Source organism: Nipponia nippon, unplaced genomic scaffold (genome assembly GCF_047370975.1).
Source record: "Nipponia nippon isolate SJK-2023a ecotype South Korea unplaced genomic scaffold, ASM4737097v1 scaffold_5, whole genome shotgun sequence".
Classification (NCBI taxonomy): Eukaryota; Metazoa; Chordata; class Aves; order Pelecaniformes; family Threskiornithidae; genus Nipponia; species Nipponia nippon.
This window is the reverse complement of record NW_028262369.1, coordinates 43,272,902-43,344,990: the sequence shown is the minus strand read 5'-3', so window position 1 is coordinate 43,344,990 and position 72,089 is coordinate 43,272,902.

The window sequence follows — 72,089 nt, the reverse complement described above, 5'->3', positions numbered from 1 at the left end:
AATAGCTTTCTATCATATCTAACTTGGGCCATCTCTTTTCCAAACTAAAGTATCCTATTCTGTTTAATCTCTCTTTCCACAGAAGGTGATCCATTAGCTCTAATCATCATTGTCAGTCTTCATGGTATCTGTTTAATTCTGCTGTGTCTTTTTTTAAGGTGGAGACAACAGGCATGTATGCAATTTTCAATGTACAGGTACAGGATTATGCAGTGGCCCTAGTGGCAATTTCTGGCTAGCTCTTTATTTCTTTTTTTAACAGTTCTTAATCATCATCTTCCCTTTTTTGAGCTAACCGTTTCATTGAGTGCCCACAATAACATTAAGATTTCTTTTCTGAGTACTGGCTAATTTAGAAGCCATCAGTGTAACCATGTGGTTAAAATTGTTTTTCCTCTATGTACATTACTCTGAATTTATCAGTGCTGAATTGTGTCTGCTACTTTATCTTTCCTTCACTCTGTATCATAAGATTCTTTTGAGGTCTTTGCAGGTATTCTCTTTAGTGCCTTGAATAATTTTATCCCATCAGCAAACTTTGTCCTGTCATTACTTAGGCCCTTTCTGGATCGTTAATAAGTATTTTGAGGGATACCAGTTCTCTTACGGATACTTGTAGATCTCCGTTGCTAACCCCCTCCCACCCATTATGAAAAGTGAGCTTTTGTTATCAGTCAGATATTAATCTGGGGATTTTTCCTTTTACCATAGGAGAACTTACTTGCTCTTAAGTCTTTAGCGGTCAAAATTGTAAACTACGTTTTCAAAATTCCTGTAGACTAAATCAACAAGCTTGTCCTTCACATGCTTGTGGATTCCCTGAAGAAATTCTGATTGTTTTCTGTGATATAATTTTTCTGTTTAAAAAATATTCTGTCTCTTCTGCATTGCATCATATATATCAAGGTATCTTCTAACTCAACATATTACTAAAATTTCTGCCTGGCATTACACTAAGGGTTCTGGCATTGATTCTACTGAGAGCACAGCTGAGCCATAAATGCATATTTAGGACCCTGCTGTCAGTTCATTCTACACTGCCTCGATGTATGTTGGTGTTCATGTGTTCAGCACCTGGAACTTAGTATGTGATAAATTCAAATATTGACCATAGACTATGGAGAACAGTTCATTACTTATAAAAGATAACACATTTTAATATCTAATTGAGATTAGTAAATTGGAGATTAGAGATTATTTAGAGATGATAAGGATAAACCAAAAAATACAAAAGTCAGAAAATAAAACTCGCTCTTCGCTTTCCAGCATTTTTTGATATTTGATGAAAATGTACTATCTAAATGTAGCATATCCAGTCCAGCTCTCTTGACCCAACCTAGCTGAAAAAGTAAGGAACTCAAACTACCTGTAGCTTTTCCTCAGTTACTTCAGGCACAAAGGTATAATCCCAAAAGGCAGCATTAACCAAGAAACAGAGGACAGCACGGAACTCAGGAAACATACTAATTCATTCTTGTTCCAAAGGCTACACCTAATACTGTCTAAGACTTTTTATAATTATTTTATTTAAAATGACTTCACCTCTTTGTGGTAATTGTTATTTTGAGGTGAATCTCATTCTATAGACATAAAAGGACACAGTTTATAGGAATGCATAGAAGTGATTGAAATTAGGTGTATTTATTCAGAATATACATACTCATGCACACTCAGATACAGAATATGTTTATGCTAGCGAAAATATAATGAACTACAAATGTTTCCAAAGTAGAAATAAAGTTGAAGTGATAAAATGCAATGTGACTGTAATTTGGTGATACATAACTCTAATATCACTGTAAAATATAAGAAGTAAAACTATCAAATAGTCTCTAGACTCCATCTAAAAACCAGAAAGTTGAGTATATTGTCTTATTTATTTTCATCTTCTAACTGTCAGGGTAGCGTGATGGCCTTTCAAAGACATAGTTCTTGAATAAGAGTCAATATAAACCAAACTGTGTGGGATTATATATCTTTAGCTAAATGGATGCAATGTGATACAGATCATTAACTCTAAACACTTCATCCATTCATCTTTACAACATACATATTGAGGTTGCTGAATGAGAAATGTTATTGAGGGTACAGACCATTTTTAATAGTGATAGAAGAGTAAAATAAGTAAAAAAATGAAGTTCCTGTGAATTCTGCGTGAATTATTTTTTAGTTTAAATAACATTTGCTACATATACCCCTTCCTACAAATGGTTAGTATATATCACCCTGAAATATGAAATGGGGGTACTTTTACTTTGAAGTGCTGGAAAAACATTGAGTGCTGTGTTGTTTTATTTTCCTGGTGTGTTATACATTATATTGTTCTTTTTATCTTCCCACAAAGAGGACTCAAGTAATACAAGGAAACAGTTCTCTGGCATATTACTAACTTCACCTAATCATGGTAAATTACAGTATGTCATTGCTGTACCTACAATTCATATTAACATAAATCTCATAACCTTCCAAGGCAAGGAAAGCCCATATTTATAGGCTTCTAAAGCCATATTTCTATTTCACAGATAAAAATTTATTTGGTAACAGAAAACATCCCAGCACTTTAAAATATAGATTTGCAACTGTGGTGTACTGTTAAAATTTAGTACAGCTTTTACGTATAAGTACTTCACAGTTGTATTTTATAATAGAAAGCATAATCTACACTTACAGATTACCCTGTGGACTGTACACTCACTGTACGAATTTATTCAGCTTCTTGTCTGGACTGCAAAAGCATTTGTTCCTCTCTAGCTAAGGTTAAATAAATGCAGTGTTAAATAAATGAAAGGGATAATTCTGCTATTAAGGTCAATGAAATAATACAAAATATTAGACTACATGAAAACTAAAAGGAGGGAAGCTGTAAGATGTGTTCTTGTTAATAATAAAAATGCTGTAAGAAGCAATCACAAAAAGAGATCATGGTCAAAATATGATTCATGGAGAAAAAATAACAGCTACTATGTCAGGAGTTTATTGGAAAACTAACAACTGGATTTGAAATCAATGTTGTTATTGTATCTTTTGATTGAGGTTACATTGTAAGGGTCATTTTCAGCAACGGAACTGACAGTTTCTCAGCAGTACCGGAGACAACAATGATTGATCCAAAATATATACAATTACTGGATTTCCAATTGTTCCCAACAAAAAATTAGCCATAACCATGTGGAGATTTCCTCTGAAACCCTTTGAATGCTAACAGCTATAGCCTACAGTTATTTTTGGGTACTCCATAGTGCAAACATTGGTATAACCATTTCAAATGGCAATGATATTTAAGCTATATGCTTACCTGCTAATGATAGTTGAGTGTTGAGATTTCATAATAAATTAAAGTTTTTACTTTAACTCCATTATATTTGTCCTTATGAACTTATTTTTTTGTCAAGGCAAAGACTGAAAATCTAGCTCCTCTTGGTATGGAATTTAGGTAGCCTGAAAAATCCATCTCCATTTGCCCCATACCATTCACGCCAGCCAAATCTTGACCTGTCAGTATCAGATTTAGATGTTTGGCCTTCCCCTCCTCTTCCCTTGGCATGACACCAGCGTTTTGTATATTTGGTGAGAAGCATTTCAGAGCCTTCTTTTGCTATTATTTCTGCTAAAGACTCACAGGAATGTATTTCCTGTATTTATTCCTTTTATACTTCCTTGCAGGTAACATTGAACTACCTGAATGTTAGGAGAAGGGTTGCTTAATAGACCTGATGGACTTGGCCCATCTCCTGTCTGTAAGTATTGTCAACGGTGTGTTAGAGGGTGGGAAGAAGGTCAGGAGTAAGAGAAGAAGATGGGTGTGAGGAAAAGAATAGGGGAGTGGGAAGATTTATTTTTAATCCATATAATTTTGATGAGGCACAGTGTCTCACAAGCAGCCAGATCAGTTTATCCAAAGGGGCAGTGAATACCGGCACAATGGTGGGAGCAAATATTCCCAATATGCAATACATTTTGAAACTATAGGCCATGTGTCACCCAATGCATCTTGAATCTCTAGCCCATAATGCCATATGGGACAAGGATTCATGAAATTCAGAGTTGCATATGAAGATGGTACAATGCATAGCACCAAGTGAAGTTAGAATCTGTTGTAGAATAATGGATACTTGTCTAAACCCTGTTTATTTCTCTTCAAACTGCATGTAACTGTAGTTTATCTTTTACAGTCTTAAACTTCAATGGAAATGTTCAAACATACCCAAAACGGCCTACGTAGAATTTCTGTTTTTTGTCTAGGTGCTTGGATACCTCTTTTGTCAATCATTTATTGCCCATATTAGACAATGTTAAGTCTTATCAGAACAGCCTTTGCTATGCTTTGCGTAATCACTGTATGGCTGCTTTTAAGCATGTATTCCTGAAACACGCGAGCACTAAGTACATCTCATTTGTACAAAACCTCTAAAAGTTGCTTGCAATTTAAATCCAGGAGAGCAATCATTAAAATAACTGCATGACTTTTTTTCAGTGTTGGTTTGTATTTTATTGTATTGCCTTTTGTCTCCCATGTTTACAGGCTGTATATTTGCAAAGTGAAATCCCTCTTTAATATAGTCTTTGCTTTTCAAAGAACCTATTGGATTTCCCTTGTGCAAGGCTTTAATAATAACAATAAGAGTGATGTTTAGGATTACAAAAATGCCTTTTCTTCCCTCAAAGCATCTCTTCCCAATGGCAGATAACAGGAAATAATCATTACACTTAATGGCAGAGAACAGGTAAATCTTAAAACCTTGTGGCTCTATTGAACTCCCTCATATCATCCCCTACTAATATTTAATTCTTTCAAAAATCTTTTGACTGGCTCTTTTTTCTCCTCTGAGCTTCGTTTTTCTAACTCTTTTCATGCCTTTTGATACAGTTAAGAAGCTTAAACAGACTTAGGAGAAAAATTTCTTTCTTTTTTTTTTTAAACACGGGAGGTCTTCAGGGTGTCTCTTAAGAACAAGCTATTTTCTGAAATTACAGTGATTGTGTCAGCAGTCTGTACAGCCACGTGGCACTTAACTCCTAATGCAAAGTCCATTTTACCTGAAGGAGTCTTTCCCTTGATTTCATTGGGATTGGGAAGAGGCCTGTTCCATCCATCACTCCCCACATTTCAGCATTTCTTAATTAAATGGAAGAGAAGTGGTCCAAGTACCAGTGCCATGAAATACTGACTTTCTAGCAAAGATATTTAAAAAGAGCATCTGTTCAATCCTTCATTACATCTGAGGCTCCAAAAAGTAGTATTTGTACCACATGTGCATATCACAATGATGTGCTGCCTTTTGCACAGAGGGTGACCCTGAGGCTTTTGAGCTGGCCTAGGTGTGTGGCACACAGGAGAACTGCTCCCAAGGGAGCCACTGGCTTCCTCTTCATCATATGCAGAAAATTGCCTGGGCAAGAACTACAAGAAAAAAGAGCAGCTTAAAAAGCTTAATTCCCTTGATTTTGCCTCCAGGCTACAGTAGCTTGGGCAATGAATGCTGCCTTCCTCAATGCCTGCAGCTGGCACAGAGCTGTGCCAGGAGGAGCTGCAGCAGAATCTGTTTAGAAGTCTCTGACTTACGGCTTCTAAAAAGTGCCATTCTCCCATGTCTGCTGCATGTTTTCTTGAGTTATCACATGCTCCATATAGAATCATAGAATCATTTAGGCTGGAAAAGACCTTTAAGATCATCAAGTCCAACTCTTAACCTAGCACTGCCAACTCCACCACTAAACCATGTCCCTAAGCGCCACAGCTACCTGTCTTTTAAATGCCTCCAGGGATGGGGACTCAACCACTTCCCTGGGCAGCCTCTTCCAGGGCCTGACTACCCTTTCAGTGAAGAAGTTTTTCCTAATATGCAACCTAAACCTCCCCCAGAGCAACTTGAGGCTGTTTCCTCTCGTCCTATTGCTTGTTACTTGGGAAAAGAGACCGACCCCCACCTCGCTACAACCTCCTTTCAGGTAGTTGGAGAGAGCAATAAGGTCTCCCCTCAGCTCCTCTTCTGCAGGCTAAACAGCCCCAAGTCCCTCAGCCACTCCTCATAAGACTTGTTCTCTAGACTCTTCACCAACTTTGTTGCCCTTCTCTGGACACGCTCCAGCACCTCGATGTCCTTCCTGTAGTGAGGGGCCCAAAACTGAACACAGTACTCGAGGTGCGGCCTCACCAGTGCCAAGTACAGGGCGACGATCACCTCCCTGGTCCTGCTGGCCACACTATTTCTGATACAAGCCCGGATGCCATTGGCCCTCTTGGCCACCTGGGCACACTGCTGGCTCATATTCAGCTGGCTGTCAACCAGCACCCACAGAGTTTGTCTGACGTTGGCCAAACCGTTCCTTTGCTTTTTGGCTTCAGAGAAGAATAGAAAATCCCAGAGATAATCTGCAGATAAAATCTATTAATGAGGATGAGACATTCTTATTACACAAATAAAACCCCTAAAAGTGTTTAGATAGACAATATGCATCCAATAAATATTAATGGAAATGGTTTCTTTTGGGTTTTGTTATGGTTTACCCATAATCAGACTCCAAAGTGTAGAGAAGGCAGCTGCCTGCCTGCTCACAAAATTTTTGTTCTTGTTATGGTTTCAAATGTTTCACAGAAGGTTTGAGATGTGTAAGTGGTTCTCTAGGATAGTAATGCTTACCAAATTGTCTTGTATGAACAGATTAATCCTGATAATGCAACTGTAAGCCTATTGCCTGAAACTTCTAAGTAGTGCAGGGGGCCTAGCTACCTGAAATTATGTGATTTAAACCATAACTGGGCTCCCTACCAAAAATGGTTGGATTTTCAGTATGTTTAGCACCCACAGCTCCTACTAAGTTAAACTTCATTAACTTATCAAAAGACACAGTGGGAACATCAACACCAATAATAGAACTAAGGGATTCCTGCCAGACAATATAGCATTCACGCCACTGATCTCTACTATAGTGAAGTCTGTATAAGCAGGAAAAGTTCAGCATACACAATGAAGGTCTTAAGCATAAATAATAGAGAGAAAATGAAATTTTGGGTTGACTGAAGTTGGTGGCTGTATTGATGATAATTCAGCTAGGGCTTAATTTAACGCTTTGGGTTTGATTCCCATGTGCAGGAAGCATTTACATGTCCTTGGTAGCAAATAATGATTACAAAGTATGAAAATACTCTTCAAGTTGCTAAAATGATGTGAAGTAACCTTAGAAGAGAATCAGGTCCCTGTAAGGAAGATTGGATAGGATAAAGCAAAGATAGTGTTGTTCCCTGTGGAAAGTCACTGGTTAAAGCAATTATATGCCTACCACAGGAGAGTATTCCTGCACCAGAAGCAAAGATGTAGTAGCAGTAAAATGAAAGAGGGAGGGATACTGAGTAATAATGTACAGTAGTAACTGAAGAAGAAATCTTCACTATCCCATGGGAGGATGGTAATCAAAAACAGTTTTAAAAAAATAAACTTGAAGTATTTTTATTTTCGCAGCATGCAAAAAGTGAGAAGTTAATTTAGGATGACCTGAACACATTTTGCAAAGGGCAGTACTAGTGGAGTGGAATACTGATTGTGCTGGTTTTGGCTGGGGTAGAATTAATTTTCTTCCTAGTAGCTAGTATGGGGCTATGTTTTGGATTTGTGCTAGAAATAGCGTAGACAATACAGGGATGTTTTCGTTACTGCTGAGCAGTGCTTACACAGAGTCAAGGCCTTTTCTGCTTCTCACCCCACCCCACCAGCAAGTAGGCTGGGGGTGCACAAGAAGCTGGGAGGGGACACAGCTGGGACAGCTGACCCCAACTGACCAAAGGGATATTCCATACCATATGATGTCATGCCCAGCTTATAAACCTGTGGGAAGAAGAAGGAAAGCGGGGACATTTGGACTCATGGCGTTTGTCTTCCCAAGTAATCGTTACGCATGATGGAGCCCTGCTTTCCTGGAGATGGCTGAACACCTGCCTGTCGATGGGAAATAGGGAATGAATTCCTTGTTTTGCTTTGCTTGCGTGCACAGCCTTTGCTTTGCCTACTAAACTGTCTTTATCTCAGCCCATGAGTTTTCTCACTTTTACTCTTCTGATTCTCTCCCCCCTCCCACCAGGGAGGAGTCAGTGAGCGGCTGTGTGGTGCTTAGTTGCCAGCTGGGGTTAAACCACGACACCGATGATTCACAAATGCTACTCGTATTATAATATTCAAGCTGATGAGAAATTGTCTACAGTATACACACACTATTGGAATATCATTAGTGTTAGAGGGTACAACATTCTAAGACCAAATTTATAGAATGTTCAGACATTGTGATTTTGTTTTAATATTGCTAATCATAGATCTTTTGAACAAATGTGATTAGTTTGACTATATGTTACATATTTAAATCACCACAAGTCCTCTATTTCACAGTAACTAAGAGCTCTGGGCAATAATGAAATGTGAGTAATGACCCTTTTCATTTCAACACTGTAAGCAATAGGTAGAAATGTTCACTGTTTATGAGAAAATTGTCATTGGTGGAATGAATAAACGGTAATTGTTCTGCATTAAGTAAACAAAGGAAACTATCGTATATTAACACACTCTCCGTTACAGCTCAGTCAGATACTCTAATCAACTGCGACAGGAGCTGAGTGAATTGGCTGCACCCAAAGGTGCTGTTTATTAATTTATCTTAACAAATAATGATGGTGTGTCAAAGTAAATTATGTCGCTTCATATGTTGCATGTCTTTGCATTGAAATACCAGCAGTGAAGATGTTTTTCACTTGCCCTTTGCAAAGTCAGAAGTGTTAAGCTATCCATGTGTCGCTGAATTTTATGTTTCCTTCCCTGTTCCCTATAATTCAGATTAATCATAGGGTAACTGTGTAGGCAGACAAAAATAGACGCCCACGTGTGTGCACATGTTTTCCCAGACACCCTCACAGACTCCCGTTTCCATATCCCTTTGCTTCTGCACTGGGATAGTTAAATTCTGTGGAGATTATTTATTGTCTGTTTTATACAGCATTAGTGCTTGGAATCCACGCAAGAGATTGCTTTTCAAGTGGAGATTACATATATGTGTATGTGTCTGGATTAGCATTTAAATATGTATTATATATACATGTGTGTATGTACACATGCACACATAAATTCATAAACTAAGAAACTGTTCATAAAGCTAAGGGATGGCTATCTATAAGGGTAGAAAGAAAGGATTTTTTTTTTTTCATCCATGAGGACCAAAACATGAAACCTTAAGTGATTTGCCCAGTGCCTGAAAGTAATTTAGTGTCACAGGAATGTAACCTTGATCTCGTTCACTCCAGGCCTCAACCGCTTCAGCCTTTTTTCCCTCTCCAGTAATATTTCTGATTTGTTCCTCCAGCCTCGTGTGCCAATGGTACCTTAACTTTTATAAAAAGTTCTTTTGAAGTCAAATATACAAATTCAGAGGTGATGGAAGGAAAAGCAGTTTTACTGGGTTTGACTGTATTGAACTGATACCGTTTCCCTGATTAAAAGTTACACGATTGAATGACCACTTTGGTGCCTATTCTTTCACATTTTTCAAGTGTAAACTTTGAATCACTGCATTTGTATTAAATGGGAATGAAATTTGATCCTGAATAGATGAGATCTTTCTGACAAATATGAAATAAGGGGAAAAAATGTGCACATGTGTGTAATGTGAATATTATTGCCTTGAATTTTCCAAACAAAATCCAATTTGCTGCCAGATACAAAAATTAGGTTGTAATACTGTCCTTATAGCAAGTCAGAAAAATTGTTGTATTAGCTGGTTTGCTCTTCTCAGAGATTGTTCCAGGATGTTTCTGCAATGCACACAATTTAGAAAGTAGTTGGGAAAAGGTACGTCTGAATATTCACATTTTTCAGTATATAAACGTATTGATGTTATTATATGGCATTAAATGTGCATTGTAACACCAGTTAAGTATTTAAAACTAAGCAGAATACTCAACAATATATACAAACAACACGCACAATCTGCTAATTTGGAAAAGAAAATGCCGGGGAATTGCATGTGTGAGCCTAGTGGATAGGGTCTGCAGAATGTTCACATTGCCACCAAAACCCTGCCACAGATCCTGAATTCCCCCTTGCTTAGCAGTCAGTGCAACTGCTTTTCTCCAAACATGTCTGCAGATCTTGTTTGGAGTCCAGCCCTGTTTCTCAGGGTCACTGCCATCGCGTCCTGGACCTCACTGTTTTCCTAAACTGAGCTTCTGCTTTCTGCTCTGTTAGCGGTAGAAAGCAGTGGTATCCCAAGCAGGTGATGCTTGGTCAGACAACATCTTTTCAACTTCAGTTGAAAATAAATAACATGAATGGAAAATGAACATTTTTCCACTCAAAATATACAAAACAAAGTGACTGTCTATTGCTGAGTTATATGAGCATCAGTATGCCACAATACTAAGTGAATCGGGAAAACAAATCCAGTGAATTTCAAGGAAAAATACATCTCCAGAACACTTGGCTACTTTTGAAAATTCTGTGCTTAATATGCAAACTACTACATGTATATTAGTAGAAAATACCATTGATGTACACTCATAGCAAAATCCTAAAACTAGCATAAACAGACTCATTTTGCAGTTACTTTGCATGTCGTACCTGATTTATATATTCCCTTATTAGAATTTCTATGTTGTCAGTAAAAGAGAACACGATTGCTTCAAAATAAAATGGAACACATTTAGTTACCAAAGCCTTGTTTTGCAGAATTATTTTGATATTTTTTTAAACTCACAATATTGTAGGGAAAACTGTTAGTGCAAAAGTGTTTCATCTGGATAATCCACTGCTGGGTGATTCTGATAATAAGCTTCAAGAACTTTGTCGGAAAGGCATCCTTTATGAAATATATCTAAGAAATCTTAGGAGAGTCTAATCAGAACATGTTAATACTTTATAAAAGCTGATAAAAACTTCCTTGTCTTGACTGTGAAAGTGCCACAACAAGCAGAAAGAAATGTGGCTATATTTTTTTCTTTCAACCAATATGTGTATAATTTATAATGCTTAGAAAATTACCCTGCTTAGAATTACACTTCTCAGAAAAAGAAGAGTTTCAACTTTCACTGAATTGCAAAGTGTCTAGAAAATCATGATGATGACATTTTCACTACACAGAGAGGAAAGCAGTGGAGAACAACAGTGCCAATTGTTTGAAAGGCCTAATAGGTTTGGATTATTACTTCTGCCTGTTTAATATTTCAGATATATTAATCTTTCAGTTGGTGGACATAATAACAGAATTTCCCTAAAGAATTAATAGGAACTCCATATATGAGGCCAAGTCTCAGTGAAATTATTTTTGGTTTAGATGTCTAAGTGAAATGTAGCTGTAGGATTGGGCTTGAAAGCAGGTGATTGCAACCACTAGGCAAATCAGCAGTGCTGATGAAAAGCGACTCAAATGTGCCTGTTTACTGTGCTCTGAAGTCCACTTCTTTATTGACTCATTTAAAAGGATAGCAGGTCCAAATAGCACTTTGTGTCCAAAGCTACCCAGTTTGAAAGTTCCTGTTCTTTTCTTTACATTTTAGGGTCAGGGATATGAACAAAATCTGTCTGAGGTGAGCTAATCTGGTGTGATGAGAGAGAACATTCTTTAATTGCAATTTAATTAATTGCATTTATGCTTTTAGATGTGGAAATTATTGATGCTTAAGATGTGTCCTGGTTTTGGCTGGGATAGAGTTAATTTTCTTCCTTGTAGCTGGTATAGTGCTGTGTTTTGGATTTAGGATGAGAATAATGTTGCTAACACACTGATGTTTTAGTTGTTGCTGAGTAGAGCTTGCACTAAGTCAAGAACTTTTCAGCTTCTCTACCGACTGAGAAGGCTGGAGATGCACAAGAAGCTGGGAGGGGGCACAGCCAGGACAGCTGACCCAAACTGGCCAAAAGGCTATTCCATACCATATGCCATCATGCCCAGTATATAAACTAGGGGAAAAGCTGGCTGGGGGGCCACTGCTCGGGGACTGGCTGGGCATCGGTCAGCAGGTGGTGAGCAGTTGTTTTTCATTTGCATCACTTGTCTGTCTTGGGTTTTATTTCTCTCTCTCTTTTTGTTATTTTCCTCTTCGTTACAATTTATTAATATTGTTACTATCATATTATTTTATTTCAATTATTAAACTGTTCTTATCTTAACCCATGAGTTTTCTCACTTTTACTCTTCCAATTCTCTCCCCCATCCCAAGATGGGTGGGGGGAGTGAGCGAGCGGCTGTGTGGTGCTTAGTTGCCATCTGGGGTTAAACTACAACAAGATGAAATCTGAGAATTAATAGGACCTGAATTATTTTGCTGTATCTATTATTTCTGAGAATTCATCACTTTTTCAACTGTGACAATTCACGTTTACTGCCATGAATCCTCATCTATCTGACTAGATCATAAATCTTTCAGGGGGTATAAACTTGAGCTGTAGATCTTGGTCACCATGACAATATATTTTATTTCTGTGGATATTTTATATTAATAAAATTTCACTGTGTTTTATATGATTTTACAAAAATTAAGTTGAGGCTTTTGCATCTAGGGTGGTGCATCACAAAGGGTGATTTTGGTTGGGGTTTTTACAGCGCTAAATATGATATTCGTAGCTCATGCTATAGAACACTGTTTCCCTGTGATACTTTGATTACACAGCTGTTATTAATGTGGGGTAGGTTTAAACTGGATGTCCTACTAAATTAAGGTTTAAGATTGAATTAAACCTTAAATTAAATTCTTCTTTTACCATAGAATATCCAGTATCTGAATGTGAGTAGAAATTAGCTTCAATTTATAATCGAAGTTGTCTGATATTTAAATGTAATCAAGGCCTCAAGTGATTTGCCATATTGGCTCCATTAACATCTGTTATTTATATTAAAATATATGTGTATGGATGTGTTTAGACTTTTTTTGTATTGTTTCAATCTTCGTCAAAGTACTTAGCGCAATTTTTCCAAGAAACCTTGATTAGGGTCCTCAAGTATTGCAGGAAAGATTGGGGTAAACAAAACAGGAAAAAAAAAAAAAAGAGGTAAACAAAACTATCTACAGCTACTAGTGTTTGTTCCTTTTACTGGCATGTTTTGAATTGCCTGCATATTTATTTTGTATATGCTCACATACATACGCACGCACAGAGGTTTGCAGCTTTTACAAAAGTAAGATTGTTAGTACAGCGGGTGTTCAGAATTGTAACAAACAGTGGGCAACTGAATTGGGAATTAGGCCAAAGAGAAAGAAAGTTTAAGAATGAGGTGAATTGTTCAGTGTCAGCATCTGATGTGAGCGCTGTTACGTTTTACTGTCATGAGACAGCACGACTGCATTAAGAGACTGATTTCGTATTTCAGTTTTAACTGAGCTTTCCATATATGAACTCTGTGGACATGTGTCTGATTTTAATAACCTTCACATGCATGTTCAGATTGAATGACCAAGTCAATCATTTCCTCAAAAGTACTTATTAGGATTGTGTTGGAGGCATACAAATAGCAAAGGAAACATACTCATGAATATGCCACTTGTTTCCAAATTAATTTCTCTCAACCTTGGCAGCATGCTTTTAGTTAAATAATTATTCCTATATTTGAGGCATTCTTGTAGTACTACAGCAAATGAAAGTTGCCGCACTGTACATATTCACCGAATAAAGGAGCTTACAATTACAATCCCATCTGTGTTGGTGCTGTATTCTCAAACATGGTGAACATGGCTTAATTGGGTAGTGAACAATGGAACCTTCCTGTAATTGTGGTGTTCAGTGACTCAGTATGTTGTGTTTTCTCCCAGACAGTATTTACCAGTATTAGTTATGTAATCCTGGTATATATTAATTGTGGATGGGAAAAGTGTGTGTGGGGGGGGTGACAGAGGCAGCATTTATATATCGCTGGACAACCACTGTCACAAGACTAAGGCTTTTTTTCTGGAACATCTTGCAAAAGCAAGCAGCATATTTATAATTTTTTTTTTTTTCAAAAGTGTTGAGCAGCCATTGTTCCTTTTGCACTGAACTTTGAAATGCACTACTGCTTAAATGATTTACTTTATTATCACTCACCTTTTTAATGAGCAACAAGGTAAGGCACTTTATGGAAAGAAAAAAAAAAAAACGTTTTCCTTATTAGTGCATGTTCCTTTGTCAATTACGTGAACGCAAACTATGCTATGTTCAGAAGCACTTTTCTTGCACTGGGTAATTTAGCAAATTTTGTCATTGAGAAAGGCATATTTTGATCATAATGTGTTTCCCTGTTGCACTTAATCTGCGTGTCATGAGAACCCTTGGCCTTCGCCCCTTCCTTCGACTCTATTAATCTTCTAGCCTTTTTATCTCAGCCCTCACGCTGAATAATGCCATAAACTAGAAAAGCAAAGGATGACACCAAAGAGAAACAAAGAACTATTACTGAATAAGATAAATGTAGTGCCACTTCTGCTAATTCTAATTTACTTAGAATTTAGTGAGGATTATTCTGTCCCATCATCCATCACAAGGAGACAATTAGGGTGGGAGAGAAGTAAGCAATTAAAAACATGTTCTTCATTTCAGGTATTTTGTGATTTCTTATTCACTTAGGTTCAATTGGCTGTTTCACTCTTCCTGCCAAGTATAAAATCATTTGTCAGTTTTTGAGGTTAAAATTAGTGTCCATGAAATGACTTGCATTGACAGCTACTGAGGATGGAGTATAAATATATTTTACTTCTAGAACAAGTACTGAATTAACAATGACAGTTGAAGCTTCCCCAGGCTGTCCCATTATCATCTGCTTCCACCTTGGCCTGTGGTATACACTCTTAGTGATGATATCTAATATTTTGACATTTGGGTTGGTGGACTTTCACATAGCACAGTCCACCTGTAGCATTCCCTGCCTGAGGAAGCTATCAAGTCAAGTGCTGTGCAGGCTCTCTAACAGGAACGAAGTATTTTATATGCAGTAAGGACAGTCAGAGCTATGCAAGCTAAGATAATAAGTGTAATCAAATTTCATACTCCAAGGAATACGCTGATTGCCTCAGGGATCAGGAAAAATTTAACTCTATATCCTCACCTTTCGTGCTGCTTCATGGAAGCAGAGCAGATGTAACGGGGCAGAAAGTCGTCTAAGGCATCAGTTGTTGTCCACTTTTTCTGGCAGGGTACCAAATTGTTATAGACCAGTAGTTCAGCAAACTAGAACCTACAGAAGAGAGAAAATCTTTGGTACTATTCAAAAAATGACAATTTGGGGTGGGAGAGAGATTTTCTACACTGGAGCAGCTTAAATTAGAAAATGGTTTACTTTAGACTCCTGTTTGTCTTTGATTTGTCTCACATCACAATCCTAAATATTGCAATTCCAATCTTCTAGTTAATATTTTTGCATGTAAATGTGTGTGTAAAGCTGTTGTCATCAACCAAGTATTCCCTGAGCCAAATCCGTCTCATGCAAACCCTCGTTACACCAGTTAAATCGGGGAGCTAAAGCACTTCACACCAGCTTAATATCTTGCCCTTAATTATCAAATTCCTTTTTTTCTTGATTTGTGTGACAGAAAAACCCCACAGGTACTTTTGAGCAGGTTGTTGCCTCATTTGTGAGACACAGATAAAGCCACCCACACATTTTTCTGTTCCTGTAAAGGTGGTGGGGAAGCCTGCTTACCTTACCCCAGCAAGGCTGCTTCAGCCCTCCTCATGTATAAGCTCAGTTTCGAAGGTGCATGTGTAACGGATGTCTTTGGCATGCATTTTGGACTAAGATTGGGGTTTAGTTTAGGGGTACCCAATTTCTGACATTCCTTTTAGCCATAAATAAAAACAAAATTGTAAGATAAAGGCAAGCTCCTTGGTTAAAAGCACTAGGGGGGGATTTAATGCAGAATTTTGTGTTTCAAAATGTTATTGCTGAAATCAACCTGCTCATTTGTAACAGGTGAAATAAGCACATTCTGTGAGGGTGCTGTGGGCCCCAGCAAGTGTTAACAACCCTGACCAGCCCCACCTGGGCCCAGGCCCTATTTAAGCTCAGGCCAGGGCCTTCTATTCTCTCCTAGCAGGGCTGTGGGTAGCCTCTCTCCAGATCTCCTGGACTTTCCTCTGGATTTCTGAGGTTGTCTTTTGACTCAAATGGAGCTCAATGGCCCTTGAGCCTCAAGGGAACCTGTCACCACTGCCAGCCCCTGCAGGTATGTGAGTTGGGGAGGTCCCTTCCCCGCCAGCATTGCCCAGAGTCCCTGCTTGCCCTCCCTTGTGCTGCAGCCCCACTCCTGGACCCCTCTCACTCAGTGACCCAAAGGTGGTGGGATGAAGCCCTTGAATAAGCAGGTATCTGCCTGGTTTCATAACTTGGTTTTGAAAGTCTGGGGTTTTTGATGTTCCTTTCTGCCTCATTTACCTCATCAAAAGGTGACCTGAGGCCTCTTGAAACAATGAGGGGGCAATAATCTCCATGGGGGGGCGGGGGCAGGGAGGTCGAGGTCTGTGTTTGTCCGGTTTGGTTTTGCGGGGCTTTGCTGGTGTGTTTTAAGTTGATGTCCTGAGGCATTAAATTTTCTGAAGGACTTCGTGGTTTCTTCCTAGTTTACTCTTTTACTGAAAAACCCTAGCCTAGCTGTTTTTTCATTTGCTGGTCTACGAAAGTATGGGGCTTTAGGTGGTATGACCTAGAGAAGAGGTGAAATGTTAGCAAAATTTTTTTAGTCTTCCTTACATGTTATGAAATCAAGGATAACTTGCTTAGGTTGGTGATGTTGTACCAATATAAAAATAGTTTTTAGTCAAGAAACTGTCTGATAACTGTCTATTACATTTTTACACATGCACCCTCTTGGATTATCTTTGATAAGTCGTCTTTTAAATTTTGGTCTTTGCTTTGTTAATTCTAAAAGAAGACACATGTACTAGCGAGAGCATTTGTGGAGGTGCAGGTAAAGTCCTTGAAAGACAAGGTGGTGGAAAGCTCTGGAGATGATACTCAGCATTTGGAGAAAACTGGGGCAATCTGTGGGTAGAGGAGGGAAAGGGGCTGAGGCTGGGAGGATGGCCATTACTGCCTGATGGATGCCAGAAGGGGGGAGGACAGGAGGAGAAGTGCTGTAACTGTGTACTTGGTATGAATGCCACAGTAGCTTAAGTCAAGGAAGGTGTCTTGGTAATGGAAATAAATTGTGTGCTGTGGATTTGCAGAGGAAAACATGGTGATGGAAAGATGGAGAACAAGATGTTAACTGCACTGGACTTGGAACTGTAACTTGGATATTGAGCTGAAGTGAAAAAGGCAGAAGTAAAATTAGCTGGCTTAAGAAGGTGGACGTGTAATGCTGCAAGTAAAAAGCAAGGAGACTACCTGTCTATAGAATATGGTAGCTCAAATGAAATGCATCTTTCCTGGCCGTGGCCCTGTAGCTACCCATCTGCATTTCTAAAGAGCAATACATCGTGAGTAAAAGGCAGCTCTTCCCTGGTCTTTGCTAGGAGAGGTATATACTGCAGGTATGAAAGAACTATCCAAAAGATAAATAAGACTGAACCAATTTTAAGTATTAATATTCATAATGCTGTCGTGTACTTCAAGGGTAGCTCTGTCACCGGTTTTATCGTAGTACAAAATGGCAGTATGCTGAACACTTGCTCCCAGTGTTTTTTCTTAGGGCTCCCTGTGTCTCTCATGAGTCACCTGGCAGGTCTGGGATGTTAGCTGCCACAATTACATTCGTTGCTTAGATTATTCAGGTGTGACTGGGGAAACAGAAAGAGGAGTTTGCTGGTGCAGCTTCTTTCAGAGTGGTTGCAGCTTGTGCTGGCTGAGCTGCCTTAGATCTGCTATTAAAATCAGCATCTTATTCTTTATACTGCACAGCTTCTGTACAGACAATCAAATCACCTGGGTGGCTGCTGCTGGTTTAATAGTATAATTGAGTAGTCTAAGCAGCATCTTAGCAGCTGCTCCAAGAGGCTTTAACCTCAATGTATACACATTTCCTAGGATTTTGTTTTACAAAGAGAGGGATTATTGTCATATTCATTGTAATCACTCTAAGTACTCTAGGCCTGATTCCTGACTGCCTTGTACCTTCTGCACTCATTTACAACTGTCTAAAAGGACTATAAAATGTGATGACATGGCTGCAATCTTATTACGTATACAGAGAGATAAAGATTGTACGTTGTATATGGCAGTGGAGAACCAGGCTATGAGTAGAAAGTCAGTACAAGTATTAAGTCATTGCTGAGGTGTGAGTACATGGTAGAAAAAGGCAGTGGAAGGAAAAAAAGGCAGTGGAGACTTTATACTGTAATTTTAATTGAGTTTTCTGTTCAAATCTATCTTCATGTCTGCTGTGGTGCTTGGGCTTGCTGGGAGTTGTATTGATCCTCAAGGCAATCCTTACTTTAGATAGTGGTCTGTGCTAGGTTGTTTGTGTTTTGTTTGTTGTTTTTGTTTTTTTCCCAGACCTTTTTCATCAGGCATCTTCAGTTGCTTCAGTCTGTCATACCAGGAGTGGGCCAGGTGCTAGGAACTGGTTGTAGGCAGTAATGATTTTAGGTAAACATAAAGGATAATCTGAAGCTGGAGTTTGCAACTAAAATGCATCTTAAGTGTGCTTAAAAGAAGAAAGTGAACAGTAGACAGACTTTTGGTAGCTGCATTAAAGCTTGGATTAAGCTTGCGGAACCCCAAAGTTTGAGCTAGTCATGGCTGTGCTGCTTCAGAGGCAAAGCTTGAATGGCAGAATTTCTCCACCCTGAGAGTCAGCTCTCTCCAGACAGAGTACAAAGAGCACAGACGCCTGGAGTTCAGGCTGGCAACTGAATCTGAGCTGACAAGACAGCCCTGGGCTTGTGATTAAGACAAATGTCCCTTTGCCCATGTATATCTGGGTCAACCTGAATGTTCTAGTTGTATTTCCACTCAAACTGTAAATAGCTAGATATCCTTACAAGTGCCAGGGTAAAAAAAATTTGGGACAGCTTATATGTCACTGTCCATGACTCCACCAGTACAAAATGTCTCAGTCATAAAATGCCAAATCTTAGGTATGACAAATAATCCTAAATTATATTAACATTTATTAAGGGGAAGGTGGAGAATGCATTTCAGAGATTTAGTAGGAGCTTTAGTAAATTTCCATATGAAGAAATCACTCCATTATTATTATTGTTTGGAAGTGCCATATTTCCAAGGTTATGCTGTTGTCAAGGTAAAAGGTTCCATATTGCATTTCCAACCAAGCCTGACTGATTAAGGGTGTTGGGAGGAATATGTTTTCCTTCCAGAATCTTAATTAGGTTGACTTTAACTCATGACAGGAGATTCTGCCAGCTGTCAGCTACTGCTTGGATCTCTTACTAATTAAAACTCTGAGGAAGCCTATTAAAGGTGTTCAAAAAGCCAAACCTCCCTTTAAAACATCTCTGGCACTGCAACAAAGAGTGTATGACAGTGATATTGCAGCATAGATAACTTGTCTTCTGCTTTTCATCTTGGCAATATGCCAGTTATGTTACCTGGCTCTATAGGCTCTTCATTCAAAGCCCTTACCTGTCACCTTCATGTGAATGGACTAAAAGGAATTTGAGGTGAAATTTTGCTGGTGTTCAGTTTCGATATATCTGACATTCAGATTTTCTAAAGTGATGAGTATAGCTGATACTGAAATACTTCTCTTGAGGTTTAATTTCTGTGACAGCAATATCCTGTAGTTTGTAAATATTTTGAGCATTCAAACAGATGATGATACAACTTTTATAATTAACAGCATTGTTGTGCCACACTTCATGTTGTTAATTAGATGCTGCAACTGTGGGTATATCTTTACTTTTTTGTTTTGGAGTCAGATTTAAAAACAAAAAAAAAAATTCTCCTTACATACCCAGTCAATTTTCTAGGCCAATAAAAATCCTAAGCAAGGTACAGATATACTGCCAAAAAATGCTTTTTGGCACTCTCTCCACTGGGGACCTAGCAAAATAACTCTAGCTTTTGTAGGCTGTCTGCAAAGGCAAAAATTTGCTGTATTTTATCTTCTCAGGTGTAGACAGATAAAAATCTAAGAAGATTTTGCGGAAAGAGTTACTGGAACAGCAAGAGATTTCAGATGGCAGGGACATTGAATGGATGGGAAACAATGTTTAGTTTTCCAGAAGATCACTGAGTTTAGAACTTCGCTCAAATTGTTGTAATTCAGTTCAGACATGGGTGTCTAAGCAGGTTGCTGGCTTCTTGGTAAGGAAGTTAGGGACTATGAGAAACACTTTTGTGACAGATGAGAAAGCCTTTAGGTGAAGTGATTCTCAGTAGATGTCTGCTAAGAAAATTAACTAGCCATAATAAGTTCTCCCCACATGTTCTGGAAGATGGCATGTGGCAAGATTTCTGATTTGTGGAAGAAAAAGCTTAGAGCTGCTGCCAAGCTTTAAGGTAACCTGGGATTACTTAGAAGTGAGATGTGGGATTTCTCCAGAAGAGAAGTTGCAGTCCCTCTGACTTCACATATGACCTTTCTCTGCTCCCTCAGTCACTCATGATGGCAGGTGCTGCTGCTGCTTCTGCTGTCCTGGCACCTCACAAAAGTTCCCTATGTTCCTTCTAAGCATTTAGTCCTATGCCAGGTGTAATTTTATTGATGCTCAGGCCCTGATTATGAACCTTTCTGGTGCTGCTTTTTTCCAGCCAGGGGAGTGTCTAGCAGCACCTGTCCGGACTGATGGATGTATGGTGGGTGTGTCTGGCTCAACAGTGCAATAGTTAAAGCCCTAGTCATACACTGATTTCTTTCTTCTTGCAGGCTATCTATTCCTGTTCTTATATCTCCCTTAAAATACATGTCTTTTTGCAAATAGTTGACTAATGCTCATGCTGTGATCCTCTATAATCTCTAGATACTTATTTGTAGAATAAGAGTTGTTTTTCCCAGTGTTGCATTTGTTCATTTACTTATTCCTATGTAGTGATAGACTCCTTTGAGTATTGCATTGATCTTATCTTTCCCACCGTTTCTTCAATTAAGCATGATGTCATGTCAATGGTATGTTTTTTGTATTACATAGCTGTAGTTTTTACAAGGTGCTAAAGCAATTCTTCAAGCATTTAACAACTTGATAGGTTAATTAAAGGGTAGGGTTTTATTAATTGAATTTCAGACAGTGAGTTCCTTCAAATACTTCGGGGAAAAAGATAGCATGATTATTGAAACCCCAATACCTAATTTGCTTGGGTGTACCCATCACTGAAGAGAAGAATGGGAGTTTTGGAAAAAAAAAGTGCCACAACAGGCTTATTTCAGCACTTCCAAAGGGATAAATTAATGTCATGCCTTTCTAGGCAATACTTCAGGTTTATTCTGTTTGAGTTAATAACAGAAACAAATTTAAGAATGAAATTCTAGATTTCCCTCCCCCCCCCCAGTAATACTGTTTTGGAAAAAAAATGCTTGGTGTGTTTTGTGTTTCTGTGTGTTTACACAACAAAACATTTTTATTTTGAAACTCTTCCTTTCCTCCTCTAAAGGAAAGATCATAGCTTCTGTCCTTGCTATTATAATGGATTGTCTAGTTTTTCTGGAATAAAGATGCACAATAATTTCATAGGCAGTTAGTTCATCTAGGCACATCTGTATCTCAGTTGTTTTTGTGTTAGTTGATTTGAAAACCATCTCTTTCTTAATTAAACTGCACAGAAAGGAAGAATGAAATTTTTTTTTAATTGGTAGAAGCTTCACCTGAAAGGCACTAAATACTCATCCGTATATTAATTGACTTTTGTCATCTGGGGATGCTAAACTATTTTAACACTGTAATATAGCTCTGTCAGTGTCTTAATTTAGTGGTGTAGAGTTATTTTTAGATATTATCATGTGGGATTCTGGTAACATTTCATTGTGTGAAAAGCAAAATAGATCATAAAATTATCAGTGTATCCATACAAAGTTCATGTGGCAAGTGCTGACATTTGGAGTACTGAATGGTACAGTTGGTGGCTCTAGAAATGTATGCTTACTTTGCATTGTTTTGATCTAATTAAAACTGTGGCTAGAACCTCAAAATGACCATTGTGTTATCATCAGTGAATGTTGCAGCTTTCCTATATCTGCCAGGAAAAAGACTGTAATCATGTTTATGCATGTTTCTACATACACACATGTAAAATTTGTGGTTTTATATGGGTTGGTGTGAAATCTGAAGTTGTTAACAGATCTCCTTCCCACATCAGCTAGAGCTATGCACTGCTCCAGTCCGTTTTGGCAGCATATTTCCCAGTTTTCATATCAGCATAGGTACTGATTTATCTCATGAAAAGATAAGTTGCAGCAAGGAGGCTTTACCTTTCGACCTGTGATAGTAATACAAGGTGTTATTAAAAAAAACCAAAAACCACAAGTTGTAAAGTTCTCCAGGGTGCTCTGGTAAGATATAAATTTTTTTTTTCCAAGTAATGTGAAGACAAACAAATAAAATCAAAATACAGAAGGTATTGATCTCTTTTATAGCTAAACTGCTTTAAGTGATTTAAGCTCTAGACTTTAATCACTATGTTTTACATAAGTTTGATCTGAGGTGTTACCACTTTGAACTAACTGCAGGCTGAGAATGTTAACAGGGTGTCAGCTCAAAGCTCTAATGTACACAATCTGTATTTTGAATTGGAGATTTGCTGTCCAGCAGAAGGGTAGCTCTAGCAGTTTTCTGCCTCTGTGAAAGCCCTGGCAACTCGGGCTAGTGGCTGCTCCTGGGAACAGGCCAGCAGTGTGTGGGTCAGGAACTACAGCAGGAGGGAGACTCTCCCTATCCCAAGACTGACTCTCCTGGCCACCCACCCTCCTGTTTGTTCCTGGCCTGTCTTGTGGCACTATCATCTTGGCCCCCATTGTCTCTGTGATGCCCTCCCTTTGCCCACTGCCAACTGAGGGTACCTGCTGATCTTCTTGTCAAGCGTTTTCTTCCCAGTATCCCTGGGAAGGAAATTTTTGTTAACATCAAGTATAGAGGCACAAGTTGGCAGGATGTGGGGTTTAGTTCCTTGCTCCGCTTATCACAGACAATGAGTAAAGAACAGCTGAAGTTCTCGCTTCCAAGATCTGAATGCATACTCAGACACAAGACCACCTTTCCTCTGGGCTGGACTGAAAACTCACTGCTCTTATCTTGAGGGTAGCACTTCAAAACTCACTTAAGGCAGTACTGATAGGCAGCCTTTTCTAGCTTCCAACTTCAGGTACATTAAGTAAAAGAAATCAACAGCAAGAAAACCTTTGTGAGAGTAACACCTGGCTCAAGAACAAACAATGTCATCTGTATGTTGAATTACATCCACTTGGACTTACATTTCCTTTTTCTGTTTATGATCTCTTATGAGAAATGATTATTTGTCCTATTTTGCGCCGTTTGGCAGGTGAGTGTTTATAGATTCTGTGCAAGAATGATTTTCTGGCCGCTAAACTCATTTGCTTTATTGTGCATGTAAGGCACGCTAACATGTCAGCAAAGGGGACCATGGTAACATTTAGACAAAGATTAATTTGTTAAACAACAATTTAATACTTCAAATATAGAACTGTTAAGTGTATAATTCATCTTGATTCAACTCTTCTGGTACAACTCAGCCCTTCAGGTAGTTCACCTTGTTGCATCAGAAAAATAAACTCAATGCTGTTGTCTTGCTTTCTTGAAAAAATCTACTTATAGGAGTAAGGAAAATCAGAAAGTATCATACGGTGTTTGTGTATTGGATAGTCTTGTATTCTAGTAATGTGTGCCATAAGAACATTGTGTGCCAGTTTTATAGGAATGTCTGTGGAGAGTTTACCACGTAGACATTTTCATAACATTTTAGCGAAACTGTGGAAAAAGAAATTGCAGAGGCCTTTTGTTCTCTTCATAATGCCTTCCTTGGCTTTTTCCTGCTCTTGACCCCCCAGTTTAAATTAGTGCTCAAATGCCTTAAAAAATGTTAAGGGATGCAAAGTGTGAATAGTTTGATATTTCCCCCCCCCATCTCTTTCCACTAGGTTGCGTGTCCAACAGCAAGACAGAATGGCTCTTCTCTGAAGCTTGCAGCCTTTTCGGAATATTCTAGAGCTAAAACCAGTTGCCATAAGCATCTCTAAGAACTGGGCTACTGTAAGGCTAGTAGAATATATAAACAAGTTTGTGGAGCCCAAAAGATGTGCATATTTATTTTAGGAGAAAATTCTCTGTTCAAGGAGACATTTCAGGAAAAGTCTTCACAGACTACAACAGGAAAACAAATTGCACAAATTGTGTATACAGTATTTGAAGGCACACTTCTAATTAACCTCCGCAGTTAATATGCTATTCTGTTAGTGTAATTATTGATGCTGTTGAAGAGATAAGTCCTTTGATTTTATAGAAGCTGTAATAAACACTGTTCTTCTATTGAATTATTGCCCAGATACATCATCTTACTGCTTTCATTTTTGAAGAACTGTGCTAAACGAAGAAAGAAAAGAAGGTTAATATACACTAAAATCTTCAAGTGTAAATTTATCTTACCTTTTGTTTATTATGTGACTACAAAAAAATTCCTGGCTATTGTTGTAGCATTTGCTCATATTTAGTAGAACTGATTTTTTTTTTTTTCCTGCAAGAAATTCTAAGAGAATTAGCTTCTTTCTTGGCAGCTAAGATGCGAAATGGGAAATGTTGGTGTTACTGACTATAAATGGATTGACGAAGGGTAGGTTGCTGCTTTAACCTTGCTGCCTAGAGAAGCAAGATACCTATTTGTTACCATCAGTTCTCATTGTAAGGCCATATTTAAGTTGCAAAGTGTGAAAAAGACAAAGTAGTTTATGGTCTGTTTGGGTGTTACATAAGTTTTCAGATGCTACTTCCCATCCTGCTCCCATTTTGGTAAATCTCCCATGCTAATGTACATAGGAACCTGCTGCTTTTTAAATTATGGAGGTCGTAATATAAATGTCAAAATCTTGCATGTTTTCCCTATTTCAGTCCTCTGCCCTCTACTTTTGTTCAGTCAAGGCCCTATTAAGCTCTTCTATTAAGATAGAAAAGGAGTAGCTTTTTTGCTTAAATTAATTTTCACTGTTTTAACCTGTTAAAAACAAAGGATCAAAAATACTTGTAAGAAAATCCTCAATTGTGATAAAATTGTATGCAGTTGCCAAGTTCACCGTAGAGTTTTATTTTGGGGTGAACATAGAAAATCAGGCATGAATAAAACACGGGTTTCTCTCACTTGTACTTTGAGAAGCTATGTGGTAGTTTTCACAAGAGGTGTGTTTAGTTTTGCAGATATCTGGAGTTACATTAAAGTGTTATGGGACACATATAGAACCGTTTGTTTTCTGCCATGTCCTTTCTTCCTGATCCTCCTTGTTAGCGTTTTAGGTCTCTAGCACCTGTGAATTTAGACAAGCATCCCTGCTGGCAATTTTAGCCTCTCTGCAGAGATTTCCACCTATACTTGCTAAGTCTCTTCTATCCCCTGTTCTTTCTCTGCTTTTGCTAAGAGCAGGATGTATTGAACATGATACTAAGTGCAGAATCACTTTCAAAATTGGGAGTCAATGCAATAACCCCAGGTATGTTGTCTGGTGGAGGGATCATGCCTACAAGTCCTGGTTCTTGGAAGGTTAAGCCACTTCTGCCAAAGGAAGAAGATACCAGATTCCTGGTTTAAAGGCTTGTAAATTCTTCTGTGGATCAACAAAGGGGACAGAGAACCTCAATGTACCAGTCTCTTACCTACACCTTGTATAAGATATTAATACTAGTGTCATAAACCTGATAGACTTTGAGAGGTCAGAAATCCAGAAAGATAGATGTCATAGGGTCATTAAAAGTTCATCTGCAATTTTTTCCTGGTCAGATTTAGTCTAGAGGAATGGGAAGAGACTAAGTTTAAGAGCCTCTTCTTCTTCCTCCAAACCAAGTCAAACCTAAGCTTCAAAAAAATCATTCAAGGGAAAACATTTTGAACAGTCATTAAGATATTAGGTTGCTGTTGTATTCTCATGTTGGAATCCTCTATGCCATTAAAATGGTGAACAGCGGAAAGACGGTGTGATTCCATGTTGACACAGGATTTCCTGTTAGTACTAATTTGACCTAAAGTGGGTATGTGCACATGATGATACTTCTGTTAAAGTAGCCAGAGCTAGGCCAGTTGATGCTTTTGAAACAGATTTATGCTGACACAGAGAAGTTGATACGTAGCACATGATAAGATTCAGAGTGGCATAGATGATACAGGACTCATTCTAAAATTTTGAGACAAAAGTTCCTGTCCGAAATGGGAGCTCTTCCAGCAGTAGTTTTACTTGTATTTATCAACTATAAACACAGGCTTCATCTACATTGGCATGAGCAGTATTCTGAGACGAGAACATGAATATTGCATTCTGGCATGTATCCGTAGTTCTGGGGCTAATATATGCACTAAAGAAAAAAGTAGTATAGAAAACTCAACAGCACAAACCATTATTTTCAAGGGGAAAGATCAATGCGTTGCTCCTCTTTTTAAAGAGAAAACTACAAAACAGTTGAGCATTCCTGTATGTATACAGACATAGCTTATCAGTGTTTACACACGAAGTCCCAGGTATTAGTCACAATGTTATTCAGCACCTGCAATCTGAAGTCATAATATAACGTGTGATCAAATGTGTGTAGAAGGACCTTAAGGCTATTGATTTCTCCAGTCGCACCTCCATCTGCTATCCTATTGTTACTTCACACCCTCCGTTGCATTTTTGTATTCTGCATGGCATCTTCTGGAGTGCAGTGTTTGAGGGATGTTTGTTAATTATTCAAAAAGAAGTATCCTAATCAAGATCCTTGATTACTGCCACAATAGAAATAAAATGAAAATAACGGTAAATTAACTTCTGCTGGCCTAAGATGTTGTATTAAATAACACATGGTTAGAAGTTTTTGAGATAGCAGTCTGATGAAATGGATTTCTCTCTTGATTTGGAACTAGAAAAACAAATGGTTTCATATAGGAATACTTTTGAATTAAAAACATGGTTTAAACTGTTCTATTTGTTATCTAACTGGTACGTGTCTAATATTGCAGATATGGTTTTGAGGGAACAAATGATAGCATAAATGAAACGTCCATAAATAATATGGTCAACAGTACATATTCTGAGCATAATGCAGTGTACTCTTCAGATATGCCTAAGAGATGAGAGGAATTGAATGTGTTTTTGTATTACAAATGCTATAAGGTAAGATCTTACTTAATGCAGTATGAACTCAGTATCACATTAGAACCTCTCAATGGGAAATCAAAATCACATCCTATTAGTGTGAAATTTGTTCTGGGTGGTGGGTTTTTTGTTTTGGGGAGTTTTTTGTTTGGTTTTGGGTTTGTTTTGTCCCTCTCACCCCCACCCAGCTGGTTAAACCTTCTCTTTACACAGAATCTGTTGCACTAATGTAAACCTTGTGTTCCCCCCCGCAATTCCTGAACGTTATGCAGCATTAAGGTCTAATAGCATACACTGCTTCTTTGCTCTTGCTGAGCACAAGGCAATGTTTTCATTATGTTAACACCTATTTGACTTGCAGAGATTTTTTTTCCAGTAAAAAGTTCACTTGGTGCAAGTGAACAATGATGATATTCTCAATGTAACATACATTACTGGGTTCCTGTGATTGGATGTAGGTCACATTAACCTTTAGTGCAAATCTGCAGGTATATCTGGGATGAATTTGGACCTTAATGAGCATGTGGAAAGATGTTGCTAGCCTTCACAAGGCATTTAGGACTCAGAAATGTTCCATGTTATTCCAAGCTGCTAAAAACTAATGGGGGGCTGCGGGGGGAGAGTGTTCAGATTGTTGTTCAACAAAATGTAGCTTGGGTTATTTTTCCTAAACTTTTCTTCTTTGCCCACCAACAGTTAACATGAAACAGTAATCATGATTTGTAAATTGCTGACCAAAGTTAAAGCTTCTAAAATGTCTACTGTAAACTCCAGCTGCTTCTCCAAAAGTTAATACTGCATAGATTTTCCTTTTAAAGAATCCTTTCCTGATAGCTTTTATTTTTGTTTAGGTAATGATGAAGCTGGAAAATGACACTTTCTCTACCAAACTCCTTTACTTTTATGCTAACATTTTTTGCTCTGTGTTCTGAATAAAGGCAAACACAATCTGGCTATTCTATTTTCTTGTGCTTGCCTGTGTCACTGGTGAAATGCACACAGAATGAGAAGTATGCTTAAATGATTCAACAGAGCCACCGTGTTTGCTAGTGTTCTAAAAGCACATTGCAACATCTTTCTCTGGGGTAAATGACTGTGCTGTGATCTGACGAAATTGACTGTCCATGATGCTTTGCATTTTAAGCCAGCAACCTGAATGTTTGTTTTCTGGTGAATGAATTTAAGATCATTTTTTATGACCCTATTTTTCTGTGGATTAAAAGTGTAAACCTGAATAGGTAGCCCAGCTCAGCTGATGTCTTGTATTCTATAAAGCTGTAAGTAAAGTAATAGTGTATTTAAGCCTGTTAGAGGCAGGGTAATTTAAATTATGTCTATATAATATACACTTTCGCTGAAATTCTTTTTGTGCAGAGACTGAATACTTAAGTTTCATATTAGTAGCAGCTGAACAAGCCTTATGTTGACCCTTTGCACAGGAATGAACTTTGCCTAAGGAAAAAAGGGTAGTAAAATGTCACAGAAGTGTCACATATTCTGCCTACATTAACTTCACATAGAATGTAGAATCAGAATATATTCAGTCTGTCCTCTGAGGAGGAGGAAAGGAAAAGGTGCTGAAAGAGTGAAATAAGATTATAAAACAGATATCAGTGCTAAAATGGGAATATGACCCTTATTCTTTTTGCTAAAGATGTGTGTAAATGTTAAGCAGCAAACAGGTTTAAAGTGCTTATTTCTGTCATGTGCAAGCACAATATTTGATAATTAAAGTGCAATGAAAGCAAAATGGGTGGTGGACATCAGACACTCTTCATAAAACCCAGTGCTCATTCCCAGTGACATGAGACTGAGACATGCAATCACTTAAGCCAGACAATAAATAGACCTTATGGCTATCTTCTATACATGACACTTGCTATTGTCCTGAATAGTCTGTAGCGGGCTTGGTACTTGCAAATTGATTTGTCTTAACTTACCTTTGTTTCCCCACAACTTCTGTCTTGTCCTTACTATCCATATAAAACACATCCATATCTAGATAAATTAATACCAAAGTCAGTCTCTTGATTATTTTCTATGTATTACCATAATTTGTTTTAATTGTGGTCTTGCCATGAAAAGAATATCCATTCAACTAGGAATACCCAACTTGACATAAAAGCTACAAAAACTCATTAATCCTTTCAGTTATTTTTAAAGCAAGTGCCAGAAGGAACTGCAATCAATACCAAAGGTCACTTCACATTAAAAATATTCCAATGAGCTTAAAAATTCAGGCATTTATCTATTATGCAGTTACTGCTGATGAAACATAGGGCAGAAGTCCATACGTAAGTTTGCATGAGCAGCTTGCAGTGCTCTGATATTGATAGGATGTTCAAGATGCACAAATTATTAGACAGATACCAACGGAATGTAAGAAATAGGGAGACAGCAGTGCTCATTAATACACTTCTAATGTATAGTACTATTGAAATAAAACTTTGCAGATCAATACTGTTACGGTTCAGTAGAGACATCTTTGTGAAACAAGTAATTAAGCAATGTCACTGGCATAAATAATAATAAAGATGTTGTGAACAGATAGAAAGATTAGGCAAGCGGAAGGTGCTGTCAGGTGCTATTGGGCTGCAGCATCATGAAAGTTCTGTTTTCTCTTAAGAAACTTAAGCTAAGAGCATCCTGTAACATCCTGGCACTTTTTCTTTTTTTAACTTCCCTCCTTTCCCCAAATGTGCAATACAAATGAAATGTTTTTACAGCTATGGCTAAAAGCAGGAGCTTTCAGGAAGGGGGAGAGAGCAAATTAAAAACATGATTTAATCATCTATTTAAAAAACTGGGCCTGATCTTGCACTTTGTTTCATGTTGCACTTGTGCTGAGCTCCATTTTAGTTATGCACTGCAGGTGCAGATCCCAGGCTTATCCATTGCCATGCATACAGGCAGCAGCATCAGACCTCAAACTCATAAATTTTGGGTAGAAGTAGTATAAGCTTCTATCACTCATTCTTAAAAGTGGGGGTTTTTACCAGTAGCAATCCCAATGGTAGCATGACTTAGTTTTCCAAGCCTTTGGGGGAAGAATAACTAGTAATTGAACACTGGATTGGTATAAAATAAAATTCCATCAGAGATGAGTTTCTCTAGTTAATGGCTGTATTAATTTTTCAAAATGTTCATGACCGTGTAACCTATGCCTTCTTCTCTTGGAGGTATGTTTCATAAAATGATTGACTAAACCAGCTAGGATCTTGAGTTGTTAAGCTTCAAGAGTTGTGGGAGTATTAGCATTTTTCCCTTGTACAAATATAAATTAGACGTTGAATGCAGTTTTCTCCAGAATAATTAGGTTTTTGCTATCAAAACTTCAGTGTGATCAGGAATGTCCAATAACTGGGGGCTAGGTTCCTTTAAAATAACTTAAAGGTAAAGATGGAAATGCTAGGTATGCTTTCAGGAGAGCTGCCTGTAGTAGTAGGCTTTGCCCTTTTCTGTTTTATCTGTGGTTAAGAGGTGAAAAGAATTTAGTATCTGTTATTGTATGCATTTGGGCACTTGAATTGATTTTTGGTGCTGATGTTTGAGCTACCATTCAATTTTTACTTGATATTGTTGGATAACATGTTTAAAACAAATTTTCCTCGTGTCAAGCGATAACATCTTGGTTACACAACTGGTTCACTGCTAGGAAAGGTGTGGGGTTTTTTGCCTCGGGGTAGCTAGCACGCATTAGTTATTCTGAGTCAAAGCTCAGACAGGATATGGCCTGTTACTTGCACCACAACATAAATAGATAAGGTCATCTACAGGTGTGGAGCAGAGTGAAGATGACCTATAACAAGTTTCATTGACCAGAGGGCAGTGAGACATGCACAGTGAAGACAATACACCAAAATGCAGGGAACAAAAGAAGGAGAAACAAAGCAAGGGAGATGGGTACTAATACACTTCTGGGGGTCAGATGATAGTGAGAATGTTGAAAGTGATGACTGCGATTTCGATTTGTATTAATTAGCTATGCATGTGGGAAAAAAACCACTAAGCAATCAACATCTTTCAAAAGATATGTTAAGATATAGGGCACCAGAATAGGGGAAATTCTACTCTGTCTTAGGAATAACATGAACAACACTTTCCTAAGAAAGTTCCTAAGACTCCTGACAGCAGAGTAGAGCTTGAAAGTAGGACCTGAATACATTCAAAAAGTGGAACCTTATCAACTGACATATGGTAGGAATTGAAGGTATCTTTTAGAAAAAAAATCTTCACAAACTTTAAATTGATTACAAGACTGTAGGGACTGTGGATAGTGATTCATGATTTTGATGTACCTGCCATTGATGGTTGCATTCTCGTACAAAAGAAGATGCTAATAATTTTTATTAAAGTTTCTGCCGGTAGTTCAATTTGGAGATGTCAAGCTGAGACTGTATGCTTGAGCATGTTATCTTTCTGGTCTTAGTATCTGCAAGCAAATAGCAAGAAACATAGAGTAAAGCAGCAGTGTGAGAGCGTTGTACTATATGGCAGCATCAGACTTTTTAAACTCAGCCCCTTCAGCTCTTCTTGTGTCCCTGCTGTGTCCTGGATCTTACATTATCTTGAGAGAAAACCAACCATACATTAACCTCAGCAGCAGCCTTGACAAATTCTGCTTTTCCTATTTGGCAGAAGTTTTCAAACAAAGCTCACAGCTTCACCTAAATCTCTCTGCTAGGTTATCTTCCATCTTCCAAGAAGCAGGGTATTTTAACTTGGAAATAGGGTGAGCGAGACAGCATTCTAACACAGTTGTATTTTTTTCTGGTATTAAAGCTGTTTTGTAGTACCTTTTCATGGCAGTGTGTCTACAGCATTGTATCTGTTTGATCAAATAGAAGCTGCGTTACTTTCAAGCCTGTTCTTCTGTCCGAGACAATGTGAGATTCATATATAGCTCTTCCATTTTAGCCTATGTTACTGCATGTTCAATACAGGTGAATGACTGGATTTGCCAGTCTCAATGGTACTTGTTTCTTCTCTACCCTAAAAATAGACTGCAGACCAAAAGACACATACTCAGTTCTGCCAGATCTTCAGGGCAGCTTCTGTGGTGTTTAATAGTAGAAAATGAAAATGCTTGACCTAACTTGGATGGGCACACAGTATGGGGATTAGAGAGAAATCAGTGTCTGAAGAAATTTATTCATTCTTCCTATCAGAGACAATGATTTTGAACCAGAATTGCCTTTCTTTGACAACAGAGAAATTCTCAAAAACTGGGTTAGGTTAGACATCTTGCTTTTAAATGGCTGAAGTTAAATGAGCTGTGTCATGCCCCAGGTGTCCAACTTATTGCAGCTCTGAGTAAACACTTTCTTTTAAATGCCAGATTTGGAAATGAAGACTCAAGCTTCCATGAGGTACTTTTGAAAGCATTTTTCTCTGTTGTTAATATTAAACACAGATAATCCTAAATTAGCCTTCTGAGCCTGTTCCCACAGAGCACTTCAGACCTACTTCTAATTTTTTGTTCCTACAGCATGTTGTTATTTCTTCTCTCACAGGAAATACAATATGTAAGTTTTTGTTGCGTATTATACTGGCTTTAGAAAGAAACAGGATTTGCACAGATGTTACTGCCTGGTAGAGCGCGTGCGCACACACACATATATATATTTGAAAACTGATAGTCAAAGTTTCTGTGCTGAGGTGCACGTGATTTTAAAATTTTTAGCAAATTAGCTACATCGAATTGTGTAAAACACAGTTGGATTTCTTCTTTCACGAACCCTTTTCTGTGTTGCATATCTTACTTAACTGGTAAGCATTTAACCAGGATGGCTGCTTTATTGGGACATCTCCCAGGAAACCAATTTAGCCTAATGATAGTGAATGACAATGACTGCTGTTTAATTGAGATATTATTAGCCAAAATTCAGCTTATATCAAAAGTAGTTGGCCAGTGCAGTGAGGTTAAGTAGTGTTTAACCAGGTGTTAAATAGATCTACAGGCCTAAGCTCTCCTCTCTGAAGAGGAAGTAGCTGGATTTATTTAATACATTAAAAAATTTGAAGTGGATATTATCTCAACTTGTTCTGCTGTTAATATATAACAGCATAATGCACATGTTCATTTTCTAGGAAGCAGATTTTAAGTGGGGCAGCTGTACATCTACAGGACAACCTGCAGCCTGAAAATGGCCTGCACTGCACAGTGGCTTTGCTTGTTGCTTTTTGACTCTCCCTTGGTGGCTCTTGGCATTGTGTTAGGGAGGACAAATTTTAACGTGTTCTTTGCACCCTAGGGAAGATACAGATGAGAACTGGTAGCAAATGGTATTATCCCAGCATGGCTGGATAGAGATCCAGGCTGGTTCTGTACTTGAAGGAGGAATACACAGATTGAGAGTTGCAGACTGCAATTGGATGATTCAGCTAGTGGCACTGCCTTAAACAGGTGCCTGTGAGGTTGCTAGCAGCATGACATGGACAGGGTGCAGTCCATGAGACAGTACAAACTTAGTCTGGGACTTTAGTAGTTATTAATCATAAGTGCAGAAGATCTAGATTAATTATATTGTTTTCTGGTTGAATATATTCCATGTTATTTTGACCCTGTAAAATAGATGGGAGTCCTCTACCTTGCCTCCAGTGGCTGTATCATACAAAAGATTAGGCCTGTGCTTGAAGAGCCTTGATGCCTACCTCCATTAATGTCAGCTGAATTATTCTTTGTTCTAGTTTTCCAACGATAATTTTCTAACACCACAGTTCTCATCTTTCATTTTCTTTTGCACTTGAACTCCTATGCTATCCCCACAATGGAGCAATAAAGGCACATTCCTTTTGGTTCATTTATGTTCTTGAATTCGGTTTCTGAAGCGGTTGTTATTTAAGCATTCACATTGGATCATGCTAACATTTCTGCCCCATTAAATCAAGCACTCTTATTAATAAAATAGTGTCATTAGTTAGTGGAGCATTTGTTTCATCCCTTCTTCCTCTGCTGGTGCCTGGGATATGGGGACCTTTTCCCAGCGCAATGTTGCTGTGGTTTAGGTGTGCAAGCCCACTTGCAACCCTTGAATCTGTTCCCCTGGGAAAGGGTGCCTGGCCTCCTTCCAGCCCTCCCTGCTAAAGGAGGGCTTCACAGAGCAAGAAACAGCCCTCCGCATTGGAAAAACACATTGGGGAGCTGCTCATCATGGCAGTCACCTAACAGGATGCGTCTGTGATGTGCTGTTACCAGAGTGTGAGGTGTCCCATGTGCCCAGGTGTTCTGCAGAGCCCTCTGAAGTGGGCATCTGTTTTGGGATTATCCGCAGCTCCTATCCTACAGGACTAGGCTGTAATGCAGCAGGTCGTTTCCAGTCCCATGTTTCTATGAAAATTCAGCCAAGTTATACAGTAGCTGAGAAAAATGTGGGGATCCCATGGTCTGAACTCACCTTGTTTCCCCTCTGGAGGAACTTCGGTGCAGCTTTTCCCAATCAGTGAGTCACCTACTTTTGCCAGAAACTGGTGAGTCTGTTATTTCTGACACTTTCAGAAACTGAATCTTGGAGACAGGCTGATTACAATTAACTTCATGCATGCAATTTTAAAAAAATATATGATAGGGTATAATTAACAGTGAAAGGTATTCCAATATCCAGTTCTGTTGTTCCAGAAAAATTTCCTGTTGTACAACTTATTTTCAAGGTCTGTCTCCCTAAAAACTGTGAAAAGATGGCACAGAATTTTTTTTTGGCAAAAATGCAAACTTAAAGTTTCAAGCTAAAAATGTTTTTCTAGTGTTTGTCTAAAAAACAAAATACAACACCTATACAAAGCTAACTTAGAAAGTCTAGAAGTTACAAAAACTGAATCTGTGAACTTTCACACCGACTGCTTAATTTTAACAAAAAACCAGATGAAGCTCCATTTTCAGTTCTTCTAGAAAGCAACCCTAATTACAGGGCTCCTACAAGATGTTTTAGTTAATACAGAGCTGAGTTTGCAAGCTTTGGTGCTTTCTGATTTGTACTATGTTCTAGTGGCAAGCCTAATTTGGTCCTGCTTTGTTCCATTGCACTGGTCTGTCAGAACAGTCTTTTCCTGTTTAATTGATAGATGCAATAAATATAATTAAGGTGCATTTTGTTTTTTGCTATTTACTTTCTGGAATAACGGCATTACCATTGGAACAAAATAATACTCAAGAAGTGTAAGTGGATAAGGATCTGGTCCTAAAGCACTTGTCGTAACACAAGATCATATCTGAGTAAGGAGTGCATAAATGTAAAGCTCCATCTGCAATGGTTAGATAAAGAGTGCTTCAATGTAAAAGCAAGTCTCAGGATCACTTAATTATTTTTTTGTATAAGACTTTGGTATTTGAGTTGTGTGTGTTTGCACACAGAAATGGCTATCCAAGTCCTACAGTTCTGATTGTGCCTCTCTACTGTTGCAATTCTTCCATTTTTACAGGTGAATTAAAGATTTATTGGACTAGCAGCAGACTGAAAGATTTAGTTATTCAGGGCCTTTCTCTGAGCAGTAAGGGAGAGGAGTATTGGTTATGTGGATGTGTCCCAGTGCAAAGGTGGATGAAAATACAATAAAGGAAGAACTAGATGAACTTGAGGGCTGTAATAATGGCAATGAAATTGTAATTCAGTTGAATAAAATGCAAATTCATGCCCTTTGGAAGTAACAATAGGGACTTCTGTTCTAAGTATGAAGCTCGTCAGCTGGAAGTGACTGAGGGAGGGGAGGACTGTGTGTACTCTTTCACGGAATGACTATCAGGCACTAATGAGACAGAGCCATAAGAAAGATAAATGTGATCCTTCAGGATGCATCAAAAGATGTTTTTTTCCCAACTGAGAATAGGAAATATTAATGCTATTGTGCAAAGTACTGTAGTGACACTCCTCAGAAAAGCTGACTGCAGTTCTGGTTACTGAGAATTGTTTCAGAAGATGGGTTCAAATGGGAACAGATAAAAGGTCTAGTAGTGTGAATGGGGGGCTTGTCATGGAACAGAGAATAAAAATGTGCAAGTGTTAGACCTCTGATGCACTTGTAGAAAGTGATTGCTTTTTCAGCTTTTGTTTTGCTCTGCTGGGAGGAAAAAGAGCTATTTAAATTCAGAACAAATGGGTGTTCTGGTAAAGGACAGATGTTTGGCTGACAAGTAACTTTTAATTAAGAGATTCTCCAGCAGCTTTCCAGTAAGTGCAATGGGGGTCTACAAGCTCTAATTCGTTTTAAAAATAGAGTTAAATCGGTTTGTGTAATAAGGTGAGGTGGCTGTGGTCATGAAGACAAGGTGATACGAGAGCCATGGGGTGCTTCAGCAGGAATGAGTGTTTGGCAAGTCCCAATGTCCTCACAGGTGGTAACTCCACAAGGCAAGGGACCTGACTGTCCACACACCCTTGTTCTCTTCCAGCTGGGCCTCTCAGCACAGCAGAGGCATCCTGAGAGCCACCAGTCACTGAAAAAAGCAATCCCACTCCTGTCCTCCTGCTGTTTCCTTTGTGCTGGTCTAGATGCTTGTGTAGTCCCACAATAAGTTCCATTTAAGGTGCTAAACTGGAAAACAGTTAAGCCTGTAAAAAAAAAATGTGTTTGGGGGAGAGTATCTTCTGCATGGATGATTCACATCTGTGAATCCTCTCATAATGGAAAAAAAGTGTTGTTGATGCGAAGGGTGCATATCAGAGTACGTAGTAAAGAAGGAGACAGGCCTGAGCCATTAGGCCACCTTACTTCAGCATTTTCAGTTTAAAAGATACTCTTAATTCCATTTGTATGAGCTTCCTAGGAAAATAGTGAGCTGAAGAACCTCTACCTCTTTCCACCCCCCTTTCCCCATTCACACATTTTTCTTCTAATAGTAGCTTAAAATTCAGGGATAGATCTCAAAGCTGTTAACGCTGGCCCAGGAGAGGGACAGGGTGTAACACATGCTCCTGCCATTAGTGTTTCTTGGTGGCCATCACACTTGCAGCAGGTGGCCGTGGTGAACGTGACTGCAGTATTCTTTGCAAAGATTAATTTTTAACCAATCCTGATTCTTTGTAAAGTATTGTAGGGTGATAGTTTTGGTATCTTAACTATTACAATAAAATTTAGGTTGTTTATCTGTAACTATGATCACACAAGTGAGGTATTAGATTAGATTTTATGGATTCTGATACACAACTCTTACTGGTTGAGCAGAAGTGCCAGTAATGTAACTTGCAAGAACAGCAATAAAGAAATCTTTCAAAATATCCTCATATATTAGGAAATGTGTGCCAGGTTCTGAGCACAAGAGAGAATAAATGCAAGCTGTGGAGTTGACCACAAAAGGTACTGAATTCCTCCTGAGAGGCAATCATTTAGCAGTCCTCAGGAGAATATTAGCAACTTGTGGGAGTGCAGTTAGAGAAAAGGAGAGAAATAGAAACGTCATTTGGTGGTCCATAATTATAGTGTGTTTATTCATAATTACAGGAAGATCTAGAAAAGGGCTAAATAAGAAAACACATGATCAAGCAGGCTAAATGGAAGGAACTAATCCACTAACTATTGAGCTATGAGCGTGAAAGATCAAGGGCTTAGAAAAGCTCAAATTAGTTTGGTTTCAGGGTAGTTTTAGACAATGTTTCAGGTTTAACTTAACAACAAAAAAATCGCCCTCAAAAAACAAAGTATTTGAGAATAGATTTTATGTTGCTTATCTCTTGGAAAGTCCTTTTTATCCCAAGTATGTTTAGATGCATAATAAATATGTATATTCTATTTATATAATTATATGTATGCATAAAGTTATATACAGAACATATATGTGTATGTTTATAAATTATGTAATAACAAGAGAACTGCATACTTATAGGCATTGTTGTACATGCTGGTGCCTGCTTCAGACCAGAGTGCATTTACAACAATCTCCTTAGAGCTATTCCCCCACCCAAGATTGCCTGTGCTCAGGTAACACACACATACTACTTTCTTGCTATGCCTCCATATTTTCACTGTTGTGGGACCCATAGTAATGTGTCTGTAGCTAGTACAGGGTCCACTGATGCCTTTTCCCCAATTTTCGTCTATCTTCTAGCAAGGCCTCCTATTGCAAACCTGAAACATGAATAGTGAAAGGTGTTGAGGAGCGTGGATGTGGATCTGCAGACAGCTCTTGCTTGAGAAGGAGGCTGGTGGCACTGTGAGCAGCTCTATGGCAAAGGGCCTCCATTTCCCGTGCTCTTGCCTCTGTTCCCTGGACAGCAGTGCCTCGGGAGGAGGAAATAGTGGAGGTTTGCAGTATCAAAGTAAACACCTGTATCGCTTCACATTGAGCCCTTTTGGAGAAAAGTTGTGAACTGGGACCAACCACTAGATGGAGACGTGTACATGTAGACTGTACAGGAATATTCCTATACAGGAATAGTATTAATTTTTCCAAACTGTTCCAGTAAGACTGATATATAATGTTGTCCTGGTTATAGCAAAGAGCAAGAGAAAAATCCATAAAATTATATGCTTAGATGCACTTGTTCTTTCCTATTGAATGATAAAGTTCAGTAACTTAGTGATGTGTATTGCGCAGTACAGGAGTTGGCGCAGTGATAAGTACTCTATTTTATTAAGTCAAATATAATGAAAAGCCTAAGGCAGATAACTAATGCAGTGTCATTTTGGTAAATGTTCTTATATCCTTTTAGTAACAGAAGTGCTGGGTGTGGGTGTTTATTCGGAGGTGGGAACATGGTCAGCTTTATTTACAATACAATTAACTATGGTATATCATTGTAACATAACACTTTACAGACTTTGTAAATAAAATGGTTACAGGAACACTTAAGGTAGCAAAGTCAAGCACCGAAAAGTTAGGAAATAGAAGAATTAAGGCTTGCATATTAAGAATAAGGAACAAGTTGCAGTCTCATTTGTTGTAGCAGTATGGTGAGGTCTCTAACCGCAGTGTCGCCATTAATCTGTGGTGTCTGCCTTATTCAGTGTGCTACTGGGAAATGCTCACGGAGTGAGCAGTCTTGAATTTTTTTCTTGCCCTAATTGTACACAGTGTGTCCCCAGTCAACACTACTGAAGAACAGTCACGTGAAAGCTTCAGAAATCCTTTTGCCTTTATGCATCCTCTGTGAAATGAATGGATGGCATTATCCCCATGGTATAGAGGGAAGGGAGAAACACAAGGAGAGAAGTATCTGCTGAACACAGATACGCAATATGTCTTTATTTTTCAGACAAATAAGAACACTCCCAAAGCCATGGAGATACTTTTATTGATGACTACATTCACACACTTCAATTGCAACTCATCCCTTCAACATCCCTTCAATACCCTGGCTCCTTATATCAAGTATTTTAAGCACTATATCAGATAAGGCAGAAGTTCTGTGAAATACATCTTCTTGCATTGTGTGATGCTGACTTATCCTACCTACTGGTCAAGTTAATTTCCTATTTTTCTCCTTGCCATTGTCAGCCTCAGTTTTGTGAAAACTGTGACACCTTATCATTCAAAGGATTTTGTTGCAAGCTGATTAACTCAGTATAGCAGTCATCTTTTCCTAGAGAACAAGTCACTATTGAAATGAGTTACATCTGCTTGCCAACTACCTCATATGTCCCAAAATGGATATTACTTGCTGTGCTGGTTCCTGCTGGGACAGAGTTAATTTTCTTCCTAGTAGCTAGTATGGGGCTATGTTTTGGATTTGTGCTAGAAACAGTGTAGATAAGAGATGTGTTTGCTACTGCTGAGCAGTGCTTACACAGAGTCAAGGCCTTTTCTGCTTCTCACCCCACCCCACCAGCAAGTAGGCTGGGGGTGCACAAGAAGCTGGGAGGGGACACAGTGGGACAGCTGACCCCAACTGACCAAAGGGATATTCCATACCATATGATGTCATGCCCAGCTTATAAACCTGTGGGAAGAAGAAGGAAAGCGGGGACATTTGGACTCATGGCGTTTGTCTTCCCAAGTAATCGTTACGTGTGAGGGAGCCCTGCTTTCCTGGAGATGGCTGAAACCTGCCTGTCGATGGGAAATAGGGAATGAATTCCTTGTTTTGCTTTGCTCGTGTGCACAGCCTTTGCTTTACCTATTAAACCGTCTTTATCTCAGACCATGAGTTTTCTCACTTTTACTCTTCTGATTCTCTCCCCCTTCCCATCGCAGGGGCGGGGGGGGGGGGCGGGGAGTGAGTGGCTGTGGTGCTTAGTTGCCAGCTGGGGTTAAACCATGACACTTAGTTTGAAGTAAGAAAGGTTATAATATCTGGTGTTGCTCTCTAAAATGCAAATATGGGCAGCTCTAGAGGGAGGCACATTGGAGGCTATAGCTGCCTGCACTAAAGGAGAAATTAGGGGAGAGCAAAAGAAATTTCTCAAATATATCCATCATCTACTAGCAATAAGTGTTACCTGAAAAAATGAAAATTGCTAAGGGAGAGTAATTTGGCTGAATATATTGATTAGGTAGCTTGGAAAGTAATAGTGGAAAGAGGTAAAAGAAAAATCCTGAATTACCTTTAAAAAGAAAGTAAACTGGCTAATTTAAGGTTTTGAGTTGAAAGTGAAGAATTCAAAGTGAGCTACTGAATGTAACATGGCTTAGTGTCTCATCTTATAAAAATAATGGAAACAGAATTACGAAGACAGTGCAAACTCTGATAACAGGCATATGTTTCTGTCTCCTTCAAAAGAGTACATTTTGTGTAATGCAATCACCTGTTTTAGAGAGCTTGCTGAGCCACCCTACCTCTTTATTTTCTTTTCTGAACTCTAATTTTGTGGTGAAATAATAAGACTGATTCTTCTATGAGCTTTTCTCATTAGGGATTGCTCAGATGTTCCTTCATTGTGCGAATGGTGCCAAATTGGAGGTGTTTCTGGTGAAAGGAGGTGTAAAGTTTTGATAAGTAGCTTTTGTGTGTGCCTGCCTGGCTTTCTCTTTATGAAGATTTCTGTATCACCAAGGTTACTTTTAACATACGTTTTCTTTCTGTTGCTGTGACAAATGTATTTTAATAGTTCTTGATTTCTCTGTTTTGTATAGCTATCATTTTCCACTTATTTGAGGGAGGAGCTTCTCTCTTGAAGAGATAATACTTTTTGAAAGAGGTGTTTCTTATCATGGTTCAGTTAATTGACTTTTCTCATATTGCTTGCAGTTCAGCTGATTGCAGTATTTTGCAATTACCAACTGATTTATATGGCTTTTTCTGTATAGTAGTTTGAAAAATGTTTTATCATTTATACAAAAACATATTATGAATTCAAAGGCAGGTGCACAGTTTATGCAAAGCAATTACATACTTTTTGAAACAGAGCACCTGAACACAGCAAATTGAATGAGGTTGACAGTTTGTGGTAGACTGAGTTTGAAGGAGTTCGTAGTGTTTTGGAGAGAAGTTTAAAGTTCACGACAAACTGAAGCTTATTATATGCTTAATTATGGAAATAATAATGAGATTATATATAAAGCTAAGATTTCTGATCTTAGCAACTGCAATAAAAATTGGAGATGTTAGCAAAAAGAAAGTATATTTTTGTATACTGTGCAATGTGTGGACCTTACATCTATGAATCTCGACCCACGTGTAAAGGGGATTGAGGTAAAGTGTACTGCTCTCCAGCTGTATGAAAAGCATGTGTGCACTCAGCATGTGCTAGTATGAATCTCTGCCTTCTAGGAAATAGCTTAGCTATTGTCCCAAAAAAATATTGGGACATTTTCCAAGGAAAACCAAGTATATAGTAAAATTGGTAGTGCTGACAAATAGATTTGCTCATGATGCTTACTGTTGTCCAGGTGTGGTGCCCCTGTTGCAGAAAGGGGTAATAAGATCAATAAACCATCTAATGGCATAGAAATGCAGTAGGAAAAAAACCTGTGGATTCTACTGGTAATGAACAAACTTCGAAAGACCCTGAGTTTTGGCTTGCCTGTGTCATAATTGTGGCTTCTGGCTTTACCCCTCCCATCTCTTCAATATCAATAAAAACCTAGGGAATTACTTTCCCATCGGTACAACATGATAAGATACTGCCATCTGGCAGTGGTGATGCACCTCCTCTTGAACTTGTACTGTGCACAAAAATACTTTTGGAATTGCTGCTGTGTATAACCCCAGTATTTCAGATTCTTTCTTTTGAACTCTCAGAAAGTATACTTGTTAAAGAGAGTCCCTGGGGAATGCATGTAGTTGCAGGGTATATAGCAAAATTCCTGTTCTGTTTGCATGGTGTCTGGGTACAGGTATTTTGGAAGGCACTGAGAATTTAAGCTCATGTCTGAAAACATTTATGCATGTGAAAATCTTTGTGCCCTGAAAAGTCCCTCTTAAGTCCGGAGGGCTGGTCATGAGCAGAAAAGCTAATTGTGTATTCAGTGTCTATTCATCGAGGCCTGAGGTTGTCATGGACTTCTCTGATCTGCTACTCCCCCCCCCCCCCCCCCAATGTTAGGATCATATGACAAGAAACCAGAATTCTGATGCATTATTTGACATTATTATTAGCTTTGAATATGATCAACGTGTTTTAATAATAGCTTAAAGCTAACAATCATATTGAATGCTTCTATGATTTTATCAATTCATTGGATGAACAAATAATCAGGATGCTAGAAGAGCAGTATTGTTTAAGTTAGCATTAGCCTAAAGATTTTTAAACCATTTTAATATTACCATTTCTATGGCATTTCAAATGTCCTCAGTTTTAAGGTAAGTTGTTCATGCAAAGGATTTGAAGGAAGATTTGAAGCCATTAACTGCATATTGGACTTTGTTTCAGGCTTAATTGATTGTTAAGGGATGTTACAGAATAATCATGCTCTAGGAAGTAATGCGCTAGAAATAATCCTCTCTGAAGAATTGTATGGTTTGATGTACACTGCTGAAGCAGGAAATGGTGACCTTTTATTAATCAGATAAAAAGCCTGAATAAGTTTAACTTGTATAGATTTATTTTGGAAGCAGGATCAAGTATCAGCACCAACTGCTTTCAGAGTTGTATCTCCAGTGCAGAACAACTCCTTGATTAGCTATTGTTGATATTGTTACAATAAAACAGAAGAGGAGATCTGAACACTATCTGAGTAGTGAAGGAGATGAGATATTGAGGGTATTGGTGTACCAAGACCAAGAAAGCATTTAAATTCTTCCTGTCAAGTAGGTCCTTAGGTCTGACTTTAGCAAAATGTTTTTCTGAATCGTGGCATGCATGGAAAATACTTTTCACTGCATAGGTAAAGCTACCAGAGTAGTATGCAGATCATTGTAAACCTATGGCATTTAAAGTCTTATTGAAGTATACTATCATGCCTTCCATGAACACTGCATTTCACAGAAATGCCACTGGTAAAAAATAATAATAATAAAATAAACAGTTTTTTAGCTCTGATTTTCACATATCTTTATCTGCAAGGCTATGCTACCTTGTGCCTTTGAATACAGCTTTTCAGGGAAAGGTAGCTAAAATATGCAGGTAAAAACACTTTAAGATGCAAGGAATCATCGTGTGTGTCTTTGCATGTTGGGCACTTCTAAATTTTTGTTACCTTGTAATCTGTCTTGAAGAGACTTCCTTGGTTTTAGTGGTATCAAACACCTGTTTTTAGCCTTAGTTGCTCATGATACGTTATTTTGAAACACTCACTACACAAAGGGGTCCTCCCACTCCTGATAAAGGCTATTCTAGTAAAATTGCACAGTTGAGAAGAAGGATGGAGGGGGCATTTTTCTTTTCAGTGATTTTTAAAATAAGTTGTATGTTTGTTGGGAGCTGATCAGGGACTGTTAATATGTTGGAGAAAGCAGCAGCAAAATTCAAATGCTGATCAGGGAGCTGATACTTGGTCTATCCAGTCTTCCCTATGGCTCTTCACTTGGTTTTCTCCCCTAACTACACTTGTATCTCTGGAAGCTTTTTCCTTCTCTTCTATAATGCTCATGTTTCTTCCCATTTTCCACTATACTTAGCCACCTCTTTTCTCTCTCTCATCCTCTCTTTTTCTCTTTCTCTGTTTTTCTTCATTATAATGGTCAGTAGCCACCTCTTTTCTCTCTCTCATCCTCTCTTTTTCTCTCTCTGTTTTTCTTCATTATAATGGTCAGTCTTTCCCTGCCTTTTCATTCTGAATTTCATTCAGAAGTCCTGACTTCATAAGTCAGAAGAATGAAAGTCAGGACTTCTTGGAAAAGTTAACTTGATATCAGGGGGTTTCTTTATCAGACAGCTTGACTAGAAATTCTGTTGTCTTCTGCCTCATTAGATTTTTATATTGTTTCATCACCAGTTACTTGAATCCTGGACCTGGCCAGACACAGCACTGTTGGAAGAAGCTCATTGTTCATGATTTCAGCATTCTTCATGTCCAGTGGAAATACAGAATTTCTCTAGGGTAACTCCAGTTTACATTCAGCCAATGACTTTCATCTTCTGGAATTTTTATGCTCTTTCAGATCTACTAAATGAACTGAATTAATTGCTGAGACAAGTCCATAGCACACAGTTCAATGCTTCTCATCAGAGTTTGAAACTGGCAAAATCCTAAGCGCCTGAACTCTGTTAAAGCACACTTATCCCCAAGCAGTGATAAGCACATGGCTAACAAGGTGCACCAAAGCCAGCCCAAGAGGAGGCAGGGAATGAGGAGGCCTTATAAAGGTACAGGAGAGAGAGGCAGAGCTGTGTATGGTGGAAGGAGAGACCAGAAGGAGCAGAAAGATTACCTGATATGTTGGCAAGCAGAGAAGGGAGAGACAGTCTGGAAAGGTGGAGAAGGAAGCTGAAGAAATGAGGACTTGGGAAGGGGTACAAGGAGAGGGGGTGGTAGACATGTCCAAGGGAGGAGGAGGTATCTCCTGGGAGGACATCCCAGTAAAATGGATTGCCAAGTGCTGATCCAGCATGTTATACATGCTCTTAACTTCAAACATATGAAGTCAATGCACTTAGAGTAAATGCATTCTAAGTACCTTATTGAATCAGAGGCAACGTGCGCAACTCCATGTTTAATTTAGCCCTTACATATATTTAACTCTTCAGTGGGACTTCTGTGAGCTGTATCTTTTAAAAAGTTTGTGGAATCATGCATGTTTTTGTATGAGAGAAAATTCATCTATAGTAATTTCATCAGCAGCACAAATGTATAGCATATTTGTTTATAGAATTGTGCTTTTATCTTTTGGTTATTTGGCTTAGCTTAATCACTCAGTTGTTACTTTGTCTGGAATACTGGCTCCATTTTGCTTTGTGCAGTGATACTATATGGTCTGACCCAAAATTTACTGAAGCTAGTGGAAAGACTCATTAGTGCTGTAGCTTTTAGATCCAACCTGTAATACACACAGAGGCTCAGATGAAAAAGGATAGCTTTAGAATATCTGCAGCAAGAGAAGCACATTATGCGGCTTTAATACTGGAGTGTCATAAAACTTCAAGAACCCACTTTTTCCCTTTTTTGTAAATTAGAGCTATTTTTATTGCACCTATAGGTTTGTAAAAACGCAATTTTTCTTTCCACTCTTAAAGGAAGAGGTTAGCACTCTTTGAAGTTAACAAGATCACTATGCTAATTATTCCTTCTGTTATTTCCATTTATAAAGGTCTACATCTTTTTATTGCTACTGCTACTGTTGCCTCCAGGGTCATTTTCAGGAACTTATTCTGATTCAGTCTACAGATGTGTTATTGAAATGCATATGAAATGGGTCTGCTCTGACAATAAGTGTCATGCCAGGATGACAGAATTGAATCTGGTTAAGTTTGCTCCCCAAACTTAACACTTTGTAAATGACGTTTCCAGATCATTACTCTTTATCAAATATGATAGGAAACTTTCCAAGACAGAAATTGGAATTAAATACCCAAACCCAAGAACTTTCAAGTATTTACATCCTTTAGGCTTACTTGCATGATCCTACCCTTCATTGCTGGGATGAGCAGTAGTGGACACAGAGCTAGGAGTTAGGAACTGTCAGTACGGGTCAGGGAATTCTGTAAGCCCAACACAGACAAACCGAGAGGCTTGCAACTGCACTTCCACATCGGTATGCAGCTGCAGAAATCATAGGTTGATTTCCAGAGATGCTGAGCATGGTACATTTTCCATCTTCATCATGGAAGAAAAAATATCTTGTGAACAAAGCACTCAAGATTTGGAGCAGGGCTCTGGAAGAGGTAAACCCAAAGATGCAGCAGGAAAATACAGTGAGCCGTACTGGACCCTTCCAATGCTACTGTGAGGAGTAGCCCTGTCATACCTTGACATCAAACGTGAATTATGCTTAATATTTTTAACAGTAAAGACAGGTTTTTCTAATGTTTTTTGACCTGGGACACCTCAACCCAGTGGGAAGTATAAGGGGTAAAAACCAGCAGAAAACTTGATTTTGATATGACTTAGTGGAAAAAAAGAAGAACTTGTACTGGCCTTTGGGATGGGCATGAAGTTTTCAGGCCAGTTTCTAAGGGTTATCAGAAGATCTGCGATCTGAGGTCACTAGAGAAGCTTTGCTGTGATTAAAAGGCGGTTTGGAAAAAAAGCTTTTGGGGGTCAAACTCTTTTGAATCCTGCATGCCAGTTTGACCCCATACAAGCTTTCAATTACTTGGATGCGTATAGGCCTCAAGAACTGGTGTTAAGTCTATTTCCCTTCAGCCTATTCTTTTATACAGCTTCAGCAAATGTAAAGAAGCTTTTTTCAAGAGCCTAGTGTTACTCATTTCTCTTTTCAGGTGATAATTACTAGAGTTGTTAAGAGTTAGCATGACCTGTGTGCTCTGATGTGATTCTATTAGTGAGATGAGGAATGGACATTGCAGCAGGAACTCCAGTTATTTGGTTGCCTACTTAATCATGGCGACTTCCCAGCTCAAGCACCAGCTGACTTATTTGCTCCTCACCCCAATTTGAGCTGCTTCAGCAGTTTCAGTTTATATTCCAGAAGTATTACTTCCACCTCTGTATGCCAAGGTCTGTAGGTGACTGCTGCAGGAATTTGGAGACGTTTCAGCCATTCTTAGCCAGTTATTTTGCTTATTTCCAGTTCTTGCAGAATAATTTTTGAAGTGTATCAGCCAAATGCAGAGTATTTTAGTGTCTGGAGTGCTGCACTGGAAGGGCTAGGTTCATGCTTGATCCTTGACGCCAGTCAGATTGTGTAGATATTTGTCCGTTATCTGCATGTTTGAGGTATGGTTTCTCTTTATCATATTCAGGAAATGCATCTCTGAAGTCGATAGCTGCCACTTTTTCTTTCATTCCTGGTTTCTCTGTTTTCCTCTTCTGTTGTAAACATTACAGTATATCCTGTCAAAATAACAATTTAGTTTGAGACAGGCTGTGTTCTCACAAAAATTTCCATCCTAGAGAGTTGGTGGCTGCTGTGTGCTGACTGTTCAGTATTACCAAGTAACAGAGCTAACCTTTACTGTAGAGTCAGGATACCTATATTTGTAAACCATCTACAACAGGTAGCCCTGATATACTTTCTTTAATAGGATTTCATCATATTTCTATGAGCAGCTGAAATAAATCGCTTTCAAAAAAGTGCCATATCACATTAAATGGGGTTATGTGCAGTTATCCTCTGTCATGTGAAATAATTCACAGTCTCACAAAACGCAGGCTGGGAAGCCACCCCCAGGCATTCTAAGATTCTTTCTTTTTTTTTTCTTCCTAGCCTTGGAAATACTGGAAATAGCAATTTAAACAGAATCCATAGCCCTGTACAACAGTAGTCTGGTACAGACTTTTTTCTTCTTTAAGTCTGATCCTGCCATCTTTATTAATATCAGAAAAATATGTTAACTTGGAGGAAGCTTAGTGAATTCTTTTCAAGCTGTTTTTTATGAGGATACCTTAACATTTCTTGGCTTATAACAGATTTTGTGTGCGTGTGGTATAAAATATATTTTGGATAAGAAGTTTAACTGAATCCTTTAGCAAATATCAGGACTGAACAGCTGAATTAATGTTATTGATAAGACTATTTTATGGGCACACAAAATTAGCATAATAAGTCTCAATTTATTATGGACTGTTAGGTATTCTCTTATAACTGTCTCATTGAATTGCCAATATTGTGTTCAACAGAGGATTAAATATAAATGTTTTATACCTGGGAAAACTTAAAGTAGGCAAAAATGTGTGCAACTGAATCTCTCTTTGCGTTCTTGACCTCTGAAAGCACAGAAAATATTCCAGGACGAAGGGCACACAGTCCTTTTTTCTTTTTTCCTGTCATCCCCAAAACTGGAAAGTTTTGGACTTAGTGATTTGGCACTTGGTTTTGAAGGAAGAGCAGTCAGGTTTTAATTTTTATTCCAAAGAGGTAAGCCATTGCTAGCTTTGCAGGCTGTTGTCTTGTAATATTTTAAAAATAATTTGTTTGTAAATAAAATAGCTGATACAAGAGCATTTTTTTTTTTATAAATGTAAGCCTGGAGTGCATTTTAACAGGCACCATGACTATGTACTGTCTGTTACTGGTCTCTGACAAAAAGGCTAGGTCAGAATTGTCACTATCGATATACAAAGATACTTCTGTCTAGAAAGACATTCTAGAAGAGTTTTTCACTAGTACCGGCTGCTTATGCTAGAGGTACCGTCACCCTTCCTCTCCCTCCCCCGAGTCCTGCAGAAGCCGGAGAGGCACCGTAGGCTTTCGGCAGACCCTAGCGCTGCTAGCGCTGGCAGTACCACTGCCATCATTCCCATAGCCTGGGCCCTGTAGCCCAGTCTGCGGCATCCCATCTTGTAAACAGCAAAATGAATATAGTTCCTTTCCAACTGTCTGAAACTGGTTTTCCTAAATTATTCTGCAGGTACTTAAGATGCTTCGAGAAATCTAATTGGGCTTGTGAACTACTCACAAATCATAAAATAGAGTATATTGCAATGAATATTCTGATTAGTTCTATGCAGCAGTTTTTGACAAGATCAATAGTTCAGAACATTGCTAAAATGGGCTCTGGCTAATCTGAGCATAAACTGCTTGTATGTTCTGTAAAACATGGGTTTTATGCTTCTATAGTTGTTACTAAGTATGACTATCACTAGAGGAGGCAGGAAACTCCAGTATGTGAAAGTAAGGGTGCATGCAAACATATACTTTGTTACACACAAATATAGTCTTGTCTTAGTATTATGTGATTATGTGAGTGAAATGTGATTTCAAATAAATCTTTCAAATGAAGATAAACCACTCTGAATACATATGGCTTAATAGAATACAATTGTTTTAATCAGTGTTTCACATACACTGTCACTAACTATACAGTTAACTTCTACCTTGTTTAATTGGATCTTAATCCCACGGCTCTGCAGCAGTATGTGGAAACTGTGGTATCCAAAGGGTAGCATCAGTTTTCTTTTTCCCCAAAGCCTTATTATGGAGAGAGAATACTTGGATAGTTACTGGTTTAAGAAGTTTCTTTGATTTTATGTGTAGGAGTTTAAGCTGGTGTATCACAGTACTTCAGCAGTGCTCACATTCACAAAAACACACTGTCCTTCAGACATCTGAGGCCCATTTCAGAAGCATTTTGCTTTGCCGTTTCACCAGCAGAAATTACTGAAGGACACAAATCTATCTACTTTCCCCTGTACACAGAAAAAGCCTCCCAGGCAGAGGTTTCAGTTCAGCACATTCATTACCTTTTAATTGCTTCTAAATTGCATTGTGACCTGCCGCATCAATAGCCGAATCTTAACAGAAACTAGCACAATCTGAGCATATGTGTTGTTAAAAGCTTAACTGGCAGTTGTTTTGCTACTGGACTGAATAAAGGACACTGCATGAAGGACAATGTCATTTTGGGATGTTTTTCAATAACGTGTCATTAACGTTGTTTGGAAGTGGCTTTAAATATCAGCTTGTTTATATGCCAGAAACGTTTCTTTTGGGCAATGAGCAGCATAGAACCTTGTTATATTGCTCTCAGATGTGAGTATATGTATTTTAAGTTTTACTTCTCACTGACTAAATGTAAAAGTTTCAATGTCAGCTGTGGCATGTAAGAGCTTCCATGGAAAATGTACTTGCATGCAAAGTCACAACTGAATAAAGCATTTTATTTTAGATTCTAAGCCATAGTATAAAAATCACCCTTGGAGAAAAGATAAGTTTGAATATGTTTTAGGCTAAGCCACAGCAGGCACAGTGCCATAAAAGGTAAGCTGTCATACCAACCACTGTGGAAGCTAAGGTATAAAAATCATTGCTCCCCTGGAAGACTTATTCAAAGCTATTTTGCAATCACTTATAGAATGTAACCACACCATCCTACCTGCTAATAATTTAAGCCAGCAAGCATGTGTTTGTTATTCCTTTGTTTTACTCCTCCACACCACCAAAAAAAAGTATAATTACCCTGAGCCGAAGTGTGACGTTGACTCTGTATTGCAAGTGCACATTTCTTCTTCTTCACCCTTTATATTTAGTAATGCATGTGTATAGGGGAAGTGCAGCTCTTGCTCCTTTGCAATCTTTCGGAGAATGCTCTTTGTATCTTTTTTTGCTGGAAGAGTGTTTGGTTAACAGTGAAGAACACCACTATTTTTACATGGCATCTTCCTTTGAAATTGCCCTACTTTAGGGATTGTATCTGTTATAATAGCTTAACACCAATGACTTTTGTCCACTACGAAGACTTCTGTGGCTTCATTCCGTAAGACGTTTTCCCCTTTAGAGCCAGGAATTATTTGGATTGCTCCACAGGCTGCACCAGTCTCTGTAATGTGGGACACTGGAGGGAGATGCAAAGGAAGGTGGTTTGACTCTGTTCCTAGATGGTTTGTCTATTGGCTAAAATACACTACTATATACAAATGTTTAGATCATTGTTGTGCTGTTTTCAAGTTTTGAGGCCGCTGTTTATTGGACTCTTTCACCAGAATAGGCTTTTCCTAAGCATGCTGGGAATATTAGAAATCCTAGATGTCCTTGAACTGCAACAGCATCACCCAGCTCCTCCCAGGTAAGAGCTGTTATCCCTTCTACTGTGGTACAAGAGAGACATCTGGAGGCAACAAAGTGCTGGAAGTGGCACATGGAGTAAAGTGGCAATGCTAAAACTGAGGAGATACAGCAACAGGTTTCTGTGCAGGGATTCTTGGTGGATGGAACCACCAGAGACCATAGACAGGCACATCATTACATGTTTACTGCAGGACAGATGGTGACCACATCCAGATAGAGGTCAAGTCCTCCGGTCATATTCCAGTTTAGCAGCACGACCTTTGAGGTGGTATTCTTAATTTCACATACTCATTTGAATGTAGATGCCTGTTAGGGTACTGAGAGTGTGAAGGATATTGCAGCTGCAAATGATTTTTGCATTCTTTTGAATTACATCCACCTCAGCTACTACTGAACCCCAAATGTCTGCAAAGCATTCAGGAAATGTTACAGACTGAAATGGAATGTTTGGCTGGAAATCATATAGGAGACTTATTGCCTTTTGTCTAGTTAGAAGCATTAACAAAATTATTAAGCTAATTAGATTTCCATTACCTATAAGTAAAAACGCTGACTGAAAATCTGTAGCCAGTTATGTAAGTAATCAGACTATGTGGTTATACTCTTCAATTCTGCATAACAGAGGCGTAACATCTAGCACATATGAAGCATTGCTTCAAAGCTACTTTCAAATTTATCGTAAGGTTGAGTAAATAGATTATTCACAAGCACTAGCCTGGTTAAAGCAAAGTATTAGAAATATTAACTATATCTGTATTTATCAACTACTTCTCTTTCAAAAGCATTTCGCTTTTTGCTGCATTAAAAAAGAAGCCCACATTTCCGCTTTGTGCCCCAGAAAGCTCTTCTAGTACAAAAGATCTCTTAGACTAATGCATTTCAATAGAGTTCAATGGAGTATTTCAATGAAAGGTCTATCCCTATTTTTCTCCCCATATGGTAGCTTTCAAATGTTGACAGATGTGATCTACTGCAATGCTCCAAAACTGTCTGATCTAAATCAAAGATAAGTTTTTGCTCTCCTTGAGCTGAGCAAAAGTTGACTGACCTTGCTAAATAAAAAGCTAAATTCAGAAGTGTTTTTTAAAAAAAAAACAAAACAACAAAAAAAAACCACCTAATACCAATGTCTTAATTTCAAAAGCAGGTTGAGTCACTCCAGGCTCAGGCTTTCACAGGGATTAGTCATTGCGCTGTGGGTCTCCACTGTTCTCAACAACCACCGTATGATGTTTGAAGCAAGGACTCAGTTTAGCTCACTGTCATACTCCGTCTCTGCCTGCAGGAAGCCAGCTGAATGCAAACAAGCTCGGACTTGAAGCCACATGTCTGACTGCCCTTCATGAGCAGAAGGAATATCTGATTGTCTCTGCCTCTTCATTTATGGATGCTCTTAGGCCTATTGATTTTTCCAATGAGGCGTGGGTCACTAAAAGCAAAGCTTACAAAGCAGAGTTTATGCACAACACTTGTGCCTAAACACTGGATAGCTATTGAATGTGATAAGCACAGCGTAGCTTATAGTTCACAACTGTGGTATCAAAGCACTCCAGGAAAAAAAGTGCTCAGACCTTCTGCTGAGGGTCATTTGCATATGATATTTGTCATATGCAGAAGAGACCACTTACTTGAAGCTTCTAAGTGTCATTTCTGCTATAGATCTATTCTGTCTTCCATATAATCAAAACTGTTCTCAGTCACCACACTCAGTCGCCTAAGGCTCTCTGGCTTCTTTCATGATTGTCACCACATGAACTGAACAAGCATCTCAGTATGTGTTAGGCATAGGTTAGCATTGCAGCTCATGTGCTAACCCCTCTGTACCACTCTTGCAGTGTAAAAAGTGTAAACTTGCCCAGCAGACAATGCCACTGAGGGGATTTCCTTGCTGGTGTGCATCTGACTTGTAGCTAATGCAAGTCTGTTTTGTCCCACTTCTTGGCAAAGGGGCAGGAAAGAGCGAAGCTGCCTTGCAGGAAGAGGATGTAAAGTGGTGTCAGGTCCCTCAGGCAAGGACAGGCCTCTAAGCTCTTTGGTAACAGCTTTAAGTTGCACCAGGACCAGTATAATAGAGCTACCTTGCTGATACTTCAAGTTTCTTCAGACTGAGGCTCAGAGGTGCTTCCACTTAATATGAGTTAGGCTTGTTTTTTAACTTCTGACAATTAGAGAGGTGACATCTTTTTTTCATGGTCACACAAGAAGATAAAGGGATCCTGGGAAGAGAACCCAGATGTCCTGGCTCTCATATACTATACATTAGTCTCAAAACATCTTTTCCTTTGTTGTGGTTACACATTTCTCTCTTTTGCTTTCATGCTGCTGGTGGGTTTTTTTGCTGTACTGTACAAACTGCTAAGCTTTGAAAACAGAGTGTTGTAGGTAATGAATGGTATCAATTTTCTTGCAAGTACTGTGTATATGTAGCATAACCATATTAACACTGACAAGCTAGCTTTTATGATTGGTGCATAAATCTTGAAGACTAGGTCCTAAGTAAAGTTAATATCTGCCACATAGATATTAACCAAGGGAGTAAACTAGTCTTCTTTGAAATAGTTTTGATCTTTGTAGGACTGTAAATGTTTAATTTACTCCATAACCTGTTATCAGAAAATATTCATGGAAAAGTTCAAGATGTTAAAACAGACTAAAACCTCCTATATTTTTCTTCCCAAGTAAGATACTGAAATTTTGGTGTCTTTTTAAAATCTGAAATGGAAATGAGACAATATGTAGACAAGTATTGCATAATGAAATAAGTACACACCAATAAAATAAAAACTTCACTATGGGATCTTTCCATCCTCAAATTTACATGAAATAATTCTGTTTAGAACTTTAGCTGAAATGCTATTTAATGAAAATCTCATGCAGTTTGAGAACTAAGTTCTGTGGTGTCAATGGCATTTAGTGGGAAAAGTATAAGAAATTACTCTGCATATGAAGTAAACAAAAAACAATGTCAAAACACAACAGGAAGAAAATTCTGAATTATGGCCATCACTGAATCAACTCTGCTTCATAAGGTTTATGTGTTACAGTAGGTAATAAGTATTGCACAGCATTCTGAGCCTACCTAAAAGTGCTCTATAAAACCACCTCAGATAGCCTTCTGTCCTAGCTGTGGCGAAGTGAGGTTGAATATAGGCTGGTAGCTGAAGTAAGCTCCTATAATTCTGGGGATAGCAGGAATCAAGATGGATCCCTTATCCTAATTAGAGTAGCCTCTAGGCTGCTCAATTTTATGCTCGGCTGCCTGTGTTCTCAAGAGTCCACTTGGAAAGGGAGGTTTTCTAGGGCATAGCAAAGTATAATTACACCTGTGAAGGAAGTAGGGGTAACATATGCAGCAGTATGATGTTATTTGGGGACCATCTCATCCTGGGGAAATTCTTGGAGTATTACTAGATTTTTGGTGGAATTGGAAGATGAGATTCATCGTTCTATATTAACTTTGAGAGTTAAAATATCCATTAAAACCACCTTTCCCTATGCAACCTCAAGACCCCACACAACCATGTAAGAAACAAAAAGGGAAGCTCAAATGACTTGTCACTGTTGAGGAGCATTTTAGTCTGTTCTAATCCAATACCTGAATGAGGATATAAAAGTAAACCGATTTACGCTTACACATTTAGGGGTGAACCAGGGGATTTTCAATAATAAATATTCCTTGGTCTGTATCAATAAGGGATTCACAGAACTGAACAAGATTTCCTGAAGCACTCTGTAGACTGTTGTCTATCAAGTTACTCTGTCTCTTTGGAGTTGTCTCCCAGCTCCAAACATTTATTTGCTCTTTTTTTCCAAGTCTGCATTGCTCCTAACCCCTCTAGTCTTTGGAACCATTAGTCATGTTTCCTTTATTCTAGAAACATAGTAAGCAAACCATTGCAGCTGAGAGGCCACAGCTAATAACACCATAATACGGTTGGATATAGCTGTATAGGTCCAGCAGCTTGAGTCTAAGTACAGTCAGTTTTGCCTGCCCTCTTATACAACATGCATCCTAATGCATCGTAACACACATTTGCTAATTGGTTTCATAGCTTATTCACTTACTGCCTATACCAATCATTTTTCTTACTGTGCTCCAGGCTGTATTCCCTGATTTCATGTGTCTTGCTGTGTAACCTTGGAAAGGGCATGAACATTGTAAATTTTGAAATTAGATTTGAAATTAGCTTTCTTTTGTGGGCTTTTTTCCCCTCACTATAGTCTTGCAAGGGAATCACCTTTAGGCTTTTACTAAAATAGTTTGGCTTCTAAAGTATTGGGTAATAAATTGTACATTCTAATGTTATGTCTTTACGGTTGCAACAAAGTTGTTTGTGAGTATAAGAACAATTTGCTTGTGACCTCTTTAGAGTTAAAAGGATGAAGAACAATTTGGCTGGCACACCAGCACAGTTTGATTCTCTCATCTGTTAAAAATCCTTATGTTCCACTTGAATACATATTTCCAGGAAACTAAGAGGTGGTGGGAGAGTTAGAAATGACCCCATGGGCTGTGGGGAAAGTGCAGCTGGGGCAGAGTCCTGGGCACTAAGGTCTACTCTCTAAGCCTTTCTGTTGATTTTTTGTTTTTTGGGTTTTTTTTGTTGGTTTTTTTTGTTGGTTTTTTTTTTTTTTTTTAGATTATTACATTTATTTAGTCTGAGAGCTGTCCAGGTTCTTTCTGTGGGCAATTGACATCCAACATGTTATCAGTTAAAACAAGTGAGATTATTGTTTGAGGATGTGCTTTCTTCTCTCTACGTAGTATTGTGAGAGCATAAATAGCTAGTGTATACTGCATGCTTATGCTTAAGTAGCTACAGGTAGGTGAGGTGAGACAAACAAACAAATTCCGTGTCTGAGGAGGAACTTCTAAATGCATTTGAGAGAACTACTGATGGAATAACAATATGTTAACAGGTTACTCTCCTCCCCCCGCCTTCAATATAAAGTGCTCTACTTTAAGAAAAGTAGCTAAGAAAATCCTGTTTGGGAGATTACTGAAAACAAGTCCTTGAAACAAGTAGTGAAATAATTACTGAAAATTAATCTCCAAGTAGAATATGTGGAGATTTAATTGCCTGGATGCTCACAGTGATGTTGGACAAAGTGTTCACTGACTTCAGTGGATTTGCAAAGACTTGTACTGTCAACTGGGCTGGAGCTGTAGCTTCAAATCCTTATCAGCCAATCAGAAGGTGCTTCTTTTACCTAAATTAATGTCTCAAATCGAACAGTCCTATATGTACAGAGAAATGAAGGACAGAGAATATATTAGTTGGTCCTCATATTGTTTTATTAATATTGTAGCTATTAAATTTTTACACAGACAAGAGTGCTTTATATTTTAGGCAGTTAAGCTTTTTAATTCTAGAATTGATAGGGAATTTTATTGTGTAATAAAATTTTGTCTAGCTCCATATTTGCTGAGAGTTGGGATCCAAATAGAAAAAGGTCATCAAAACTGAAGTAATTCAAGCCTATCGTCTTGTGCTTATAACCCCATAACATCTCGGAAAAGAAACTCATTATTGATTGCGCCTAAGGCTTAGGATAAAGTATGTCTCTATATAGCTAATTGTACCCCATGGTACTGCATCATTTCTGCTGTGGCAAGCTCAATTTAGCTTTGTGAAAGTATTACCCAGTAAGATTTGCAGATGGGTCTAATAGACACCCATTAATTAGGTGACCACAGGAAAAGTGAAGCTGTCCAGTTGGGAAATGGGGCTTTGTAATGAATAATGTTTAGATGTGCCAGTATTAACGGCATCTCAGCATTTGTTGATATGTACTAGGGAAAGCAAATCAAAACCATTTAAATAGGTTCAGATGAACTTGTGTTTTGCATTGCAGATAGGTTAAAAGTGGCTAGTTCAGGATCAGATCCTAATCTGTTTCAAGTCATCGCAACATTAAGCTCACAGGAAGTTTGAGACTGAACCTTATTTATGTCTAGTCATGTACTGGTAGTAGAATGGAAAATATAAACAGTGGCTGAAAATAGCAAAGACTTGTCAGCCTGTATCTTTCTCGTTGCAACAGTGAACTTGGTTACATAGTAGTACCCAGTTGTCTGGATGAGCTCAGCTGGTACGCTCTTGTAAAGAGGCAGGAACCACAGCGTTTTGTAGGAGCATCTGATCTTCCGCTCTGACAGCGCTTACTTATCATGGGAATTGTTGCATTTAAGAACCATTTTAGCAACAAATCCATATTTCTACTGTTCTTCCTGGACAGTGGCTTGAAACCAAATGCAGTGTGTCACATGTCAGAGCTGTGTTAAAGTTGTGCCTTGACTTCTGAAGTATATGGCCTCCAAGGAGATGCCAAAAATCTCCTTATTCTTTAGAGTAAGTCCCCTAAAACCATAGTGTTCCGATTGATTGCACCGTCCCTGTATTGCACGGCACTCTTACAAAGCGCCATTAATGTGACTTTGCTCTTCTAGAAATGTCTCTCTTCTCCTAGCTACTCCTTGCCTGTGAGCTCTCTCTTTCTGTAGGGCAGAGATCACTTAGGACTTGCAGTCTAATAGTAAAAACTAACATCAGTTTCTATAGTTGTATTTTTCTTGATGTATGCTGTGCTGTGGTACTGTGGAAATAGAGTGGAAAGCAGTTCAAACTTAAAAGGCTCATGCCCCTTAGGACAGTTTCTGCAGTAGCTATTTGACCTTCTGTGATTAAAACTTCTTTTTAAAAATGACCGTGGAAAAACAAGGACTACCTTGAGCAAAGGACTTCATTGTTATGAAGATTATTTTTTAAGCGTAATTAGAATTAGCAAAATTGCAACAGAATAAATGTCTGTGGTAAGCATTCAAATTGCTCTTTGAAATAAGCAATCTGTTGTACCTCTGTCTTTATTGAACAGAAAACTGATAAACTGGAGGTGTTTAATATTTCAGGTTACTTCTTTATTTATCCTTCTCAGAGTTTTCAAGTGTTCTGTGGAACTCCAAGTTACTTTTTCTTGTTTTTCTCAAAATAAGTTATATAACAAAAAATATTGCCAAGAAAATGGTTGCAAATGTAGTAAATGCTCTTTCATATTACATCTAGTCATCTTCAGCACATTAAATTATTTTTTGGACTCTCAGATTAATTAGTGTCATATCAAGTTATTTGGAATGAAAGTAAACTGGGTGGAATTTGCAGAACTATATTTTTGCTCAGTGGATGGTTTCCATGGAAAGCCCACGCTACAGCAGAAGATTCTTTTGTGTGTGTATGGCAGCATTTGAAGACAAATAAGACTACGTGAAAACAAATTCTCAGATTTATAGATTAAAAGAAAAAGCTAAAGGTCTACTTTGCTGCAAGCATCAGTTAAAAGCTCCCAGTTCTAATTCATCTAGCATGCACAGGTGGAAAAACACTACTTTCACCAGAGTCAAATATTGTCTTTGTTCAGAGCAACAGCTACAGCTCATATATCATTTCACTGAACTGAGTGATTTATGGTCCATGTTGTATTATTTTCCAGGATGATTAAATAATGAGACAGTAACATGAAATAATGAAGTAATTAAGTTGGCGGGGTTTCTATAGCTACAATTCTTATGACTTAATTGTTTAATAGAATTGTGATGAGGTTTATATATTCTTAATTGGAGGAAACTAGAAGCTGGAAACATAATGTAGCACTTCAGCTGGCTGACTGATTTCTATGTTCAGTCCATGTGTACAAAATTTTAGATTAGCTTATTGATTATCTAGTTGAAATACCTACTATGTGGAACACTAATTTTTGTCCAAGAAAAAAATAAAAGAAACTTCAAAAGCTCTAATGAAAGTCTTACACAGTTATGTACTTGTTAAGGCAGTACGTTCATTTTTTAGGTGCACTTAGTATGAGTCTGCTGCTGCACATTTAATCTTTACTATCTTTCACTTTATAAGCTCAATATTACTACTTTACTAATTCTGCATTTAAACAAATGTATCCACACTTGCAGACTACATAGATAACTTTGTTGGAAATGAGTTTTCCAATGAAGCAAGAAGCAAACAAGTTCTCGTAGGTTAAAGAATGGTTTATAACCTGTTTGTAACAACTTTGAATTTGGATTTTATAGAAGAAATGTATTGTTTATTGTTTTAAGTATAGTGGGAAAGCATTTTCCTATGTGGTTTAAGAGGACAGAGAAATAAAATGTGAGCACTGCCTAAGTAGTCCCTAAAACGAATTATAAAGACAGTGGTTTACAGAATATAACAAGAGGGCAAGCACAGGTTCACCTTGTCTTTCTATCACCTGGTGACCAACAGTGTCTGAGGATGATGATGTCTCATGAGTTAGGTGACACATGCTTGAAACCAATTAAATGTTTCAGTCAATACATTAGGGTGTTCCCAAAAACTATTGCACAACCAGCAGCTGTTAGCCTTTCAGAGGCCAAAAGTGTGTTGTTCTTCCTGTGACACCTTGAGAGTAGTCATCAGTTCTTCTTTCTACCCGTTATGAAGCTTTATCTGTGCAGAAAGTATGGATCCATCTGTCTGTTCCACGTGCAGTGGACTGTAGAACAGAGCAGCTTATCTGTCCCATGCACCATCAATGCAATAATTGCAAGAGGTGCTGTAGCAAAATGCAGTACTCAAAACAACGGAAGACTTTCATAACTGGAAGCTTCCAAATGGAAACTTCAATTTCGGTAACTTTTTCTAGTGTAGCTAAGTGGATTGGAGCACAACAGACTTGTCGTTATTTAAAAGCAGAGAGTTCAAAGTAACTCACAAACACAAACTGATTTTTTTAATGTACTGAAAACCACTTGCACAAGATCTCCCTTTTAGGGGAAAGGAGTCATCAAAATACATTTAAAATAAAACTTAACTGGAGTATAGGCATCTTTGTTTGAAATGGGAAAGCAAATGGATTTTTAGAGACAATTAAATTAGATACCTATTGATCCCTCAGTATCCCCATGTCAGAATTGCAGAAATTCCTGTTGATTTCTGGAGGCTATTTTCAGCACGGTGCTCACTGCAGCCCCGTACCTACCTGGGACCTTCACCATTTCTATCTAATGCATAAAATCCACTGGGGAATGCATCTGCTTAGGAAAAAGTCTGATGCTCTTCTTCACTTAGGTGACATCTTGATCAATGGAAATTGTAAATAAGAACATGGTTGATTGTTCAGGACCTCTACAACTGTCATAATGTTCTGTGACACTCGGCTAGAAGTGTAAAATGTTTGTTAAAAAGTCAGTAACAAGGAGTGTGATAAAGAAATTGACTATTTTTTTGTTATTATCTACTGGAATTATGAAATATGTAGTTGAAACGCATAATTTACACAAACAGACTTGTGGCACCATCAGCAAACATCTGACTAAAGGGTGGCTGGTTGTGATGGTGCCTCAGGGGACAGGAGGAGGCTTTTTAAAATTTCTGTGAGAAAACAAAATAATCAAGAGGGGAAAAAAAACGTTGTGCAAGCACACTCATTGGTGGTGGCACACTCTATTCTAGCCTCTTTTTTTGTTACACTTTATGAAATACATGAGTAAGCATTAAATATAACTATATTAACAAAACCAATATTTAGCTGTGTCAGGGAGTATTTACAGTTGCAGATCTTTTAACTGAAGCTATTATGTAAAATATGTTAAATGGGAGCATAAAAATGCTTGCTGTTGAAAAAGCAGATCAAATGAGAGATAACCCACTAATTTTAAAAAAAATATTCTGTTTTTGTCAACATAACTTTACAGAATAAATATGTATTGTGCTCAGTGGAACTTCTGAATTCTGGAAACTTATTAATGCATTCATTCTTACACTTCTCTCCATTGTACCTCAATTGCTTTGCATATTGAAGTAGGATTTATAGTTGACTGACAAATCTGAATGTTATTTGAATATATATATATATAGACAAACCTGGAAAGAATGGTACTGTGCAGATGAAGTGAGCAGCATCAGCAACTCTAAGTGACAAACATGCATGTTTTTGCTATTACTACTAGCTTTGTGAATATTTCTGAAAGGAGATTAAAATTTCAGATGATGACACAGATATTTAAATCATCACGCTGCATTTCCATAGTAACATGGGACTACTAACTGACATACTGCTGAACCTGAATATTCCATCTGACACAATATCTTGCTTACTATTACTTTCCTTGGTATCTCATACAGTTATTTTAGCCCATGCTGCTTAACCAGTCTTTCTCTAGTCAGAACAACCACCTGAGGTTCCTCTGTCCTCCTCTTTCTGGTACCTTTCCATGCTTTCTATTTCAGTGTGGAGTTTCAGCTGCATGCACAGCTATGGGAAGAAACACGAGGGTGACTGCCAGAGAAGGCAGATTATGGTTTACTTCATGTGTGTCCAGATTCTTTTTTCAGAACAGAGGTAACAGTAGGGCATGCAGATGAGGGAGTTGCAGAGATCTTGATGAAATGCTGGTGATTTAGTGGCTTATATTGTATCTTTGTGCAGCCTTGTCTTGAAGGCACTTCCCCTTGCGTTAAAGTCTGTGTTGCATGGCAATGCACTGAGGTCAGTAACACAGGAATCTTCACCTAGTCTGGCATTTTATATCTTGAAGAAACAAAGAGAGAAGGAATTATAGGGGAAGAAACTTTCTCTCCTCAATACACATCCTCCAAGTTGTTTTAGTGGCCTCTGTGATATGCTGCTTAATGGCAGCACGTGGTAGTCAGTATTTTATTTGTATGTATAGCACAGGTTGTGAGTAATATGTACCAACAAACAGAATTTCTCAAGTCATGGCCCTGCACTAAATTCTAGTTGCTGTTTTTTAATTACATTGACAGTTCTGTTCATGATTGTACCTTTCTGGTCGATCTTGATTTTTAGACTTTCACAGTATATTTCTTTTCTTTCCAGTAATTTCTGGCTGGTGTTGATTCCCTGATCATCCTTGATCACAGACCTCAATGTCAAGTGAAGCTTCTGAAGGTCTCAAATGTTGATTCCTCCCCATCAGCTTCAGCTACAGTGTCCCTATTTTCTCATGAGTGTGCATGCTTACTTGCTCTGCTCTAACAGACTATGATGCTGCCTTTTGGCCCTTCATTGTAGCCACTGATAACAGCCCAGCAGCATCTCTGCTCGTGTCATTCTCAACACAAATTGCAATTTCGTTTTCAGAAATATCGCTGATTAATTATGGTAGGCTGTTGTATTAGAGTAGAGGCCAAAGATAACACTCAGATTGGGGTGACAGGGTTCCGGAAGTCCTTAACTGTCAAGAGCCTCCTCTCATCTGAGGTCGCTGTCTTGAAACATTTCTCTTGCATTCATGCTTGCATTGCACAGCTACATATCTAGGAAACTGAAAAGAAACTTACTCATGCACCAGCAAATTTGTCCACGTCTCATCATGGAGGACGTCTCCAGTAGTATCAAATAACACATTTTTGTGGTGACTGCCTTCCACAAATCCTTTTCATATGTTCCTTCAGTCTTGCTATATTGGACACTTTAATGTCACTCACTGTAGCTTATAGAAAATATTTGCATGCTTCAGAATGAATTCTGCTTCACAACTGAGAGTTAGATTACCAGCTTGTTCTCAGCTTTAGGTTTCATTGAATTGGTAGTGGGCCAAAACAGTGGTCAGATACGGGTTTTGCCTGTAATGGGAAAAAAGCAGAAAAAATTGGCAAAAACCTAGAGATATAACACAGTTGGTCTCCTTGTATCGTATTGACTCATATAAACTGTGATTTAAATACAATGCCTTCTGGCTTATAGATTCCCTGGGGTATACACAAATAGTACTGTACGTGGAACCTGAATGACCAACGACTTTGGCTGTTGACAGAATTTAGGCTATGTATAGTGTGCAGAAAGAAACATTAATTGAATAGATATGATCTAATAACATTCAGTAAGGCTCAGATTAAACCCAAGAGGCTTTTTCTGTACTAGGCATAATGTAACTACAGCAGGAATAATTTAAGTATAGCAAAGTCATGTGAAAACAATTATTTTTATAACTCTGCTTTGTCCTGTAGGAAAAAAGAAATCAATAATGCAATTCTCATCTGAGTTACTTTTTTTGTATTTAGTCAACAGTTGGATGTATATCTAATTGAACGAAAGCTATAGGTTTCTTTGGTTTCCATAATTCTAACTATTGTATTTAATTTCTTTCTACCCAATTAAAATTCTAATAGGAAACTCTGCCCTAGAAAGTAGATGCACATCCAATGTGGCAGGTGATGGCACTAGCTTCAGGATTTTTTTCCCCCAGATTTATAGGTTGATATCTTCAAGCTGGGTCATAATATGCTTTTCAAAATCTTTCAGCTGTCCAAAAGATCTGTTTTCTAACTTGCCACCAGTATGTACAAATTCATTAATCTGGAAGATGTCATATTTTCATTATACTATGCTCTTTGAACCTGCTGACCCTATAGTCATAATATATATACAAAAGGCAAATGCTTTTTCCTTGTAATGTGCTATCAAAAGCCAGAGGTAAAATGGTATATTTTATAGAAAAACATTAATTCTAGCTGGGTGGGTTGTCAATGTCTTGACTGCTTTGTGGGAACCCTTAGAAATGGTTCCCTACACAAATTGGTCTCTGAGCAGGTACCTGCTCTTACATATTTCTCCAACAACCCTCAGATGTGCAGCAGTATTAGTAATTTAGTTGTGATTACTTATTCAAGTATGGTGTGGTTCATTCAGATTCCACTGCTGTCTTCAGATAAAGATGCTTGGTTCTTTTATCAAAGTGGTAGTCTTATAATGGCAGTTTTACAGGAAAAAAAACAAAATTAAGGAAAGCATAAATCTATTTGACCCACTGACACACAGCCACATTCATAGAGAATATTACAAGAGGCATAATAACTGTGTTATTACCAGTGGGAGTAGAGCTTTTGTGGCAGATAGGATCCTATTGTAATCCTTCCTTAATTTTTCATATGTATCCAAATCATTTTCAGTAAGTGTTGTGATAAGTTAAAGAAACTAGGAACAAATTAAACAGCTTCTCTTTTTCCTTTCAGCTTACACTGCAATATTTTATTTCTCAGGTGATACTTTACTTTAGAGAAATATGGTTGATTGACTGCCTCTTATGTTTTGTACTGGAATAAGCCAAACTCTGCTGAGGGGAGTGGGGGGAAAAACAACCCAAGGGTCCTAACAGCAGTGATCTCTGTAGGTTTCTTTGTGAATATTTGTTTGGAAATACTGCAGTAATGCCAATAGAAAGTCTTCTGATTCTGTCACTAAGAATAACCCTTTGGAATACAACCTTGTATAAGAGTCAGCAAATTACAATGAATATCTATTGCTCCTTTTATTAATGGGTCTGGTTGCAGTTCTGCAATATGATCTCATGAGCTGTGACATTGCTGCTTCACAACATGTTTCCCTGCTGAAGAAGTAAAATAACCTTACTGGTTTCATTTTAGCTGGACTTGCTTAAGTACTGTTGTTCTTGAGGATCATAAAGACATGAGGTTTTTCAGTTAGTAAGCAACTCCAGAGTGGAAAACCTGCTGGAGGTGCTTTGGTTCTCTTCAAGTGCTGAATTACAGAAAGATGCAAGAAAAACTTCAGTAGAGGCATCCCTGAGTTGTAAGTGATTTGGCTTTGAATATCAAAATCATCAAGCTTTCCAATCCCTAAATAAGATTCCTTACAAAATCAGGACCTTACTAAATTCACAGAAGCAAATTTAGGAGCTAAGCTGTAATTGCATCTGAGCAGCCCACAGCCAGAAAAAGATTTTTAAAAAGTGATTTGTATGAGAAGCCTATTAAAGGGGAGCCTAAGCAGTTTATCTGATTGTGACTAATGCAGAATAAACAAGCAAAGGTGGTGTTGAAAGTGCTACTGCCACAGGAGGAATACTGATTCATGTGCAACTAATTCTATATGCATGCTTTGTTATTCACAGCTGGCTGAAAAATAGAAGGAATTTGAAATAAACTTGATGCAGTTTCATGCTGCTAGCATATGATACCTTTTTAGACAGCATGTAGGGGAAAGCTGGAATGTACTTTTCAGTTTCTGTACGTCATGACTACTGCAGGCAGTCAGGAGCTGGCTTCTTATTCCTGTAAGCACCTGTGCACAGATGAAGGGCCAGTACTTACTTTATAGCCAAGCCAGTGCATGTCTGGATTAGGACTGATTCCAGAGCAGGAGCACAGAGCTGGAGATACGTCATACACCAGGGAAATGCAACAATAAGTGCTTGAAGGTGTGATTGTTAAAGTCAGGTATTGCTGGGTAAGGGTCCACTGTTGGGGAGGGTGTAAGGATGTGTGCTCGGAGAGTACAGTTGGAAGGGGTGGAGAAGCATACCTGATTTGTATATGTGTCATCTGGTACAGGGCTGGTAGCTATAGCTGCCACCAGCAATATATATGTACTGAGCACCACCATCCCTTCCCCTAGCATCACCCATGGCTGGCCATTGCCAGTACTCGAGAAAAGTAGGTTTGGGAATCCCTGAGACAATCAATATACAACCACAGCTCTGAGTGGTTTCCACTAGAAAAAAAAAAAAACCTGGCACTATCAGATTATTTTTTTTTGTTTCTTTATAAAATGCATATAAGTTATCCTGCTTCCCTGAATACAGTAATCATTTTTCTTGGTGCAGTTTCTAAGCATCCCAGTGCTGCCTCAGCTTCATGCTTTTTAATGTCTTCTTCTGTGTTTGGAGCTTTCTCCTTGAGTTCCTGTGGTTTCCCTGATGTTTTCAGTTCAAACTTACCCATGTACCCACTCTTGTGTGTGGAATTAGTCACCTGGGAAGTGCTGCTTTTCTCTCCCAGTTAGTTCTTGCTCTGTTGTTGCCACATAACTCAATATCTTTAATGGTTGCATCTATTATTTTCTTTATCTCACTCCATAAAGAAGCTTAATTGTTTTGTTTCAGGCTTTTTATTTAGCCTGAATGATGAGCATACTAACTACACTACAACTTCAAGGTCTGTGATTGCCTATAGATCAAAGACACTTATGATGCCAGCCACTAAGACTTTCCAGGAGAGGTTGTTTAGCTAGCTGTATATTAATGTTGCTTTCGCAGGTGGGTGTGAAGCAAACCAGCATGATGAGACAGTGCTCAGCAGACCCCCCCAGTGTGCCACAAACCAGTGTTTGAAAGTTATTCACCTGCACTAGCTGGGCTGACTTTCAGTGGGTAATAAAGCCCGAAACAATCATTTGTGTTCATGTTTCATCTTGCTTCTACAGATATACAAGTATGGCTATTGTGTCCTTTTATGTACCTTGTCAAAATCACAATGGAAATAACTTTCTGGACTTGTTATAACTGGAAATAAATGATATTGTTTTTTCTGAAGTCTATTCTCCATAAGTAGATATTTCTTATGTATCAATGATTCCTATGATTCTTTCCATAACACTTCAGATCTGTTAACACTGATCTAGATAACTCTTAATTTGGACAAAACCAGCAGTGTTTTGGCCTACTAGGAAAAGAAAAAATGCACTACCTTGCAGGTCATGATCTTTTGCTGGGGCTAAAAAAGCAAAGACATCTGCTAAAATTAAGGCAGGGCTGTGTAGCTGTAACTTCAGTGGAGCTACCTAGGATTTGTTTAAAAAAACAACAACAACAACAACAACAAAACAACTTAAAACCAAACAAACAGAAAAAACCTGCCATTGGAAAATGCTCTGAGCAACAGCGTTGGAGGAAAGCTGGCTGAAAAGGATGAGGTATAGCCTTAGACTGTAAAGCCTTAATTTATTTTAGAGGTTTCAGTAAGCCTATTTGTGAAAAATAGTCTTGTTTTGGTTTTTTTTCCTAGAAAGAAATTGATTTAGAATCTGGTGAGAACTGTTTGGACATGGTAGTCATTTAAAATGGATGATAATTCCAGGCAAAAGGAAAAAAAAAGCTTGTAAATAGCTCAAATGAAAATGAGGAGTTGGTCAAATGCATCAAAAAGCCCCATTCACTTTTTTAATAGATACTGCCAGGTACCTGAGAAACATTAATGTAGCAACCCCTTTTTTTCTTTTTTTTTTTTTTTAACTGGAAATATTAAAAAGGTTTAAACTGGAAAAATAGAACCTTTAAGGACTTAAACAGAACAGAATGTGGAATTTACAAAGCATATATCAGGAAATAATCACTAAAACTACAAAACACCAAAGTAGTATCCCAATTATCTGGATAGAAATAACCTGGACAATGTAGCCTGAAATAGAATCATAGAATTGTTTAGGTTGGAAAAGACCTTTTAAGATCATCAAGTCCAACTGTTAACCTAGCCACTGCCAAGTCCACCACTAAACCATGTCCCTAAGCGCCACAGCTACCCGTCTTTTAAATACCTCCAGGGATGGGGACTCAATGACTTTCCTGAGCAGCCTCTTCCAGGGCCTGACTACCCTTTTGGTGAAGAAACTTTTCCCAATATCCAACCTAAACCTCCCCCAGAGCAACTTGAGACCATTTCCTCTTGTCCTATCGCTTGCTACTTGGCAGAAGAGACTGACCCCCACCTCACTACAACCTCCTTTCAGGTAGTGGTAGAGAGCAATAAGGTCTCCCCTCAGCCTCCTTTTCTCCAGGCTAAACAGCCCCAGCTCCCTCAGCCGCTCCTCACAAGACTTGTGCTCTAGACCCTTCACCAACTTTGTTGCCCTTCTCTGGACACGCTCCAGCACCTCGATGTCCTTCCTGTAGTGAGGGGCCCAAAACTGAACACAGTACTTGAGGTGCGGCCTCACCAGTGCCGAGTACAGGGGGACGATCACCTCCCTGGTCCTGCTGGCCACACTATTTCTGATACAAGCCAGGATGCCATTGGTCTTCTTGGCCACCTGGGCACACTGCTGGCTCATATTCAACTACACTCTTTCTGATACAATAATTGATATGTAATAGTAATTTTAATGATACGGGAATAAAAACTGTATCCTAATGCAAATTGAATGTATATCTTTTGTATAGAGTGTCCCCTAAAGTTACAGTGGTATCAACTTGATTACTGTTGTAGTTCAGGGAATGATATGCAGATAGTAATGGTGGTTCTGGTTTATTAAGTCATCAATGGGAAAACTACAGGACTAAAAACAATACCTAGAATTTCAGCTGAGAAGTGGGTTACTTAAAACAATTCATCTTAGTGTATAATATTTTTGGCTTAGTTTTTCTACTCATGCATCAGAAGAATCATTCAAAGCAATATCTTCTCATTCTGATGGGATGTGTCTGTCATATCCCTCACCACTGCCCCACCCTGCCCGCAAAATATATGTGGCTACATTTGAGTTGCAGAATGAGAAAGCGGCTGTTATTTGATGATAGTAAGTGCAGTCTTTTGTTTCAATCGAAGGTTTGTGCAAATATCCTAAATGAGAATCCAATAAAGGAAAAGAGCATAATAAGAAACTGACTCCTTCCTGTCATGAAAAGGTACATTTTATGTTCCAGATAGAAACCTGCTAACTTGTAACTAGCACATACATTTTGGACATGGAGAGGGAACCAATCTAAATTTTGCATATATGAAGTTTATTCACCAACACATTGTCTTATATGTAGATATGTGGTATTTATCTCTGTGTAAGGATGTAGCTCAGGGACTGAAATTCCAGCACTGATTTCAGAAATGATACTACAAAATTTTTTTTTTCTAGTCAGTGCAGTATAAACAGCTTAGCTGATTCAAAACAAATCATTAAATCCTTTCTGGTTTGCATGGTGTGGTTATTTTTATTCTCTTCCTTCCTTTCTGCCATCTGTCTATAAACCTATTGATTTTCCCAGTATTCTCTGTTTTTTGCTGTTGATGCAGTATATCAGTTTCCTTTTTATTACAGGGATTTTTTTTCCCCCCTGATCTTTGGAGGACATTTATGCAAACTGAAACAAAGATTAGTTATAATGATGATGTAAGCAGGGGGATAAAACTGCATTGATCTGACATTGACTACAGTAGGAGGAATAAATCACACCCTAGATAAAAGGAATGGGGTCAATAGTTTTGAACACCTTGCTTATTTCATATAACTTTGATACATTAAAATCTGGTTATTTTTTCCCTTTGTTACTATTTTATTTACCATAAATGATCCTGATGGGAGTAAAAGAATATTGTCAAAGGCCTGTTGAGTATTTTTAAAGAGATACACTGTGTATTCTAGTACGCAGATTCAGGTAGTTAAGCCTTCTGGATAGGCTGCACAGCTCTATCAAACCACTTAAAGAGGAGTGATGGATCAGGCTCTGCATAACTAAAATAGCCTTACAATTACGTAGGCACAGAATTAAAGCAACTAGTTCTCGCGAGGCTTGTTTCCAGGTTCCTTTTAAAGTTACCTAGCAAGCTCTGTTCATTGAAAAACAAGGCAAGTAGGGGTTGATCCTAAAAGTGAAGGTCCAAATTAGGATGGATGCAATAAATCGTGTCTCTGAACTGAAAAGCTGTATTCAATATATTAACCCTACACTAAAGAAGACTACGCTAAAATTAAACCTAGCTGTGTAACTCTAGAAAATCACTCTGTAAATAATATTTCTGGTGCTTCTTGAAAGTGCCCTTGCTTAGGTGGAAGATATCTTTCTGTGGTGTTTTCTCAGATTATTTTTTTTTTCCATGCAAATATTACATAAAGGGAGTGTTCTCATATGATTGCTTCTGTTATCCTGAGGGTAAAAGCCTGGAACATAACTCAGGAGTGCCAAAAAATTACATTCATAAGTGCAGATCATCCTCTTCTGTGTTTTCAAATCACACTTTTCTTAGCACTTAATAAGTTGGCGGCTTCTTAAAGACAGAAATCACTGACCTTTTCTCTTTCTAGTATTTTGACGGAACTCAGACTGAACTGCTTATTTCTGACAAAGGATATTTTCTGATTTTAAGGCCTGCTGATTCAGTCTACTGTGCTATAGTTTGTTGCAAACTGTTCTCTAAGGTTTGTTGTGGCAGTCAGTGCTCCAGTGGTGGAGTCAATCCTGTGTCATAGCTAGGCAAAAAAGTATAAATGGGTTAAAAAAAGAATTTGACAAATTGGCATGGAATGGGTAGCTGTTAATACTGTTGTCTAGATGTAACCTCCAACTCGATAGTGTGTAAAGTGCTTGTTGGAAGCCAGGAAGTTATTTTAGGCTAGGATCATCTTATACATCTTATTTTCTTAGTATCTGCTATCTGCTACTAGGTCCATTCTGATACAGTGCTGAAATAGAGCTGTCTGGTGCTGTATGGCCATTTGCTTCTCTGTTCTGTATTTTGATTCAAGATCTGGGATTTACTAATTTAAGTTCATATAACTACAACCAGGAAGGAAAAAGCTTTGGCAATCACCAGAACTAATAAAGCTCTTGCAGACTTACTTAAAGTTCTCAATATTCTTTCTCAGAAATGGGGATTTGTTAAAACCAAGTCTTCATTGCAGGAATTATGTATTAGTTTTGATATGGGTAGAGTTCCAAATTCTCAGTCTCCACAGAGTAGCTGATGGATAGAAATGAACCTGCGTCTTGCATACCCACGGAGAGTGCCTCAGGGGCTTTTCTTCTTTCATGCATCAGCTCTACTTGAAATGGTCCTGAGTTCATCCTGGTGAGGTATGAGAAAACTTTGTGAGACTGGAAGAGTTTCATGTCTAGATTTTTCTTTATTATAGCCATTAGATACTTGCTATTTTGTTAACACCTTGCTGAACAGTTTTCCTTCACTGATTATAAGGAAGACAAAGCTTACATTTTACCTTCCTCATGTAATTTGGTTGGATTCACCAAACAAAAATGTAACCATTAATCTTAAGAGTGAATGTATATTCATAGACTGTGATGAAGGGATGTGCCTGAAAAATATTAATTAGTTCTTATCAAAATGGACATGAAGAATTTTGACAAATTGCACATTTCTGCAGAAAATTTTAATAGCACCGTTGTGCTTAAGTCCTATATTTTGGAGGACCCAACAGCTTAACCTAAAACAAAGTTTTCTATGTTCTTGAATTGCAGAATTGTTCCTGTAAGATATTTCTTAGCAGGGCGTTTAATTAGATGACTGGATTACCGTTCAGACTGGGATTTTCCAGAGGAACCTAAAAGTTTAAACAGGCGCTTGGGAAATATTTTAGACCCTGGGTTAGACCCTGTTTTTTTAGACCCTGGTTTAGACCCTGCCTGCAGGCTGGGATCCTATGCTCTGAATTGCCCCTTGCTACAGGGACACGTTAGGTCTCCAGAGCATACCTGGAGGTGTCACATGTACTTCTATGTTAAGATGTTGCATCATAACTTAAAAAACAAACCAAAACAAAAAAAACAAATACCCAAAGTACCCTGCCACCTTTTCATGGCAAACCGCTGCTCTCTTTCTTCATTAATGAAAGAAATAATGATTTTTTTTTATTTTTTTAAAAATCACTTAAGGCTAGCTTTGTTTTCTTCTTTCTAGAACTTTTTATTTCTGAACAAACACAACTAAAATATAGAGGGCTGTTTCAGAGAGATTTTTGCAACTGCAGTTCTCTTGGAAAGAGTGTTAATTTGCAAGTAGCTCTTGGAGAAACTTTTTTTTTTAAACTCAGGAAATCAGCGGCTTTTGAAAGATGACTGTTTGGAATCTTCTGTAGTCTAATCTTGTTTCTTCCTCTGTTGTAATAACAATCTCATTTTTTGAGACATACCAAAATCCTCTTCCAGCCAGCTGGTGCAAGCACAAATTGTTCTGTAGAAAGCTTGGGCATCTTATGGTTCTTCTTTTAATAGGTGCTTTGCTTTCTCATTGAGAGGGTGGGAACATCAACTTTGGTCTTCTTACCTGACTTGTCCTTGATAACAAATTCTCTTTAAGAGAAAGGAGGATGTTTTTCCCTAGCTAAGGAAAAAGAATAAGAAGGCTTTCTTATGACAACTGTATACCTCTAGTTTCTGTTGCTTTAACCTCTGGAAAGGAGAAAATATCAACTACTGTTGCCTTCCAGTGCAGGAGTGTCGAGAGGAGTTGTGAAGTGGCTTT